This window comes from Eptesicus fuscus, chromosome 5 (genome assembly GCF_027574615.1).
Source record: "Eptesicus fuscus isolate TK198812 chromosome 5, DD_ASM_mEF_20220401, whole genome shotgun sequence".
Lineage (NCBI taxonomy): Eukaryota > Metazoa > Chordata > Mammalia > Chiroptera > Vespertilionidae > Eptesicus > Eptesicus fuscus.
The window spans coordinates 45,443,061-45,496,414 of NC_072477.1; the positions used below are offsets into that span (position 1 = coordinate 45,443,061).

The 53,354-nt window shown below is 41.7% G+C and overlaps 2 protein-coding genes and 1 long non-coding RNA gene across 9 annotated transcripts; 2 read left to right on the forward strand and 1 right to left on the reverse strand.

The window, feature by feature from the left end:
* The first annotated feature begins 958 nt into the window (after positions 1 to 958).
* On the forward strand, positions 959 to 19,979 carry MTFMT (mitochondrial methionyl-tRNA formyltransferase). Of its 4 annotated transcripts, none has more exons than XM_008139257.3 (9): positions 959 to 1,192; positions 3,358 to 3,567; positions 5,569 to 5,691; positions 6,968 to 7,070; positions 8,168 to 8,243; positions 9,792 to 9,883; positions 15,674 to 15,752; positions 16,834 to 16,916; positions 19,426 to 19,979. In XM_008139257.3, the coding sequence occupies exons 1-9, from the start codon at positions 984 to 986 to the stop codon at positions 19,618 to 19,620; spliced, it is 1,170 nt and encodes a 389-aa protein (XP_008137479.2). In that variant the 5' UTR covers positions 959 to 983; the 3' UTR covers positions 19,621 to 19,979. The 4 variants fall into 4 exon arrangements, with proteins under 4 accessions (XP_008137479.2, XP_027997728.2, XP_027997730.2 ...); XM_028141927.2 differs by having other exon boundaries at positions 5,593 to 5,691; XM_028141929.2 differs by lacking the exon at positions 16,834 to 16,916 and having other exon boundaries at positions 19,426 to 19,488.
* On the reverse strand, positions 7,089 to 27,400 carry LOC129149141 (uncharacterized). The gene is made up of 3 exons (XR_008556105.1): positions 27,322 to 27,400; positions 7,718 to 7,886; positions 7,089 to 7,129 (listed from the first exon to the last, which is right to left on the reverse strand). It is a non-coding gene; the product is annotated as an uncharacterized LOC129149141 (long non-coding RNA).
* Positions 27,401 to 27,665: 265 nt separating this feature from the next.
* Positions 27,666 to 48,850, forward strand: SPG21 (SPG21 abhydrolase domain containing, maspardin). Of its 4 annotated transcripts, XM_008139123.3 has the most exons (9): positions 27,666 to 27,918; positions 31,824 to 31,910; positions 34,907 to 35,068; positions 37,720 to 37,800; positions 38,968 to 39,113; positions 42,412 to 42,520; positions 44,582 to 44,689; positions 47,113 to 47,253; positions 48,135 to 48,850. In XM_008139123.3, exons 2-9 carry the CDS (start codon positions 31,848 to 31,850, stop codon positions 48,249 to 48,251), a joined length of 927 nt encoding a protein of 308 aa, XP_008137345.1. In that variant the 5' UTR covers positions 27,666 to 27,918; positions 31,824 to 31,847; the 3' UTR covers positions 48,252 to 48,850. The 4 variants fall into 4 exon arrangements, with proteins under 4 accessions (XP_008137345.1, XP_008137346.1, XP_027997734.1 ...); XM_008139124.3 differs by lacking the exon at positions 37,720 to 37,800; XM_028141933.2 differs by lacking the exon at positions 34,907 to 35,068.
* The last annotated feature ends 4,504 nt before the right edge of the window (positions 48,851 to 53,354 follow it).

Genomic DNA, 53,354 nt, shown 5'->3' on the forward strand with positions numbered 1-53,354 from the left:
AACGACATTACATCCAGACAGGCAAGCGCTCAGGGGGGGATGGCTAAACTTGGCAGTGAAGAACGTGTGATAGCATTTAGAAAGCAGGAAGGTGGAGAGGGCATCTAGGAAGGACAACATGAACAAAGACATGGAAGCAGGGGTGTTCAGAGCTCATAATTTAGGAAAACGGACTGGTCCAGGGTCACTGGGTCTAATTCTCTGTGATGGGGAAAGTTGGTGAGAGTGACTAAAAAGGAGTCTGGTCTCCTCTCTACAGGCAGGATGTGTGAGAAAGCCACTGCATGGGCGCCGGGAATGCAAATCTAATCACTAGAGGTCCTTAGGGGTCTTCTAAGAGCACCCCCCACCAGCAGCCATCATTTTCCCTAAGAATCTCCTTTATGGTGTCCCTCTGTGTGGGAGGAAACCCACAGGGTAGAGTGACACCAGAGCAAGTAACTGAGCCTCATTTTCCTCTGGTGCAAGACAGGGACACTGACTGGCTTTCAGAGGACACAGGATCGCTGTGAATGCCAACTGGTCAGGATCACGCTTTGGAGCTACAGGGACTAGCTGTGAGGACCTTAGGTAATTACTCAGCTTCACTGAGCCTCACATTCTCTCCAGTTAAATGGTTGTGATAATATTTGCCTGGTATGAATGATATGAGGATTAGCGGAACTAATCAAAATGCTTAGCCAAAGCGTGGCATATTAAATACGCAATAAATATTAGTTATCATGGCTGAGAAGATGACACAGAATAACGAAATGAGATTTCATTGTGTGAAAACACATGATTTGTTCCAGAAAGAGTTCTTCGTGGAGATTAGATAAATCGTGCAAATAAATGCAATAAAAATCACGGGGACTCTTGACCCGGCAAATGCCTCCAACCAGACAGACCCCGCCCCTCGGGCTTCCTCCCGGGCCCGCCCCTCGAGCCCGGCTCGCTCACGCTCACCCCGACGCGCCTGCGCAGGGTGGCGGCCCGCGGCGGCGATGAGGGTGCTGGTGCGACGCTGCTGGGGGCCCCGGCCAGTGGGAGGCGGCGTGGGCCGGGGGCCGAGCCCCCAGTGGCGAGCGCTGGCCGGGCTCCGCGGGGAGGACGGCCGGGGCCCCCGAGTCCGCGAGAAGCCGCCCTGGCGGGTGCTCTTCTTCGGCACCGACCAGTTCTCCCGCGAGGCGCTGCGGGCGCTGCACGCCGCCAGGTACCGGGCGGGGCTTGAGGGGGGGGAAGCGGGGCTGCCGAGGGCGCCGAGGTCCAGCCTCTGCAGCCGGCCCTACAGTCTGGACTGCGGTGGGGGAGAGAGCGGCGCCCCAGGCGGGTGGGCCCGGATCGCGGCGAACCCGGCGCCCGGAAGTTGCGCCGCACCCGCCCGGGACTGTCCGGTCTACTCCCCGCACTCCGGGCCCGGGCTGTTCGTTCTCCGAGCGCTGCCCGCTTTGCGGCCACCACTTCCGTCCAGCCCGGCCACCTGCCTGCCTGCTGGCGCGTGGAGAGATCGGAGCTCAGAGAGGTTAAGCGATTGCCTAAGGTCATCGTCTGAGCTGCTGGGACTAAAATGGAGTGACTTCAAAGTCCTCCCCTTTCCACTTCCTCGGATTCATCTCAGCTGTACCCTCAAGTCCCTTGGGCTTCTTCACGGGCGCAGGCATCCCCTTGCACACCCCTGTCTTACTCCTTTGCTCCCCACCCCCTTCCTGTATACAACTGGACCTTTTATCTAGGGCTGAAATGAGGACATAGTCCACAAAGCAGGTTCAGATGAGTAAACATATAAAGCAGAACTCGTAGGCATGTATTTAGTATTTTTTAAATTTAACAAATATCGTTTACTAGGAAAGAAAATAATTGCGATCCAGCCTGCCCTCAAAGTTCATGATATGTGGTGGCTACCCCCCTATATACTGCTCCATTTCATATTTCCCTGCTCCGTTTTTTCCTGATGTATCCTGCCCCCCGCTCATTTCTGGCATCTCCATCAAGTCTTCCCCACATGCACTTCACAGCAGCCCCTCATATTGACTCTCTCCTCAATCCCCTTGTATCATATTTCTCCCTTCACACACACCCCTTGAAACACTCCCTTCACACATGCTCCCTTTGCATACCCTACATCAGTGGTCGGCAAACTCATTAGTCAACAGAGCCAAATATCAACAGTACAACGATTGAAATTTCTTTTGAGAGCCAAATTTTTTAAACTTAAACTTCTTCTAACGCCACTACTTCAAAATAGACTCGCCCAGGCCGTGGTATTTTGTGAAGAGCCACACTCAAGGGGCCAAAGAGCCGCATGTGGCTCGCGAGCCGCAGTTTGCCGACCACGGCCCTACATAATGTACTCTCCGCATGCTGTTTTCCCCATATTGCCTCCCACATCTCTTACTGCACGTATCCTGGCCCTTCTGCTGACACTTCACTTGGTGGCTCCATTACTCCTGCTCTTTTGGGGCCCTCTTTATACTCTTCATGACTCCTCAACATGTGATGCAGTACCTGCTAAATAAACCAATGAACAGCCCCTCCGGGCACTGGAATACTATGCAGCAGATAGAAAGGATGAGGTAGTGCTGTATGTACTGTCATGGAATGATGCCCAAGAAATACATTCTTGTTTTTCCCCCCAAGTATTTATCCCTCAGTTCCTCCCTTCAGAGACAGTCACTGTTTTTAGTTTCTTATTCTAGACTAGAGGCCCAGTGCATGATTTAATCATGCACATGTAAGCTGTCTGTCCGCTGCTCGGGACCCGGTGTGGCCAGCAGCTCCGAAGTCCCTGGGCCCCTAGGGCGAGGTGGGGCGGGGGCGTGGTCCTCCAGCAGCCGGAGCCCAGGCCAGGGTCTTGCCTTTGCCTCCCGCCCAGGAAGGCTGGGGCCGCCGCCGCCTCCTGCCGGCCCAATCACCACCCCGGCCATCCTGAGTCCCACCCCCTGCGCCTCCTGCTGGCCCAATTGTGGGCGTAGCAGAGTGATGGTAATTTACATATTACCTTTTTATTATGTAGGATATGTTCGTTGCATAAATTAGCAAATGTATAATCCATCTTTTCCAAAAGACTCCCACAATAGCATATATAGTGTTAAAAGCGAAAAACAAAACATGGAGCAGCATATGTACTATCCCAATTGTTTAAAATGTCTGTACTACATATGTTTCTGTATATTTCTAGAGCCATGCTGGTCCAAGCAGTAGTCAGTAGCCACGTGTAGCTCTTCAAACTTAAAATAATTCAAATTAATTGAAAAGTGAAAACTCAGTCTCTCAGTTGCTCATGAATGTAATCATAAAAACACTGAGAGGTGGGTGAAATAGTTTAATACCGTCATTGTCTTAATACTGTCATATTTTCTTCCAATCTTTACAATGTAGGGAAAACAAAGAAGAAGAGTTAATCGAGAAACTGGAGGTGGTCACAGTGCCTTCCCCATCGCCGAAAGGCCTGCCAGTGAAGCAGTATGCCGTCCAGGCTCAGCTGCCCGTGTACGAGTGGCCAGATGTGGGATCTGGAGAATATGATGTGGGAGTGGTCGCTTCATTTGGCCGACTTTTGAGTGAGGCTCTTATTCTTAGATTTCCCTAGTAAGTTTTATTTATAAGGAAATATAGTAGAGAGACCTTGGTCTTTATGTATGGACCTGGTATCCACAAAATGCAATCATTTGAACTCTTAATTCCTCTTGCTTTAGTATTTTCTCTTAAAATAAAACATTTTATTAATGGCATGACTTGTTAAAATGTATGATGCTTTTTCACTCACCCTCATTTAAATTTTATACATATGCTGCCCAGCCGCTGTGGCTAGGTGGTTGGCTGTGGCTAGGTGGTTGGGTGCAACCCATGCACCAGGAGGTCAGCAGGGTATTTCCTGTCAGGGCTGCGGGCTCCGTCCCCAGCAGGGGGCGTGCAGGAGGCCACAAAAATGTTGATGTTTCTCATCTATTTTTCTATCTCCCCCTTCCTCTCTCTCTAAAATCAATAAAAACTTTTTAAAATTTCATATATATGCTGACAACTCCCAAACGTGTCCCGCCAATTCAGATCTCTCCCTGAATTCCAGGCCCCTAATGCCCACTGCCTCCTCCACAGCCCTGTTTGGATGTCTAGTGGACATCCAACATTTGAAAGGTCCACAACTATATTCCTGAACTTTTGCCCCAAATCTGCTCCTCCCCAAAATCTTCATCTCAGCAGATGGGACTTCCAGTCTTCTGGTTGTTTAGCCCTCAAACCTTGGAGTCATTCTTAATTCCTTATCTCCCACCACACGTTTAATCCATCTGGAAATCCTACCGGCTCCGCCTTTGAAATCTGTCTAGAATCTGTTTCTCATCATTTCCACTGTGGCCACTCACCTGTTGTACTGCAGTAGCTTCCTCATTGGCCTCTACTTTTGTCATTGGCCCTCTCGCTTTTTTACCAACCCAGCAGCCAAAATGACCCTTTTAAAGCATACGTCACATCAATCACTGCTCAACGTTCTCTGGTGGTTTTCCATCTCACTCAAAAGTTAAAGGCCTATGAGGACCCGCTTACTTGGTTTGGTCTCCCGCTGGCTCTCTGGCCTCATTTCCTCGTACTGTTCCTCACATTTACTCCACTCCCGCCGTACCAGCCTCCCTCTGTGCCTTGGACTGGCCAACATTTACCTTCCTCAAACCTTTGTAGTGTTCCCTCTGCGTGGAAGGCTTTTCTCCCATAGATCCGCATGGCTGTGCCTTTTCCTTCTCATGTTTCTGCCCAGTGTCTTCTGACTGGTAAAACCTTCTTAAACCACTATTAAAATGGTAATCTCCCACCCAATAGTCTTATCCCCGTCTCTGCTTTATTTTTCTCATAGCCCTTAGCACCACTGACAAACTTTTTACATATTCTGGTTTTCATTCCTTATCTTCCACTCCTCACACTGTCACATCAGCTCCCTGAGGGCAGGTTTGGTTCACTGTTGCTTGTATCCGCAGTACTTAGCACATTGCCAGCACATGCATTATGCCCAGTTAATTTGTTGAATGAGTAAGACTGAGCTGAAGAGTGAAACTTATAAGACTCATATTCACACATTCTCAAGTGCATACTCATGCTGATGGAGATATTAAACTAATGACAGATTAGCACATTATTTAAATTGCTCATTAATGGGTGATAGGAGTATTGGGATAAACAGTGACGGTGATGGTACCAAAAGAAGCTTGTTTTAGGCATCTATATGCAAACCAAGAGAAGTAAGGGTAATTATGTAACTAAACTATCTGAGATGCATGACAGGGTTTGAGTGGTTCTCATATAGTAAAAAAAAAAATGCATTTTTTGTTTAAAAACTTCCAGACATCATGAGCTGTTGTGCAACATCTTGTAACAATGAATAGTTGTTCTTGCTCTGTTTTTAACTGAGTTTCATTGGTCTCCTATAGTGGAGTGAATTTAGCTCTGGCTCCCTTTTCTGGTCGTACAAGACTAGATTCAACTGTTAGTTTTTCAAAATTTTTGGGAAGGTTTAATGATAAAGGTAGCGTATTAGTTTAGATAGCAGTAACTAAATGGCACAACCCACTTGCATACTAATTTCTGCCTTTTCTAACTCAGTGGCATATTGAATGTCCATCCCAGTTGCCTCCCAAGGTGGCGTGGTCCAGCCCCTATAATCCATACTGTGCTTCATGGAGACACAATTACTGGAGTAACAATTATGCAAATCAGACCTAAAAGGTAAGAGCTTATTTTATTTTCTTGAGATTTTTTTTGGTGATTTTGAATGTTGCTATCAGTCCATTGGAAGGGCTGGGTATGGATGAATGGATGATGCTCTAATTTCTCCAACTCCAGAATCCTTCCTTTGCTTTTATACTCTTTCTGTTTTTTCCTGGTTTCTAATATAAGCCATGTGTTTTGGTATTTATGCCCTTGTGAAATTTTTAACTTGTTAATTGAAATAAATTATATTATTAGCAACTGGATTTTTATAAAAGATGTTATGGAAATGAGAAATGGATTTTTGTATAGTAGTTGCTATGAATCTCGGTTCTACTGGCCCTGGTTTCTATAATAAAACTATGGTCAAAATGTTTTGGAACCTGACATAAGAATATATTGTATACCAATAATTTTTTAAACATTTAATTTTTTATTATACCTGCAGTCTAAGAAATAATTATTTAAAACTGCTTCAGGAATGTATTAAGACTCTGCCAATTGTCACCTTATGTCCCCATAGAAACTAATAATTCACAAGTTCAGAAGACCAACTCAATATCTGGGATTTGCTTTAATTCAGAAAAAGGGTGGGGGGAGATGAAACAAGAGTGTCAAAACTTTGATAATTCTAAAATTTGGGTAATGTATATATGGTGATTCATTAGACTATTCACTGTTTTTGTGAATGTGATTTTTCATAATAAACATTTTACTAAAACTTATAGGTTAAAAATAGAATTAGCAGGTCTACAAAGTAAATATTCAAAGAAAAGCATATTTCTAATAAAAACTAATGGCCAGTATTTACAGAGCTTGATGTAAAATATAAGACTTGTGGGAATGCAAATATACTTGTATCTACTTATAATCAACAGTGATTATAATCAAGGCAAAACTCTTGTCCTTTCAGAAAGGAAATATAGAAAGAAATAATTAGGAATGTTTTTATTGTACTTCCTTAGAAAAGAAATTCTTTGCTCTATGATTTCATTATACAAATAGAGATTTTTTTTCATACTATTTATTAATAGTGATAGAATTATCTATAATTACAATCAAATCCCTGATATGCAACTTTATACCTTTACCCATTAAGAAAAAATAAATTTAAAATCTAAGTACAGGCCGGATTTTACTCACCTTTCTTTCAAACTGACATTTATCTTTGCTAATGGCTAACAGTCACATTTGTGGCCAAGGTTAAACTATCCTGGTAGTGTGTAAACGCTCACGCAGACAGGCATTTTGATTGAAAGAAGCTGTCAGTAACCACATTACTGTTTGTTTGCAGATTTGATGTAGGTCCGGTTCTCAAACAGGAAACCATTCCTGTGCCCCCCAGGAGCACCGCCAAGGAGTTGGAAGTAGTGCTGTCAAGACTGGGCGCCAGCATGGTACAGTTCTCGATATCCCTCTGCTTTTACTCACTTCGCACATGTCCTACGCGGTTATGCTGAGAAGAACAGTTTTATGATATGTAGTTTTAATTCTTTAAACGTGATTTCTATCCCTGACTTCCTAAAAATTAACATGGCATTTGTGGTCTCACGTGTCTTTGAGAATTTACACAGTTTGGGTATTTAGTAAAGGTTTTCAAATGACACACGTGATCTTATGTGGGCCATAGTTTCACAGCAAGGCTCTAGTATCCTTCCCAATTTCACTCTCCTCAGTCTCATCCGAATTTCCTAAGTGACTCGTGGCTTCCCTCCAAGCACTTCTGTGCCTGTGTTCCAGTCATTTCCATCCATATGCACTGGAATTCTGCTGGCCTCCAGCTATACATGAACTCCATGGCTTTGTATAGCTCATTGAATCTATACAGTAGGGTCTGAGTAAATGCTTAATAACCAAATTAATGATTTTCATATGAACTAGTTAATTTTCTGTAGAAGAAAACTTTCCTCCCAACTATATAGATGGTGTCCTATTCTAGGCACTCACCTTGGAAATGCTACTATAATAGTGGTTGTCATTTATTGAGCACTGACTTGTGTGCCGGGATACTTTATAGACTGATTTTTTTACTTTTCCAACAAACCTTTGAGGTAGCTCTTGCTGGTGACTGTTTTACAGATGATGCCATTGAAGGTCACAGACAAGTAAAATAACTTCTCCACAATGACACAGCTAGTAGGTAGTGGAATTGGGATTTGAATCCAGAGCTGTGTGATCCCAGAATACACTCAGAGGCTCCACTGCCTTCCTCCCTGCAGGGTGAGAGTGTGGATAACTGAGCATAGTCTGTCCTGATCCCGAAAGCTTGCACATCCAGTCAAAGCTCAGCATTCACTGGAAGCAAATCAATGACCTGCACTCTACAGAGAGCAACATCTCTACTGAAACCCCACCGAGTAGACACGTGTGCTTACAGCTTGGGCCAGTTTACTATTTACCTGCCACACAGCTTTTAAAGCTATGTGATACTGAGTTGTAATATATTTCTGCTTTTTTTTCTTTTCATCTTGAATATATTGCTCTCCTTTTTTAGCTTATTTCAGTTTTGAAAAATTTGCCTGAAAGTTTGAACAATGGAAGGCAGCAGCCAACTGAGGGGGTGACATATGGTAAGTGAAAGCTACAGACACTCTTATCCCTTCCATGGGTTCCTTTGTCGTGTTTTTTTCCCTTTATTGATTTTTAGAGAGATGCAGGGAGGGAGAGAGAGATTTGTTGTTCCACTTCTTTACGCATTCATTGGTTGATTTTTAAAAATATATGTTTTTATTGATTTTAGAGAAAGGAAGGGAGAAAAATAGAAACATTGATTGATCGGCTGCTTCCTGCACACCCCCTACTGGCGATCTAGCCCACAACCCAGGCATGTGCCCTGACCAGGAATCAACCAGACACCTCTTGGTGCAAGGGATGATGCTCAACCACTGAGCCACACTGGCCAGGCTAATTGGTTGCTTCTTATATGTAGCCTGACTGAGGATTGAACCCACAACCTTGGTGTATCGGGACAACACTCTAACCAACTGAGCTACCTGGCCAGGGCAAAGGGTTTTGACTTGATAGTATCTGAACACTTTGACTTCTTCATTTGCACATTTCTCTTAATTTTGGCTAAAGATTGAATGCCCACTTGTATGTCCTTTTCTAAGAATGGTTGGTAAGGTCTCCCTCTCCCTGTTAACATGCAGTTTCATGAAAGATTAGAAATGTTCTCTCTACTCTTTATGTTGAAAAGTATCAAACACAGAGATAAGTTGAAAGATTGACTATCTATTTAACCCAATTGAGTTAAATAATTATTAATTTTTGGCCATATTTTCCTTTGTTTTCTCTAAATGTGTATTTGTTTAGCATGTGCATTTTAATTTCTGCTTAACCATTTGGAAGTATGCATCATGACCTTTTATCCCTAAACACTTCAGCATGCATCATGAAAAATGAACAGTTCCACAATAGCATCTAGTATCCAATCCATATTTAAATTTTCCTAATTGTCTAAAAATACATTTTATGCTTATGTTTTTCCAACTGAGATCCAATTGTAATTAGTTGTTATGTCCCTTTATTCTCTTTAATCTATAGTAATTAACTTCTCCACTATTTTTTGCCTTCCATGTTACTGACTTCTTTTTTTAACCCTTTGCACTCGCTTGCTTTTTTCATCGAGCTGCTACCGATGCTAACCGTGTTGAGTCACACTTGACATCCGAGTGCAAAAGGTTAAAATATATTTTCTTACTGATTTCAGAGAGAAAAGGAGAGAGAGAGAGATTAAACATCAACGATGAGAGAGAATCATTGACTGGCCAGCTGCTCCTTCATGCCCCTCAATGCATGACTTACAGCATTTCTTTTTGTCTTGCAAAAGTTTATTTTTATGTAGTCACGTTTATCATCATTTTCTTTAATTGCATTTGAATTTTGAATTAGAGGATTTTTTTCTACACTTAGGTTATAAAGAAATTCACCCATGTTTTCTTCTAGTACCTGTATGATTTGTTTATTTTTATTTTGCATTATGGAAAATTTCAAACATATACAAAAATTGAGAAAATAATGTAATGAATTAATCTTGTATCTATTATTCAGCATCAGTAGTTATCAATTCATGGACATTGAACTTGATATTCATTCTTGCCATTGGCTTTATCTTGTAGCCCCTAAGATTTCTGCTCGTACCAGCTGTATAAAATGGGAGGAACAAACTTCAGAGGAAATATTCAGACTTCATCGTGCCATTGGAAATATAGTAAGTTGGAAGTCAGAATGCAGTTTTACTTAATTGTGTGTGTACTTCACTTTCAAAATATTTTTATTTAGGAATGAGTCTCATAAACTAAACCTTAAAAATTCTGAAGTTCATTTTTTTTATTGTGGTAAAATATACATAACATAAAATTGACCATTTTAACTACTTTAGGTCAGTAGCATTAAATAACCTCTGACCTTTAGTTTGTTCTTGAGAAAATTAGGGCTGATATAATATATATAAAGCATCTATTATGACCAGAGTACAGTATATGACACAGAGGAGGTACTCATTAAATGATATCTGCTATTATTTATTCATTCATTAAACAGAATATTGAAGGCTCATAATATGTCAGGCATTATCTCAGGTACTAGAGATAAAATGATGTGGGAAAACAACAAATAAGCAAATAAATAAAAATATCAGATAGTGTGATAAGTTCCTTGATGAAAATTTTAAAAGGACAAACTAACTGGAGGTTATTTTAGATTGGATAGATGGGGAAGACCTCTCTGAACTAACATTTAAGTTGAAATCTGAAAAACAATAAGGAGCCAGCCATGCCAAGATCAGTAAAAGAGCATTCCAAGCAGAGGCGAAACCAGATAAAGACATTACAAGAAAAGTAAACTAAAAATCAATATCCCTTATGAGGCAGAACCCCTCAACATAATTAACATACTGAATCAAACAACATATGGAAAAGGATTATACACTATGACTAAATGAGATTTATCCAAGGAATGCAAGGTTGACTCAACATGCAAAAATCAATCAAAGCAACATCATACTAATAGAATAAAGTACAAGAGCTACAGAATTGTCTCAATAGATGCAGGAAAAACATTTGACAAAATCCAGTGTCCTTTTTTAAAATTTTATTTTATTGATTTCAGAGAGGAAGGGAGAGGGAGAGAGAAATAGAAACATCAATGATGAGAATGGATCAAGCCCGCAACCTCGGCATTTGCCCTGACTGTGACCTCCTGGCTCATAGGTCGATCCTCAACCACTGAGTCACCCCGGCCGGGCCAGTGTCCTTAATGATTTAAAAAATGCTCAATAAACTAAGAATAGAAGGGAACTTTCCCAACCTGATAAAGAACATCACCTACCAAAAACCCACAGTTAACATATTGAATAGTGAAAGACTGAAAGCTTTCCCCCACTAAGATCAGGAGCAAGAGAACTAGCACCACTGCTACTCAACAGTGGAGGTAATAGGGCAATTAGGCAAGGAAAAGACACAAGGAACCAGATTGGAAAGGAAGAAGTAAAACTATCTCTCTTTGCAGATGACATGATCTTAGATAGAGAAAAACATAAAGAATCCCCCCAAAATGGTAAACAGTAAAGAAGACCTAATAAATAGAAAGACCTCTGTGTTCATAGACTGGAAGACAATATTGTTAAGATGGCACCATTCTCCAAATTGACCTACAGATTCGACACAATTCCTATACAAATCCCAGTTAACTTCTTTGCAGAAATTGACAAGCTGATTCTTAAATTCATACTGAATCCCAGGAGGACCAGAATAGCCAAAAATTCTTGATAAAAAGAACAAAGTTGGAGGACTCACACTGCCTAATTTCAACACTTGCTGCAAAGCTACAGTAATCAAAATGGAGTACTGACATAAACATTGACAGACATACAGCTCAATGGTGTAGAATTGGAAGTGCAAAAATAAACCCATACATTTGTGTTCAGTTAGTTTTTTGTAAGGGTGCCAAGACAATTTGATAGGGAAAGAATAGTCTTTTCACCACATGGAGTTTGGACAAGTGGATATTCACCATCAAAAGAATGAATTTGGAGTCCTACCTCACACTGTATATAAAAAATGAACTCAAAAATGGACTAGAGACCTAAATGTGGGAGCTAAAACTAAAATTCTTGGAAGAAAACAAGGGTAAGTTTTAATGACTGAATTAGGCAATGGTTCTTAGATATCTTGCCTAAAGGATAAGCAACCAAACTGAAAATAGAGAAATTGGACTTGAAAATTAAAAACCGTTGGGCTCCAGCCTGGCCCGGTGGCTCGGTTGGTTGGAGTGTTGTCTGTACCCCAAAGGCTGCAGGTTTGGTCTCAGCCAGGGCACATACCTAGGTTGTGGGTTCTATCCCCGGCCCAGGCACATATAGGAGGCAACGGATCAATGTTTCTCTAACATCACTGTTTCTCTCTCTCTCAAAATCAATAAAAAAGCATATCCTCAGGTGAAGATTAAAAAATACAGTTGGGCTTCAAAGAACATTCCCCAGAAAATGAAAAGACAACCTATAGATCAGAGAAAATATTTGTAAAACATACATCTAATAAGGATCTAGTATCCAGATTATATAAAGAACTCTTAAAACTCTACAGCAAAAAGACAAATAACCTGATTAGGAAATGCACAAAGGATCTGACATGTCTCCCAAGAAGACATATAAATTACCAATAAACCCATGGAAACATGATCCACTTCTTTAGTCATTAGGAAAATGCAAATCAAAACTACACTGAAATACCACTCCACACCTACTAGGATCACTAATTAAAAAACAGACAGTACCAAGTGTTGACACAGATGTGGAGAAATTTGGAACCTTCATACATTGGTGGTGGTGCAGCTGCTGTGAAAAACAATTTGACAGTTCCTCAAAAAGTTAAACACGGAGATATATTACTACATAGTGATCCTTATTTCTGCAATTCACCTTTCCTCTACACTGAGAAAAGCTGGTGCTATAACAGAAAGAGCCAGAAGGTGAGATTTAATTCCTAGAGCTGCCATTTACTATGAAGAGCAAAACCCTTATCTTCTGGGGTTTTGCTTCTGCATATTTACCTCTAAAATGGGGTTAATGACCCTGTTCACAGCTGTCAAGATCAAAGGAGATAAACTATGAATTTAAATCCATGCGAACATATAATTTTGACCGTAATGATGGTGGACACCGAAATTACTATATTCTTACCATCCCTTTCCTTTCTGCAATGCTCTGATGATAGATGAAGATAAGCTTTACCTCCTCAAGAATAAAAACTGTATTTTTGGGGCTCTGGCTGGGTAGCTCATTTGGTTATCGTATGGTCCCAATACACCAAGGTTTTGGGTTTGATCGGTCAGGTCACATGCAAGAAGCAACCAATGAATAAATAAGTGGAACAACATGCTGGTGTTTCTCTCAAATCAATTTAAAAAAAGATCTGGCCCTAACTGGTTTGGCTCAGGGAATAGAGCGTCGGCCTGTGGACTGAAAGGTCCCAGGTTTGATTCCGGTCAAGGGCATGTACCTTGGTTGCGAGCACATCCCCAGTAAGAGGCTGTGCAGGAGGCAGCTGATTGATGTTTCTCTCTCATTGATGTTTCTCTCTCATTGATGTTTCTAACTCTATTCCTCTCCCTTCCTCTCTGTAAAGAAATCAATAAAATATATATATTTTTAAAAAGACCTGTATATTTTTATTATATATTCCTAACATATTCATAGCTCTCAGTATATGTAAATCTCTTTTTAGTCAGTAAGCATGTTTCTAAAGTATTTTGAGTTCTTTGAAAGAAAAAGATTACACACATGAAAAAACTTCTATTGGAAGCAATATGAGTGAAGCAAAATGTGTCAGCAAGTTATAGAGAGAATACTGTACCAAAATGTGTCATCTGTAAGAATATGAATACTATGAACTTTTAATATTTTTAAATTTAATGTTCAAATCTTTGCAACCACTTAACTCTTCTAAAAATTAAATGTCTTCTTTAAGGGATCTCATAAAAAGAGCACTGAGCTGAGGATGAAAAAACATATATTCTGATCCTTGGCTCTGCTACTAACTAGCTGTGTCTAACTTTGGGAAAAATAGCTGCATTTCCCTGGGCCTCATTTTCTTTACCTATGAAATAAGATCAAGCTACACAGTCTGAAAATAAACTTATTTTTAATTCAGAAAATTGAGAGAACTTATTTTCTGGTATGTGTTAATTTTGTTAACATCTTTAAATCAAGTTCTAGGATGTCAGATATATATTATGTGATAAAGGTGGCATTTCACATTACAGGAAAGGGTGAGATGGATTATCTAGTAAATAGCACTGGGACAACTGATTAGCCTTAGAGGGCTACCTTTTAAAATCAAAATAAAATCTGGATGGCCGAAACCGGTTTGGCTCAGTGGATAGAGCGTCGGCCTGCGGACTCAAGGGTCCCAGGTTCGATTCCGGTCAAGGGCATGTACCTTGGCTGCGGGCACATCCCCAGTAGGGGGTGTGCAAGAGGCAGCTGATCGATGTTTCTCTCTCATTGATGTTTCTAACTGTCTATCCCTCTCTCTTCCTCTCTGTAAAAAAGCAATAAAATATATTAAAAAAAAATCTGGATGGATCAGGGATTTAATTTTTTTACAAACCCCACCAAAGACTGGGGAAAAAAGCACAATTAAATAATTGTATATTATTTAATAATCTTGAACTATAGGATGGGCCTCCTTAAGCATGACATGAACCACTGAAGTTATGAGAGAAAAGACTGATAAATATTACTCCATAAGTATAAAAAACTTATGCATGAAAAAAATAGTGTAAAAAGTCAACTAACTGGGAAGATTCATAACACATTCAGGAATTAAAAGGCTAATTTCCTAAAAATATAAAAGGCTTTCACAAATTAATACGCAAAGATGAACAACTCAGTTTTATTTTAAAAATGGGCAAAGAGCATAAATTGGTAGTTTTCATAAAAAATAAAATTGCAAGTAAATATATGGAATGCTCCTCAGCATCACATGTTGTTCATATAATAAACAACAATAGATTGTCATTTTTTTCTCCTATCAGCATTTTAACAGTGAAATGTTGATGCTTTGTAATCCAGGTAGCCCATTAAAAAAACAATAACTAGCTCAGCTGGTGTGGCTCAGTTGTTGGGCATCATCCCATGCACCAGGAGGTCATAGGTTTGATTCCTGGTCAGGGCACATTCCCAGGTTGCGAGCTCAATCCCTGTAGGAGGCAGCCAATCAGTGTTTCTCTCTCATCAATGTTTCTATTTCTCCTTCTCCCTTCCATTCTCTGAAATCAATAAAAACATATTTTTTTAAAAAGAAGCCTTTAATAAAATAAAAAAACCACAATATCCTCAAATATATATGTATAAAATTCTTCAAATATATAAAAGTCCTCAAACATATATCTAGCAGGCTATTTATTACCACATTTTACAATTTTATATAGCAAAAAATTAAAAATAATGAATATTGGTCATAAAGATATTGGTTGCATAAATTATGGTACATTCATAAAATGAAATAATATACAACAGATAAAAAGAGTGAAATAGATAAGTGTGTGCTAATGAAAAGTTGTCTATGATTTATGGTTAAGTAAAAAAAGTTCCTTATAAAACTATGTGCTAGATTTTTAGTAATAGAGGCCTGATCCCACAGGGACATCCCCCGGCATTTGGAATCCCCCGAGGGGTCACAGATTGGAGAAGGTGCAGGCCGGGCTGAGGGTCTCCCCACTCCCTCCCCTTTACCCCTGCATGAATTTTGTGCACTGGGCCTCTAGTAAAGATATAAACATTGATTTTAAAATAGTGTTTAATGTTAAGATCTTATAAATTCTGGAGACTAATGTAGAAGGTCATGTTTATGTTCTGTTGTGTAAGATTTAGAAACTGAGTTCCCAATTCCTCTGTAATTGGGAGACAAGTCAGACCTGACTGGCACAGAATGGTAGTTAAAAGGTTTGGGGGTTGAGGGCATTTCTTTAATCATCCCTTCTTTAATTATATTTGCAGATTCCATTACAGACGCTCTGGATGGATAACACCATTAAACTTCTGGATTTGGTAGAAGTTAATAGTTCAGTCCTCACTGGTATAAACTTTTTTTTTTTTAATATTTTATTGATTTTTTACAGAGAGGAAGGGACAGGGATAGAGAGTTAGACACATCGATGAAAGAGAAACATCGATCAGCTGCCTCCTGCACACCCCCTACTGGGGATGTGCCCGCAACCAAGGTACATGCCCTTGACCGGAATCGAACCTGGGACCTTTCAGTCCACAGCCGATACTCTATCCACTGAGCCAAACCGGTCAGGGCAGTATTAACTTTTGAATAGCTGACATAGAAAATGTTTTCACTATAATCTATTTGAAAATGTGTCTGTTTTACCATAGGTCACATTTACAAAAAATAGGGATTCTTTTAGTTTGTTTCGATTCAATAATGATAATATATTACATTCATTTAGTGTCCATTCACATGTATTTTCTCATTTAATCATCATAGTTACCTGGGAAGTAGGCAGAGCAGTGGTACTATCCCATTTTAAGCTCTGTGATTTCCTACACTAAGCTTTTCAGGGGGTGCAAAATGACTTGGTTAATTTCATTCTGGTGAATGTCATAATGAAAATGTCTGAGCAGCTCAGTGAGATCTTAGGCCAAGGTATGCCATTTCACAATACAGGCCTGTTCTGAGGCCCATCAGTACCCGCCTCCCCCAATGTGGTGGACTGAAGGAGTGTGAGCCACAACGGGTGCTGGTGTAGTTAGTTCAGAGTCGGGGTTCCCCAGAAATCTAGGAATTGGTATGTGTTTGATCATGGATGAAGGGGCCAGCTTTTATCCTAAGCCTCCTGTATATTTCTCCATTTGTAGCTAGTTATTTCCCCAAAATGCTCAAAACTTCTGGATTCAGCATTTTTAGGTTGACCTTTGAGGGACTGGGTAAAGGACTCATAGCTTATATGTTTGGAAAGCTTCCGTTTGGGTTCAAGGTACACACAAAATACTGTGGCTCCATCGTAAGTTTGGGTTACAGAGTCAGGTCATCAGCAAATGAGTCCTCTCTAGTATTGGTACTGCCTTCCAAGATGATTTAATCTTTAAGAAGCATAATGAAGTATAATTATTCTCACTCTCTCATGTCCCCACCCCCCTCCATTCTTTAGATCCAAAATTTACAGGACAGGCTGTTATTCCAGGATCCATAATATACCACAAACAGTCACAAAAACTTCTGGTTTGTTGCAAGGTACATTTCCTTTAGTTTAAAATTATCATACTTGTTTTACTAAATTTATAGTTTGTATCATTTATCATTTTTAGTTGGGACTTCACTGAACTACTTGTCTGTCAGATTGAGGCAATGGACAATTTTTCTTAAGAAATAGTAAAATCTCATATAATTTTTTTAAATTGATGTTTTGCCAAGGCATTGTTATTACTCAAACAATGAAAGAACATTCAGTAACCATAGTGCTTCTTTTGAAGAAATTTTATATTCTATGTAAACCAATTTAATTAACAAGCTCTTTTTATCTTGTTAATAGGACTATCATAAAAGATAGTCATATCCAAGTATTTAGCTGAACTACAGTGCATGTGTCCTACTTGCTTTTACTATTCAACAGGTGCGGAAGGAACGGACACCGAGGCCACTGGCTGGCCCCAGGAGGTTGGCTGTGGGAGCACACTGACCACCAGGGGTAGCTCCTGCATTGAGCGTCTGCCCCCTGGTGGTCAGTGCGCATTGTAAGGACTGGTCATAATGGTCGCTTAGGCTTTTATATTTATATAGATGGTGTTTTCCTAAGAAGTCTTCCACATTTCTTGCATTTCCTTCATATGGTGTATATGTGAGATGTTTCATGCTCACGAAGGGATGTTTAAAATGTATGATAGATTGATCTGACCTATATAGACTGTAGATACAGAACTCCTGTGTCAACCTCCCTTCATGTCTCTTCAACTTATTCTGGAATAACATTGGGTGCATATGTCTTGTCCTTGGCTGGGTCTGTAGTTTGCTCTCATAAAAGAAGCTGGTGTTGTCTGCAGATGTGAGTTTGAGATCGACCAGTTGTGTCACCTCAGACCAATCACTCACATTGACTGGGCATCCGTTTTCTCTGTGGATAGTATTGGATTTGTCTACTTTTTAGAGTGGTTGTACTAGGTGTACTGGTTAATAATGCGGATTTTTTTTCAATAGATGGAGTTACACATATGTTGATATATATGCGATTTGATATGTATGCTATTTTGTTGTATTGACAACAAGCTTCAAAACTTCATATGTCAAATTTGCTAAAGGTGTTAATATCATAGATATTTTTACACTTAAAAATGTCAAATTTCGTGCCAAAAAAAGAGCATTTGTGGGAAGTTTTAATTCATTACTTTATTTTGAAGAAAAGTGCTGCTGAATACTTCAGGAAGCTTATGGTGAACATGCTCCATCTCAAGATACTGTGAACACTGGTTTAAATGCTTTAAAAGTGATGATTTCGATGTAAAAGACAAAGACGTCCAGGTCAACCGAAAAAGTTTGAAGACCAACAATTACAAGCATTATTGGATGAAGATTCGTGTCAGACTCAAAAAACAACTTGTAGAAAGATTAAACATTGCTCAGTAAACAATTTCCTATTGTTTACAAGCAGTGGGAAAGATTTTAAAGGAAGGAAAATGGGTGCCACATCAACTGAATGAAAGACAAATGGAAAATCGAAAAGACATCAGTAAAATGTTGCTTCAATGGTACGAAAGAAAGTCTTTTTTGCATCGAATTATGACTGGCGATGAAAAGTGGATTTATTTTGAAAATCCCAAATGCACAAAATCATGGGTTGATCCAGGTCAACCATCAACATTGACTGCAAGGCCAAATCGCTTCGGAAAGAAGACAATGCTCTGCGTTGGGTGGGATCAGGAAGGTGTGATGTATTATGAGCTTCTAAAACCAGGTGAAACCATTAATACTGATTGCTACTGACAACAAATAATCAATTTGGACCATGCTTTGATCGTAAAACGACCAGAATATGCCAGAAGACACAGCAAAGTAATTTTGCTTCATGATGACACACCATCACACACTTCAAAACCAGTTAAAGACACGTTAAAAGATCTTGCCTGGGAAGTATTAACCCACCCGCAGTATTCACCAGACCTTGCTCCTTCAGATTACCATTTGTTCTGATCGATGGCACATGCACTTTCTGAGCAGCACTTCAAAACATATGAAGAAGTAGAAAATTGGGTCTCTGAATGGTTTGCCTCAAAACAAGAAAAGTTCTATTGGGACGGTATCCACAAATTACCTGAAAGAGGTGGAAATGTGTAGCCAGCAATGGACATTACTTTGAATAAAGCACTTTTGATGTTTCTCTTGAAATTATGGTGTTTTATTTGATTACAAAATCCGCTATTATTAACCCCGTACAGCTAGTATTCTAATAACCAGTCATAACAAGAAGCATGGACACACTCTGAAAACTATAAAGCACCATGCAAATATACCTTTTTATTCTGCTCCTCTATGTTTAAATAGGTTTATACAGATCTGTACATTTGTTATCACTCATTGGTAATGAACTTTCAGAGTCAAAGAATCGTACATGTTACAGTGCTCTTTGCAGCTAAGCATTTAGTAAAAGTGTTTTAGTTGGTTTATTTGTTTTCATGATAAAGTTTTATAAACTAAAATTTACTTCATTTTACTATTACTTCATATTCACTATTTATCTTTTGCCCTTTAGGATGGCTGGATTGGTGTTCGGTCAGTGATGCTCAAGAAAACACTAACAGCTACTGATTTCTACAATGGATATTTGCACCCCTGGCACCAGAAAAATTCCCAAGCTCATCCAAGTCAATGCAGATTTCAGACTCTCAGACTTCCAACAAAGAAGCGGGGGGAGAAAATTGTTGCTATGCAACAGGGCACTAAGTAGTTTAGGAAGAAGATAGATAAGACCTATTACATATTTGTAATTTATTAAAAGCCTTATTCATAAGGAATTACTTTGATTTTCAAGGAATATGACACTGTTGGAGAAGAGAAGATTATTATCCAAAAGATTAATTACCTCACTTCCTGTTTTTTGTTTGACAATAGTTAAAAACTTTTCTAGCCGGGTGATGTGGCTCAGTGGTTGAGCCAAGTGGTCACGGTTCAATTCCTGGTCAGGGCACATGCCCAGGTTGTGGGCTCAATCCCCAGTGTGGGGCATGCTGGAGGCAGCCGATCAATGATTCTCTCTCATCATTGATGTTTCTATCTCTCTCCCTCTTCCTTCCTCTCTGAAATAAATTTAAAAAACAACAACACTTTTATACTTGCCTAACAAAAGAAACTTTAAATAAAAATTTTATTTATGTCAAAGTCAAGGAGATTTTATGTTTCCCTAAGAGCAAGTGCAACTAACTGATATGCATATGTATACTGACGAGGTTTGTTTTTTAAAAAATGTATCTATTAAATTTTTAAAATTTATGTCCTCATTGACTAGGTTTTTATTCAGGAGTAATCTGCATTTCTGATTTTTAGCAAGTAGTAAAGTCAGTTATTTAAATTCCTCTACTATCTAGTTCCCATCGACTAGTAAACAGTAGTAATCTGTCACATTGATCTTTACTGTAAATTCACATTACTATCTAGTTCCCATCGACTAGTAAACAGTAGTAATCTGTCACATTGATCTTTACTGTAAATTCACATTTTACATCTAGGTTTTCTTGAAGTAGGAATATCTTAACACTTTTCAATGTATTTACACAATAAAAATTATTGAGCATCTGGTCTGTGCAAACTCATCTTCTCTGTCTCAGAGAGTCAAGCACTTCTGGAAGAGGATAGGGTACAGTGGCCAGCTGTTGAATTTTTATTTGAGGATATTTATATATCAGCTTTTTCTGCCTAGATTCTGTTAAACTCTCCATTCATTAATCATTCAACATTTATTGATTGATAGGGCAATTATATAATTGATCATTTAAAGTAGAATACGTTCATGAGTATAAAAGGAAGTACTTGTAATAATTACTCCTGGACAACAGGCATAAACCAGGTCTCTGCAGGTTATGTGGACACCAGGCCAGTTTATATGGACATCCTACTTATTGAACACTTTCTGTGTAACTACTTTTATTCTGGTTCCTGGAGATAAATTGGTTAAATAACATCTTCCGTCTACTGGGGAGGCAAACAAGCAAATATAATAGTTATAAATGCCATAATGGAGGTATAATGGGAGCGTTCAATCTCCCTCAAGGGAGTCAATGGAGGCTTTCCAGAGAAGATAAAGCAGAATCTGAGTTTCCAAATGATGAGTTCACTGTGCAGACTAAAGCCTGGCAGGGCATCCTAGCATGTGCAGAGGCATAAAAGAACACTCACCGGGAGTTGCTAATGTTCTTAAACTGGGTGGTGGGAGCATGACTGGCTTTTATTCTTCTTTAAGCCATAAATTTGCTAGGCATTCTCTTCAATGTAATGGGCTAATTACCTCCTACTTACATGTAAAGCTGGCTGGGAAAAAGCTAACGAATCATGGAAGAGAAACAAATGAAATCCAGAGAGAATGAGCAGCAGTGCCCTCTGGGAGCTTATAGGTGTGTGGTAGTGGTGATTTCTGCAGAGGCTCTAAGGAAGTGCCCATTTGGACACTGCCAGGGGAGTGGGAAAGCCTTCCTGAGGACACAGCTCTCTTGATCAGTTCTGATCTCTTACTGCCTACTGGTTAATGGTCTCAGGTCTGCCACCCCACATTCTGAGTGGATCCCATCTGGTTGTTCAGCCAATTACCATTGCCCTTACCAGTCAGAATCTCTTAGGCAGACCACCTCTAGTCCTTGGCCAGTCTGAGTCAAGGCCCACCCCAGTCCAGTGATTTCGCCTGCACAGAAAACAGCCTCATGCTGAGTACAGGGCTGTGGGTGAGGCATGTGAGCTGGAAAGGAAGTTGGTCGGCATGGTTGGCATACTTAGGAGTATAGGAAATACCTTTCCTACATAGGACATCTTGAGGCAAGAGTGCAAAGCTCATCCCATAGGGGACAGTTTCCCATTCAGGGAGCCTTGAGCCCATCCTGGGACTGGGGGATAAACACCAGGTTTAGAAATGCCAACTTCAAATTGGCAACACATTCTTTGAAAAAGTAAACGGTGCACATCCCAGATAGGACCCAGGAAACTACATGACTCACTCTGTTCAAGCTCCTATAGAAACCACAGTCCAGTGTGACTGAGCAGGACTTATATCTGAACAAAAAGCACCTGGGGTACCTGTTTGATTTTTAAAAATATTTAAAATTTTTATTGATGAGAGAAGAGAGAGAGAGAGAGAGAGATCAATTTGTTGTTCCACTTATTTATGCATTCACTGGTTGACTTTTGTATGTGCCCTGACTGGGGATCAAACCCGCAACGTTGGCATATTGGGGTGATGCTCTAACCAACTGAGCTACCTGGCCAGGGCTGGGGTACCTGTTTGAAATGTAGATTCCTGGGTTCTACTCCAGGCCATGAATCAGAATCTCTGGATATGAGACTCTGCACTTTGTCACATTCAACAAATGATTTTTATGCCAGAGCAGCAACAGCTTTAAGTAGCTTAAGAGGTGCGCGTGGATCTGAGCCATATTCTGGCCCCTCGGTCCAGGTTACTCTCAGGGAAGGTGGGACACAGTCCATTCTGTACTCTGGCTAAAAGGATGTATTTGCAAATACATTCCCTCTTTTGCGAGAAGCTTCTATTTTGGCTCTTGTCACTGAAAAAACATCAGGCTCAAAATAGAATTCAGTTACTCATTATTAGTGGGGTGACTCAGGACAAGTTACTTAAAACTTTTAAACTATGATTTCTCAGTTTAAAAACATGGGTAATACCTGACTTGGAGAATAGAAATTCATATGGAGTATGCCCATGGAAGTGCCTGGCACATAGTAGACACTCAATGAGTGGAAGCTAATTTTGTCACCACAGTCTAAAACTGCCATAATTCCTTCTCTGGGCCTGCAACATATTTCTCCTCTGGATGGCAGCAACTGCTTACTGAGGTACCTTTAGACCAACAGGAGGGAAAGAATTTTAGAGTGGGAAAGGATCTATGATTTAGTAACTCAAAATTTCATTTTAGAGGTGATGAAACAGGGATCCAGCAACAGCTGGCTAGTGATAATATTAAGATTAACACTAGGAGATTATGGATTTTCTTTAAAAGGATTTTACTCTTGGTTTGGTTTGGGAGACAAAAGAAATGTTTCTGAGCAAAAAATGTAGCTCTGAGAATGGCTGCCAAAAAGGATGCTTGTTGTTTTTATACTTTATATTTTAGGCAGTAAAACTTATTTTCACTCTGTTCCTTTATATTAATCAAACAATTTCAAGGTAAAAATATACTATTTTGAGAGGCAGAGTCTTTGATTCAACAAATATGGTGTGATCCCCGACCCTGCCACTGAATAAGCCCAGGCTAGTTACCACTCTCTGAATCTGTTTCCCTATCTATGAAATGAAAATTGTACCTACTTTGCAAAGGTTGCCATGAGGATTAGAAATAACATATGTAAATGCATCTAGCCAGGTCCAAGCACACAGTAAGTTCTCAATACCATTATTATTAGCTAACATTTTATGAGTTCTGGCTATGTTTGTGAGGACTCACCTGAACTATCTCACTTTATCCTTACAATAACCCTCTGAGCCAGGTACTGTTATTGATCCTTGCTTTTCCAGAACATTATATTGCTTATAAGTGGAGTTGGAGTTCACACTCCAGTAGTCTGACACCAGTCTATGGTCCTAATCCTGGACTAGCCTGCCTCTATTGGCAAGTGTTTTTATCCTTGACCAGAGGATTTAATGTGTTAGGCTTTAGTGCTCAGAAACAAAGAAATGGGAGCACATTTTAATTTATACACAGGCATTGTGCTAGACTATTTCAAAACAATTGTTGCGTTTTAGTTACTGTTCAACCGCTGTCTTTATTACCTCTAAGGATTCATAGTTTTCTAGAACTCTACGTATTTATTTTGCAGTATATTGGTACAGCTCTTATGTTGCAGGGTTCTATATTGCTGCTCTTCTTTAAAGGTAGATGATCTCATGCTAGGTCGATGAGATGCTAGGTCGACAGATGGAACCTTTGCTTAGGAACTTCCATTTTGAAAAGTTAATAATGGACAAACATTAACTTATTCATTAAGTTAAAATACTTTTTTCATTGAAGAGGCTTTAAAAAAAATCCTCACCAGAGGATATGTATATTGATTTTAGAGGTAGAAGGGCAGGGGGCAAAGAGAGACAGAGAGAAAAATGTCGATCAGTTGCCTCCCACATGCGCCTGATGGGGATTGAACCTGAAACCTAGGTATGTGCCCTGACCAGGAATCAAACCTGTAACCTTTTAATGCACCGGAAGCCTTCCAACCAACGGAGCCACCCAGCCTGGGCAAGAGGCATTTTTGTGATACTTTTTAAAAGTTTATTGGAAAGGGAGAGGCAGTAGTGGAGGATTACCAGAGAGAAGCAACTTTGAGGGAAGGTTATTGTAAAGAGTCTATAATATATCTCTCATCTTACCTTATAATAGACAAATATGCAAATTGACCGCACCTTCGCTACAGCCAAGCCACGCCCATCAACCCCGCCCACCAGGAAACCGTTGCAGGGACGTTGGGGTGTGGCGGAGCCCAAGGCCCGGAAAGCCGCCCGAGGCTTTCCCGGCCTTGGGCGCCAGCGGGGAGCCTGCGCCGATCACAGGAGACCACTGGGGGTCGGCTCCTGCGGTCGGTCGCAGGGACGCTGGGTGCAACCAAGCCCAAGGCCACCGCCCGGGGCCAAGCCCGGACCCTGAAAGAAGGCAGAAGGCGGTGGCCACAGCCAAGGCCTGGGTCCCCGGTGCCGGCAGAAAACTGGTGCAGGCAGCCAGGTGAATGAAGGTCTATTGCACGAATCTTCGTGCAAACGGGCTACTAGTAAATATATAAAATCTAAAATCTTAGAATTGGGAAGAACTTAGAGATCATTTAAGTCTAACCTTGGACTCATTTTATAGAGAAGGAAATCACCCCCAGAGAGGGGAAGTGTCTTGTACAAGGACAGAACTCAGATTTCTTAACTCTCAAATGATAATAAATTATTAATTATAAATAACTATATATAACTTGTTTGATAGGACCTTTTGGTAGCAAGCTGCAGAAGAGTCATATTTGTGTCTGTCTTGGGCAGTTCCAGAATCCCCACTCCATGTCTGATCCCTATAATTCAGTGTGGTATGTGTTTGACACAGACTTGGTCTGGCAGTGAGGAAACAACATTCATTTTCAGTCTTGGGGGTCAGCATAATCTGGTATATAACACTACAGTCAATTGTACCCTGAGAAGCTTTAAAAGGATGGTATTCCAAGAATTGGTATTCGTGTGGAAAAGTAAGTGTTTTGCTCCTCTTTCACTTTTTCACACATCCACGGTTCTTGGGGGTAAAATAAGGGTAAAACACTCAGGTGGGCCGAGGGAGGGAGGCACTTTAATGGTGGGAAGAGCATATACAAACGCCTAGAGGTCTGAGACTTCAAGTGCTCAGGACCCTTTGAGAGAGCCAGACCTACTCTAACCCGTGCACCTTGGACTTTAGCTTCAAAAGAGTGGGGGCCTGGCTGGTGTGGCTCAGGGGTTGAGCACTGACCCATGAACCAGGAGGTCACAGTCCAATTCCCTAATCAGGGCACATGCCCAGGTTTCGGACTTGATCCCCAGTAGGGGGTGTGTAGGGGGCGGCCCATAGATGATTCTCTCTCATCATTGATGTTTCTATCTCTCTCTCCCTCTCCCTTCCTCTCTGAAATCAATAAAAACTATTTTTTAAAAGATAGTGGTGAACTATTGAAGGATTTAGAACAGGGTTTAGGGCAGGATTTAAAGCATGAATATAGTTGTTTTTAAGTATTTGTATCACACAGTAACATCTGAATACCTTATATAAATTCAAACACTAAATCTAAAAGCCAAAGTTCTCCTTTACTACTCCTTACATCCCCAGTTTCTCCTCAGAGGTAACCACTGTTCCGTTTGTTGTGTATACATGCATGCAAGATATATCTAGGATTATTTTGCATGTGTGTTTTAAAACAAATATCCTGTCAAAAGATCAATTTGAGGGCTAGAGCATGGGTTTAGGCAATTCTGACAGCCAGCTGGCCATCTGTTTACTTTGTTTGGTATTTGCAGGGTATTTTATGAACATTCCAGTTTTTAAATGAAATTCTCACACAGCGATTGGTGCTGTGGGAACCACCTGGCAGACCCCAGGCACGACAGCTGCAAACCCTCACAGCCTTAAACACCAGGTCTGTCTGTACTGTGGCCTGCCCTGGATCAAAAAGTTTGTGCTCTGCAGTTGTGCAATTACAGGACAGCTGGAACTCACAGATATTAAATGTTCCTCATTCGGGTTAGGGAATGGAAAATGTGCTTGCCGTGCACTCTGGAATAACTGAGGGTCCAAACATGACCGCGGGGTCCTTTTGTAAGGGAAACAAAACATTTTGAGTTGGACCTTTTACATTTTAAAAGAAGTGTATATATATATAACAAAACATAACTACATAGTGAACTGGTTTTTCATTATCAAGTCAGGTTAAAAATTTTTATTACCAAACTAACAGAATAAGGATTTCTAATATATTTGGGCATATATATTAAGGCTGTTACTAAAGTGAGGTCTGGGTATGGGATCTAAGGACTACAGTTTTGGAAATACATATGGATAGATTTATTTATTCTCTCTTTAATTCGTTCAGAATCCTTTTGGTACGTGTTATGAGCCTGATCATTTGCTAAGGTACTGGTTGAATCACTCTGTTCCTTCCCCCCTCCCCCTTTTTCCCTAAATTAAAGCTCCCCACACAGGTGGACAGATAAATAATGTGATGAGCACCCATAATGGGTTTACATATAACCAATGATTTGCCAGTCCGTTAAACTAATCCAAAGTTTAAAAATCTTCAGTGGGAACATGCCCTGTACACCTGTGTGGTGCTTATAATAAAAGACTGCTTCCTATGACTGACTTGAAATTCCAGAAGACGGGATGGGGGCAGGAGTGTTTCGAATGTGTTACTATGCTCTTGGGAAATGTTTTTGGGATTCGTCCAAGTTCTACACTGGGACCCAAAGCTCCTGAGAAGGGCAGAGGTCATAACTAAGGATGCAATTTACTAGGATTCTCCCCTAACCTAAATCCCATAAACAGTTGCCTGGGGTACAGGTAAGATCCAAAGGCGTTTAAACAGAGTACAAGCTTTCCCTAAAGCAGATTAGGGAGAAGCACAGGACCTTGTGATAGGATCACTCAAAACTTCCAACAAAAAGACTTGAACGTTATTCAATCTTATTCTCTCAGCAAATATTTTACTCAAAAGGTCATGGCAACTGCAACATCTTGCTTAAGAAAAAATGATTATACGTACATCAATATTCTCTATTTAAGGGAAAGTGACGAAGGAGAAAGCCATCAGAACATCAGCACAAACCTGGGAAGGGAAGTGGGTAGGTTCCAGTGGGGGGCTATGGAGGGCGTTTGTAGCTGTGCCAACGGGAAAAAAAAAAAAAAACTTGCCAAGAAAAGAAGGGGTGCAAAGCCCTGCTCACCCAAGCCAGAACTCAAAGGGGTCCCCTCCAAGCGTTACTCAGGAAAGGGAAGCTGCTTCCTCCAAGAGGGCGCGAACTGAAGGCAGAGGCAGGTCCCAGGGGGCTCGGCGACCCCTCCTGCCATTTCCATAACCTCTCCCTCGTGAGACAGGTGACCCAGAGCCGACCCCGAGGCAGCTGGGGCCTCCTCCCCGCGCCCGCCACCGCAGCGGAGGTGGACGCCGGCTCCCACCCCTGGGGAAGAAGCCTGAGCGCGGGACTCTCTCCCTGGGCCCGTCGCCATGGTGACCACCGGAGCCCCGCCCCTTCCTCGCGACGTGGCCCCACCCCCTTCAAACCCGGAAGCGGGACAGAGGCTGCCGATGCGCGGACGTTTGGGGAGGAGGGAGCGGGGCGGCCCAGGTTCGCTCGGCCGCGCGCCCCGCCCCTCGGAGGCCGGCGGTCCGGTGCGTCCCCACCGCCTGCTGCGCCTGCGGGTCCTGAGCGCTCCGGCCGCCGGCCCCCGCGCGGGCCCAGCCACCTCCCCGCCCGCTCCGGTCCTGGAGGGAAGAGCCGCCTTGGGGAGGAGGGAAGAGGACGTGGGGGCGGCCACGGCAGGTGAGGGATGAGCAAGGCCCTGGGAAGCGGGGGTGTGGTGTGTGATGTGTATGTATGTGTGTGAGCTGCTGTCCCAGTCGGTGTGACTTTGTGAGTGGGCCGATCCTTGTGACCATGCACGTGATCACATGTCCGTGTGTGTGTGTGTGTGTGTGTGTGTGTGTGAGAGAGAGAGAGAGAGAGAGAGAGAGAGAGAGAGAGCGCGCTCAAGTCTGGGTTCATGGGGGTGGTCGGTGTGCCTGTGACCCTGCCTTTGTGTGGCTGTCACCGGTGGGACTGGGAGAAGATGGGGGTCCGTGTGGGGGTCGTCTAGGGTGAGGGTGGGGCGCTGGACCAGGGCACACTCCTGTAATCCCCTCCCGGGGCTGCGCTGCTGCAGCCCAGGAACATGTTTTCCAGTAAACTTTTAAGAACTCTGAGCGGAGACCAGTTATTTTGGAGATTGGGCCTCAGCCTGAAAGTGACAAATGACTTTGTCATTGCTGAGTAGGGCCAGGTGTGAGACGTGTCGAGAGTCTCACTTTTCCTCTTCTCGTTTTCCTGGGGAGTTGTGAGTTCTTGCTTCTCCACCTACAATGTTGCAGCTCCTGTTAGCACAAAGGAGTAACTTAATAGCTGTGTGCAATTTTCCAAAAGCTTTTATACCAAGACAGAACAAGATGAGGTGTCACACACACACACACACACACACACACACACACACACACAAGAAATGTCAAGTAGGCAACTTTTCCTCCCATGAGGTTTAGAAGATAATGAAAGAGAGAGATAAATCTTCCCCTGAAGATATCTAAAAAAAAAGATAGCTGTTTTCTGATATGGTAAGGTACGGGCGACTTGCTTTAAAAAGCCAATTGCGTCTCCTGGAGACTCAGGTTCAATATTTTGTTAATAATAATCATAGGTTGTGCATATGTAGATCAACTACAGATTGAGATAAAGGTTCAGAAAACCTCTGAGTAGTTAAGCTAGTTATGTGACAAACATTGGTAAAGGTGATTTCATTGGCTGTAAACTGGCAGGTTCTGCTGAAACTGAGACATAAATGCTGGTAATTCTTGGTGCACACTCACAACTGGCAGTTTCATTGGCAAGCAGCTCTAGGGAGGACCAGGTGGCCAAAGCACTCCCAGAGGAGGGGCTTCCTTGGGCAAGATCAAGGCTGATCTCTGCAGCCCTTTCCCCACCAGCATGACAGGTGCTTTTGTTTTTGTGAAGAATTGAATTGTGAGAGATCAGATCAGTGTTGAGCTCGTGGTCCACATTCTTTCTTTTTTTAATACCGACCAGTTTGGTCACAATCTCGGTTAACCTTTTTTGCCACATGCAGAATGTTCTTCTTGTGACTTGGAAAAGTATACCCCTTCAGTGAGTGAAAGAGAGCCGGGAGAACAAACTTCCTTTTCATACTGCTCACAGCTGCTTTCCCTTTGCAGCAGTGAGCTTTTTTTCACTTAGATGTCAGTTGGTCATACGCAGCATTTGCTATCTGTCTTACCTTTCATGTACTGCCAAACTAGCACAAGTGTTAAAATCACTTGCCTCTACAAAAATTTAGTCACAGGACTCTCTCCTGCAAGATTAGTTATAAAATGTTATGATGCTGGGGTGGTTGTGGATAATATTGAGGACTGTGGTAAGGAATATTTTTCTATTTATTGCTATGGGAAGAAGTGGATGACAGTCAATGTATGTGCCTGGGTATAGTCGTTTGGTTAGTCCATTGCAATTGATTGCAAACTGTGAATAAGTGTTTTATGCCAAGTTTGGTAAATCTAGAAAGAAGCTGTCTGCTTTTAATTAACTAAGGTGTTTTATAAATGTATTGGGTAGATTTTTTTTTTTTTGCTAAACATGTTTTTGATATTTTCTTCTGTAAAATGGTAATTGTTTATAGTAATGCAATAATAAAAAAATGTCTCTGTTAGGAACTATTTAGATGATATAGGAATATTTCAAGTCTGTCCAGGTTGAAAATATTCCAGAATTAACTATATATGCTAGCTGCTTTCAATTAAAAGTGGTAAGCAGCTCAGAGAAAGGCTATAGTTCAAATGGCTAAGATTTTTAACATGTTAATATTTAAGAGAAAATGGATATGCAAAGAATGGTTTTCTTTATTTCAGTATGAATTAAAACTATATGTGTGCACAGTGATTTTCAGGAGAAGGCTGGCTAATGATTTTCTTGGTACTTTAGAGCAATTTATGATTATAACGAATTTTTCTAAAAGTACCATCTTAGCATTGAGAGAAGAGACCATTATTATAATGTCAAGGTTGTAAATCAAATTTAATATTGGATCTCTACATTTACCATTTCCTTGGGGTTCAATTTAGTAATTCCTCAAGGTTAGAGATTAACAGTTGAGACTGCTGAGTGCCCTGAGTGACTGAGGGAGAAGATGTGGAGGTCCAAGGAGGAAGAGCTCCATTGGTTTTATTTATTTATTTTTAATATATTTTTTATTGATTTCAGAGAGGAAGGGAGAGGGGGAGAGAGATAAAAGCATCAATAATGAGAGAAAATCATTGATCAGCTGCCTCCTGCAAGCCCCACACTGGGGATCGAGCCAGCGACCCAGACATGTGCCCTGACCAGGAATTGAACTGTGACCTCCTGGTTCATAGGTCGACGCTCAACCACTGAGTCATGCCCACTGGGCGAGCTCCTTTGGTTTTAGAATCCCCTGCCCCTGCTCAGTCCAGAGAAGCCCCTCTAAAATGACAGCTCAGAGTCAGCCCAGAAATTGAATCCTAAGATCCCAAACTCATCCTAGCCCTCCTAGGAAATCTAGGCTTGCCCTGGGGTAGAGGACAGGGTACATTGTAGGTATCTGAATCCTTCGAAACTAATGGGTGGGAGTTCCTTGTTTGGCAATAAGAATCTACAACAGGGAACTATAATTTCAGGTTCCTGTTATGACAACACGCATGCCTTTAAATGGAAGATGCTCAGCCAGTTCAACACCCATAGTTGCCCAAGTTAGAAGGAACTCTGGGATTGCCTAGTTCAGTCTCCTTAGGACATAGTCATTCATTTAATCAACAGATAATGCCTGCTGTGTGCCAAGCACTGCTCTAGGTGTTGGAGATACCATGGTGAAACAGTCATAGGTGAGAAAACTAGCCCAAAGAGGGTCCGTGACTGTTCTGAGGTCACAGAACTATAAAAGCTAGAAATCCCTAATCTCACTACAAAAGACCACACATTTTTGTGTAAAGGCACATGTTTTGTTTGGTTGCTAGTTCTAGTGCCTTTAAGCTTACCCTCATGTATTATCATAGATCTTTGGAGGATATTAGATCATTTTTAATCACACTAATATGAACAGCAATTTTCCTGTATTTTGCATTAAGAACTACATGTGAGGTTCTGAAGTTATGTTCTACTACAGTTAGATTTATGGTATTTGGTGAATTGATCAGGAAGCAGGTTTACATTAACTCCTTTCTTTAGTGTGGACTGTTCCCTGTAATTCTATCAGACAGGAATATCTTTATTAAGATGGATTAATAAGATATTGTCAAAAGATAGGGGATGGCACTGCACTTTGGAATCATTTAACTAGGACAGCAATCTGGTGTCAGAAAAGACTGTCCTGGCTCTGAATTAGCCCTGGCATCTCCGGTAAGTCGTTTAAATTTTCTAGACCAGATTCCTCTTTTGAAAGAACTAGAGGTGTGAATAATTATCTCTCAAAGCCTATTCCTGCTCTATGATTCTAGCATTTCACCAAATTGTTTTTTTGTGCTTTAAGTATATATCAGCAAGTTAAAAATAGCTCATTTCCTCAGTTTTACCCTTTAAAGTATGCATTGTTGGTATAGCTAGACTAGACTGTACATTTAGTTCTGATGTGAACATGAATTCTTGACATGAAACATCTCATGCTTTTATTTCAGGGTTAACCTCCATTTCAGCTAATCATGGGAGAGATTAAAGTCTCTCCTGATTATAACTGGTTTAGAAGTACAGTTCCCCTTAAAAAGGTATGTATGGTTTTACTACACTTATTTCCAAAATCTTATATTGTTTTTGTATGTGATTTAGATGTTACGTCTTATAGTGTTTGAGAGTAAAGGTTATTGCCAAGTATCATGACTTTGGGTTTCAGAGCATAAAGTTTGCCCCTTCTCTGTCAAGTACAGTCAACTTTTGAGGCTCATTCAAGAGTAAAAGTGAATATAAATATACTCGTTATTTTATAATTACTTTTACATATTCAAGCAAGCAAGAATACATGTACTCCTTAGTGTAGTTTAGTGGAAAGCTTACAGTAATAGCAACTATACAGTAAGGGCAATCAGATTCTATTATAAAGCATTTTTCTGTTCCTCAGATTTAAGATTTACATGGGTTACATTAGAGATCCTCTGTTAGCAATGATTTATTCACTCTGCCACGGTCATCTTCTGGAAACTTAATTTCCCTGGGATGTCCAAAAGCACCAAACACTTATTTTAAAAATTTACTATTGACTCTGAGTCCCAGATTAATCCTAGATGTTTTGGGATCATATTAGACAAGGGCTGTTCACATCACAGAATAAAATCTTTGCTCATCTCCTTGCAAAAGTATTAAGAATACTATGATCTGACGATCATCTATGTCTCTGTTATTTTGTCAAGGTAGACAGCTGTGGAAGTATCATGCAAATTTGAATTAATAACAAAATTACTCTCCATATAAAAATTTGAGATACAGTTTTCCAAGTATAGACAGAATACCTGCTATATACCTGGCACTATTGTAGGAAGTCCCCAGATATCTTATTTAATTTTTTCCAATAGTTTAACAAAGTGGGTAGTGGTGTGCCCATTTTATAGATGAGAAAACTGAGATTCACAGTGGTTAGCTTGTTAAAGGTTGCCCAAGTTAGAAGGGATTCTAGGATTGCCTAGTTCAGTCTCCTTAGGACATAGTCACTCATTTAGTCAACAGATCATGCCTGCTATGTGCCAAGCACTGTTCTAGGCTAGTAGGGTTGGGATTAAAATCAAATTAATCCGACTTCAAAGCTGGACGTATTTGACTGTTTACCAAAGGGAGCTCCCATTCTTCTTGCTACCTGGGAGACCACTGCCCATGGTAAAAGGAGAAATGGCCTCTGGAGTCCCTCTACTTTGTCCCATCCCTCAGCTTAACTCATATGAGCTCCTCTTGATGGACTCACTTAACAAGCCGATCACCAGACCCAGAACAACCCAAACCTATCTAAATAGTATAAGAAGCAGTAATAGGAAGTTGTTTTATTGATGTGATTTTCTGCAGTTGTCAGGTCAATTTGGCCCACAAAAGTCATGATAAATTTTGTAGTGCTAGATTTTAAATTATCAAGCAGATATTGTGATTTCTAAAGGAACTTTGACAAAATTGCCATTCAAAGAACTCTGAGGAAGTTGAAGTGATAAACAACCTTTGTATTTATGGCTTATAGTTAGAACATACTATGTCAATTATATCTCCGTAAAACTGGGGATGGGGCGGGGGAGATAAATTAAAAAAGAACATGCTATTTTTTGTTATTTGTCTTCCAAATTGGATTATTGAAATAATTTTCTAGAAAACTTTAGAGATCTTTTCTCATATGAATTTTATTACTACAAGATTGAGGTTTACTGTGTGCACTGTCAAAGCCATTGATAGATTTTTACCACAATTTCAGCAAAAAGGCATGAAAAGCAAAAATGTGAGCAATAAAATACATAGGACACAAACATGCATGTGAGATACTATTGTGACCACCTGTGGCCTGGGCACGTCCAACAGGGGATTGTCAGGCTCTCTGGACTTTGCCTTGCGCTGTTGTCTGCTCCCGGTAACGTCAGTGACCATGGTCAGTGCGCTGCCACCCAGAGTGACACCATGGGGTTCGCAGCGCTGCCAGCTGGGAGATCTCAGAAAATCGGGCCTGGAGGCCTTGAACTTTTTAATGTGAAAGTAGGGTGAATATTGATTTGCTTTGGCAAAAGTTCAAACCATTAATGTGCTTTTCCAAATACCACCAAAAGTCAGAGAAAACAAAAATTAAATTAACACGCAATGAATGATACTAATAGCTAACACTGATTGAACTCTGAGCATCTGCCAAACTCTGTGCTGAGCACTTGAATAATCTCAGCTCATTTAAAGCTCATCGTTTTCCCCTGTTGGGTCAAGAAACATTAAATCAGGAGGGTTTCTGAAGACCTTCCTCCTTCCCACCCACGTTTCCCCCCCAAAAGCCAGTTTTTCCTGTACCCACTCCCCACACCCGACGGAATGATTTGAAACATTCTCCTGGGACAGTGACACCCACCCTGCCTATCCCTCCTCTCTGGCAGAAGTCTCGCCTTTGGAAGACTGTTCTAGATCAGGTTCCTGAAGCATCTCCTGAGTGCTACCATCTCTATCCAGTTTCTCCCTGGTAGCCTGAAGTCTTTCTCTCCCTTGCCTCCCTGGTTCACACTCTGACCCTGCGGATCCCAGTCAGTCCTCTGGGCCAGCACTGGAGAATGATTCTGCAAACTGCCCTTCTCCTACACACACACACACACACACACACACACACACACACGCGCGCGCGCGCGCGCGCGCACACGCGCACACACACACACGCACACGCACACACACACACACACACACATATGGGGAAGAAACAAGATGCCATGTACATAGTTTACTGTTTAGTGGTAAAAAAAAATAGACTTCATATAATCATAGATGGAAAGGAAAATTAAAAGCTGGTAGAAAAAGCAGCTCTTTGGAGGAGTATACAGCAGTTCTGTGGAATATTTCCTTAGCACCAAAGAAGGAAAAGGAGACCAAAGCAGTTTATTTTACTGCTGCTACTCTGGTGTGACCCCTCCCCCCAGGTTACCTTTTAACAAACAAGCCAGTGGTATTAAAATTGTCAGCAAAATTATAGTGTGAAGTTAACAATACAAAAACCAAATCTGTAAGACTTGCCTTTTTTTTTTTTTTTTTTTTATAACTTTCCCTCCAGATCATAGTGGATGATGATGACAGTAAGATATGGTCGCTGTATGATGCAGGTCCCAGAAATATTAGGTGTCCTCTCATATTTCTCCCCCCAGTCAGCGGAACTGCAGATGTATTTTTCCAGCAGATTTTGGCTCTGAGTGGATGGGGTTACCGGGTGATAGCTGTAAGTATTATTGATTCAGTATTCCAGTTCAGGTCCACATTTTGTGGGGGGTTTTGTGCTTCTATTTCTGACCAACTATTTTTTATTGAGGTAAGGTACTGTTTTCCTTTTTTAAAATGTGAGATGAAGCCTTTCGAAGGAAGGTGGTATGGTACACAGACATACAGAGATGCAAAGCGGACAAACCTCCGTCGGAAGCGTTCTGCACTCGCAGCTTTTCTGTGCATTCTCTCCTGTCCCTCTTCTCACACGTCTGGTCAGTAGGAAGCATTGTCCTTGTTCGTAGATGAAGAAACTGAGGTCCAGGCCATTTTAGTGATCACACAGCCAACAGGTGGTGGAGGGAGAACCAAGCTCAGTCATCTGACTCCATTTCCCCGCCTCGTTTAGTACACCACTGCTTTCAGGGGAGGTGAGCATGGAATACTAGGCAGCAAAGCGATCTAACATTGGGTGACTGGAAGCTTCTTGAGTCTTCTCTGTGAAAGGCTGGTGGGGAAGGCACTGTGGCTGTGACATGTCTTGGCGTGCCTCACCTGTAGGGACAGTGGAGGGCGGTCTCTGACTTCCAAGGAAGGGAGGCTCTTTGCTTTGGAGCTGGCAGTTGTTTCTGGGACCTGGGATAGTATCAGGTAAATGGTACTGCCCATGGGACTACTGCTGCTGTTACACATTTTATTTACTGTCCTAACGGGAAGAAAACGTGGGCCAGATCTCTGCTCTTGGAAGGTAACCAAAAATTCTACTGAGGGCACCACCAACTGGGGCCACACAAAACAAATGAATTCCTCTTCCTCCTGACAGCCTTGTCTTTCCTGAGAAAACTAGTTATTATCGGCAGGCACTGCAGGCTGCCTTCTTCCCAGGTCTTTTCTTCCCTGGTAAACTCCTCCAGATTCCTGAACCTCTCTTGTTCTGGGATTTCAGTAATCCTTCCTTCAGTAATCCGCCCTCATCCCAGCCCTCTGCAGCTTCACACAGGACAGCCTTCCTATGGCCACTGTGGGTCAGCCAGGGAGGAGACTGAGCACCCCCAGCTCTGTCCCTCCAAAGAGCGCTGTCCACAGCTGACTTTGTTTATCCCTCTAAACTGGCATTTTTGATATTTTGCCTTCTGGCTGGATGTTTCTTCTTGCCCTGAAGCTGCTTGATGTGGGGTTTCCCTATTTCATTAGCTAGGTAATCAATCAAGAAAAGGCCAGCAGTGTTTCAAAATTACTTTGTTCTTTGAACAGAATGCCCATTCCCATGAGGTTTTGAAACTTATTAGGTGTTTGTTAGTATCTAGCATTTAAAATGCACAGATACCTTTTTCATTTAAATTTTTAAGTGAAATCTACAATTCACATGCAGTTGTAAGAAATAATACACAAAGATACCCCTTTTACACTTTGCCCAGTTTCTTCCAATGGTCACATTTCCCAAAACATCATACAATATCACAGCCAGGGTATTGATATTAATATAATCCATCCATCTTATTTAGATTTTTCCAGTCTTACTTGTACTCAGTTAAGTGTGCAGTAAGTTGTATACAATTTTTCCACCTGTCCAGAGCACAGATCTTTTTAAATTAAAGGTTTTAGCCCTGGCCAGCTGGCTCAGTTCGTTGGAGTGTCATCCCAGGTTTCGGGTTCAATCCTGTATGGGAGGCAGCCGATCAATGTCTCTCTTTCTCCCTCCCTCTCTCGCCCCCCCCCCCCCCCAATGTTTCTCTCTCTCATTGATCTCTCTCTCTCTCCTCCCCCCTTCCTCTCTCTCTCATCTCTCTTTTAGGGTATCATCTTACTCAAATTCTCAATTTTCTGCTAGGAAGAGTCTGTTCTCCATGCTGTCTCAAAATAGCAGAATCTTATCCACAAATGGAATTTTAATAGTAAAAGTAACACAAATTTTAAAAGTACATCAAATCTGAAACGATCCCATAATTTACATGGCAGTATTTATTCTAATGATTTATTAATGACAAAATGCATGGAAGTGCTTAAAACAAGCCTTTCAGATGGGTTTTACATATTATTAAAGAGAGGGGATTATTAGGTGACAAGCCTGAGTTCCCTAGAAAAGAGTTAGTGACTTGTATTTCTTTTTCCCCCCCCCTCATCATTAGCATTAATGGTGGGTGACTTAGGGTCAGGCACCATACTTTTTTGGTCACAAAATAAAAAGTTCAAGAAATCATACAGACTAAGTCAATTGAAAAAAAAGGAACAATTTTATTGAATGTTCCCTTAAAGAAATACTACCCAAAAGAGAGGGAGCTCTCCTTAGAACAGATTTTGTTCCTAGTTCTCCTGAGCCATAACTCAGAATGAATTTAGATCTAAGGAGAAACAGTATTTCTTTACTTGGATGGGTTCTGCTCTGTGCACCTTTGAACCTCAGAGTTTCTCAGCTATTTGGAAAGGAAATTGATGTGAGTTGAAATTGTTATTCACATAATATCACTAGAATGTGCTTACTTTTTATTCTTCTTAAAATTGGTCTGTTAGATAAAATGTGAATTTTGAAGTTTAGGAAAAGGTGAGAAACATATTTTCACATATTTTGAATAAGGAGCAAAACTTGAGCAACTGAGAAATGCTATGAGAGTCCTAAATTTTTCAGATATATATCAGTTATAAAAATAATAAATTGTTTTATTATTTCAGTTGCAATATCCAGTTTATTGGGACCATCTTGAATTCTGTGATGGATTCAGAAAGCTTTTAGACCACTTACAATTGGATAAAGTGAGTACCATGAAACTAATTACTTACGTGTGACTTTAATGCAACATTTGCATTATAAAGCCTGGTGGTGTTTTTCTCTTATTTTTTAAATAAAAGCTCTTTTAAGATAAAAGTCACATACCATACAGTGTACCCCTTTTCAAGTCTATAATTCAAAGATTTTTAGCGTATGTACAGATATCTGCAGTCATCATCACAGTCAATTTTAGAACACTTTTTTCATTCCAAAAAGAAACCCCATACTCAGCAGTCACTCCTCACCCACCCTCCCCCTAACCCTGGCAAGCTACTCTACTTTCTGTCTCTATGGATTTGCTGTTCTGGATGTATTGTATAAGTGAAATCATACTATATGTGGTCTTTTCTGACTGGCTTCTTTAGCTTAGCATAACGTTTTTGAGGTTCATCCATGTTGTAGCATGTATCAGTACTTCATTTCTTTTTATTGTCAAATAATATCCCATTTATGAATATAGCACCTTTTGTTTATCCATTCGTTAGTTGGTGTACATTTGGATTGTTTCCAGAATATTTGGCTATTATAAATAATGCTGCTGTGAACATTCATGTACAAGTTTTGGTGTGGACATGTTTTCAGAATGGAATTACTGAATCATAGTGTTTGGGGTTTTTTAAATACGTTTTTATTGATATTTAGAGAGAGGAAGAGAGAAGGATAGAAAGATAGAAACACTGATGAGAGAGAAACATCATCGATCAGCTGCCTCCTGCACACCCCCTGCAGACCCTCTACTGGGGATCGAGCCTGCAACCCTGGCATGTACTCTGACTGGAAATCGAACTGGTGAACTCTTGGTTCGTGGGTCTATGCCTAACCACCGAGCCACAACAGTTCGGGCCTGAATCATAGTTTTCTTAAACAGAAACTGTCAAGTGGTTTAATTTTCTAATGTAATCTGTGAAGAGTATTTCTTTAACTTGTATGATTTGTATGCCCAGTTATATTGTTTTTTTGAGGGTTGCATAAATTGCATTTAAGTACAATATTTCCTAAAATTCTAACTGCAATAGATAGTTTAGTCTGTTGGCTAATAGTGACATTCTCTTCTGTGGTTGGTGACAGTAAAACAATGTGGTGTTGTTTTTTATATTTATGTTCAGGATTAATCATTGTCATAAAACCCCCCTTTGCTTGTTTACAATTAGGTTCATCTTTTTGGGGCTTCCTTGGGAGGCTTTTTGGCCCAGAAATTTGCTGAATACACTCACAAATCTCCCAGAGTCCATTCCCTCATCCTCTGCAATTCCTTCAGTGACACCTCTATCTTTAATCAGACTTGGACTGCAAACAGGTAAGAACGTAAACATTTGGCCAAAATTGTTACTATTTTTGTTCAGTGGAATTTTGGAAATGTTGGCTTTTGTGGGTGTGTTTGGTGCACCAGAGAGGGAGGTCATTTCTACTTCTGTTTTCTGAAACTGCCCTGGCTTTTAAAATTAGAAATAGTCATCTTTGCAAAAGAAAAGAATTGAATGAACTCTGAATTCAGCTATTTCATTTACTCTAAATTATTGTGTAGCTTTGTTTAATATGCATTCATAAGCTCTTACAGTTTCTCTTCGGTGCACATGCAGCTATTCTTTTTGTTTGTTTGTTTGTTTTTGTTGTTGTTGTTGTTTTATATATTTTATTGATTTTTCACAGAGAGGAAGGGAGAGGGATAGAGAGCTAGAAACATCGATGAGAGAGAGACATCGACCAGCTGCCTCTTGCACACCCCCCACCGGGGGATGTGCCCGCAACCAATGTACATGCCTTTGACCGAATCGAACCTGGGACCTTTCAGTCTGCAGACCGACGCTCTATCCACTGAGCCAAACCGGTTTCGGCCATGCAGCTATTCTTGTGTTCTACAAGTTGCACTTATTATTTTATGTAAACACTAGAGGCCCGGTGCATGGAATTCGTGCACTCGTGGGGGGAGGTCCCTCAGCCCGGCTTGTACCCTCTCACAGCCTGGGAGCCCTTTGAGTGATGTCCGACTGACAGGGAGCGGGCCTAAGCCACAGTTGGACATCCTTAATGCTGCTGAGGAGGTGGGAGAGGCTCCGGCCACCGCCACTGCGCTCGCCAGCTGTGAGCCCGGCTTAGGGTTTCTGGCTGAGCAGCGCTGCCCCTGTGGGGGCAGCTCCTGTGTTGAGCGTCTGCCCCCTGGTGCTCAGTGTGCATCATAGCGACTGGTCATTCTACCGTTCGGTCAATTTGCATATTAGCCTTTTATTATATAAGATTCTGTGTATTGACTGAAATGGTTTCTTTAGGCATTTGGCTTCTCCTAGTTTTTCATTGTCTTCTATTGTAAATCTTTGTACAAATTACTTTTCCTTCCCTTTCTGGATTACTTCCTTTAGCTATGTTCCCCAAAATGGATAGAGTAGAGCAGGGGTGGGGAATGTCATTGGGTCTGGCCCTGCCCAGGCAGTAGGGGTGAGTTAATTAAACGTCTGACCAAACATAGCAGCCTAATTTTTAAGTTGATAGTTTTGTATGGCCTGCAAATGATGTTATAAATATACAAATGGCCCTCGGCAGAAAAAACGTTCCCATTCTGGTGTAGAGCATTTAGTCTGTCACCAGATGTTCTGCAGGTCATGACATTTAATGTTCATCTGCTTTTCAGAAAGATGGGGATAGTGGACTGCTTTGTGGGGCAACCAGGGGTGTACCTGCTTCCTCTGAGCTATCCTCTCATTGATTTTGTCATTTTAATTAGTCTGATAGGGTCTAATTGTACCTTAAAGCTAAATTAATATGCATTTCTTTCATTGCTAACAAGGCTAAGCTCTACCCTAAAACATAGCCCAGTGACTGAACATGCCTGTCTGATCAGGTTGGTTTTCACATAATGTTATAGGTAAACGATGTTTTCATGGCTTTCACATCTACTTAAGATTGTACTCTGTTATTTTCCTAACGTCATCTCAGTAGTTTACTCAGCCTTCATGCAACGATTTCTTGTATACATTAGCTACAGGTACTTCATATCCAGGTGATGTACTAAAAAGTTCTTTGATTATTTTTGATGATTTTTTAAAATCTTCATCTGAGTACAGTTTTTTTTTTCTTTTTAAATTTTTATTTATTGATTTTTTTTCCAGAGAGGAAGAGAGAGAGAAATATCGATTTGTTGTTCCACTTATTTATCCATTCATTGGTTGATTCTTGTATGTGCCCTGACCAGGATTGAACTTTGCCAGGGGTCTTTCCCTGCATCTAGAAGGGTTCAGGAATCTGGAGAAGGGGCTGCAGTAAATTAATAAAGAGACTAGACATGAAATATAAATTTGGAAGTGGGGGAGCCAGAGGAGACTTAGCTATAGTAACCAAGTTCTCCGAATCTCTGGACCCCTCGCTTTTTATTAACACAAATTGCCTTAAAGCAAAGCAGATATACATATAAAAGGTAAGGCCTGGTAAACAATAAAGTATTGTCAGGTTTGAGGAACTGCTTTTGGCTGTTCAGCAGCAGGTAATAATATATGCAGATTTTCAGGTTTGGGAAAATGCCTTCAGCTATTTCAGCAGCAGGTAATATGATTCAACCCTGCTGAATATAGAAGCCCATCAATCTTTTGAGGACTTCTTGCATTTATTATGACATGCTGGAATTAGCCTCCAGCAAAACCTGCAATCTTGGTGTACTGCTTCTTCTCCCTAGCAATGACTAGCCTCCTTGCAGTTTCTTCAGCCCAGGAACATGACTTGCTTTATAGCCAGGTGCAAACATTTTACACTTTAACCAAATGTCCGTGAAGCATTTTCCCGTGCCTCATCTCATTTGATCCTCACAGAAGTCCTGGAGTAGGTAGATAGGAGACTTGGTGGAATCCTATTTTCTTCTCATTAGCTGGAAAACGGAGATTTAGAAAGTTTAGAAACTTGACCCGACTGAAAAGAAGTAAGAAATGGTGGACCTTGAAAATAACTGCAGGTTTTCTCACTGCGCAGAATATAGTCAAACACTGCTACAGTTAAATATTTTACCCTTTGTTCTCCCTGTGTGATCTACAATAATAATCTGCATCATATTGATATTTACTGCTGTGTTGCTGACAATTACCTGAAAGAGAAGTTGGGGTGCTTCACTGGACTGGAAAAAGTTTAGCTAAATCAGAAAGCAGGTCTAAGTAAGCAAGTTTATTCTATATTTATAAAAGGCTAAGTTGACTCGTGCATGCATGATACATATAAAGCTCTCCCTGGCGCCATTTGTACACGTGTTTTGATCTGTCATTTTCGATTGTGAATTTGGTTGACACTTCTATTATAGAGAAAGGGCGAATAGCGATATTAAAATATTTCTTCTAATTAATTTCCTTTCAATGTGCATGAATTCATGCACCGGGCCACTAGTCACTTATAATTATTTAAATCCTCAAAAGTTTAGTCATATTAAACATAATTCTTTGGGATCTTGGGAAAGTGTATATAAAGTGTATTCAAAGATGCTGAGTGCTTTGAAAGAAGGGACTAGGTCTTTTTATCTCTAGATCCTAAGTAGCTAATATAGCAACACTTCAGGGTTGAATAAATATTTGCTATTTATGTGTAGTCTTGGAAGTTTAAATTATCAGGTCTTTGTTTTACAGCTTTTGGCTGATGCCATCATTTATGCTCAAAAAAATAGTTCTTGGAAACTTTTCATCTGGCCCAGTGGACCCTGTGATGGCTGATGCCATTGATTTCATGGTGGACAGGGTAAGGATTGTAGCATGGGGTGGGACACCTTATACTGGGAGTTTTCATGTTTGCTTGGTTCCTGAAGAAACATCTGTCTCATTGAGGATGTATTAAAGGTGCTTGTTGAGTAGCCTTCCATATTAACCTTTTGCACTTGGATGTCGAGTGTGACTCGACACAGTTAGCATTAGAATAAAGGAATTGAGAAAAAAGCAAGCGAGTGCAAAGGGTTAACATTAATATATCCAAAAGATATTACTGCTGGTAATTCCTCAGAATCATTGTGGGGATCTTTTCAAAATACAGATTCCAGACCATCAAACTGAAATTCCTGGGCATGGGATCAGGGATTCCTGTATTTTTATTCCACTCCCCACTTCTACCTTCCCAAGGTGAATCTGACGTAGCAGCTCTATAGGCTTGCATTTATTTATTTATTAGATGCCCGATGCATGAAATTCATGCAAGGGGCTTGGCCCTCGCAGCCCCGGCTTCCTCCTGAAGGTCATCTGGAAGGTTGTCTGGAAGGTCGTCCGGCTGTCCGGTCTAATTAGCATATTATGCTTTTATTATAGACTAGAGGCCCGGAGTACGAAATTCGTGCACTGGGGAGCGGGGGGCGGTGACCCTCAGCCCAGCCTGCGCCCTCTACAATCTGGGACCCCTTGGGGGATGTCCGACTGCCGGTTTAGGGGGATCGGGCCTAAACCGGCAATCAGACATTTCTCTCACAATCCGGGACTACTGGCTCCCAATCGCTCACCTGCCTGCCAGCCTAATCACCCCCTAACCACTCCCCTACCAGCCTGATCGATGTCTAACTGTTCCCCTGCTGGCCCGATCGCCCCCAGCTGCCCTCCCCTGCCAGCCTGGTTGCCCCCAACTGCCCTCCCCTGCTGGCCCGGTCACCCCTAACTGCCCTCTCCTGCAGGCCTGGTCACCCCCAACTGCCCTCCCCTGCCAGCCTGGTCACCCCTAACTGCCCTCTCCTGCTGTCCTGGCCACTCCCAACTGCCCTCCCCTGCTGGCCTGGTTGCCCCTAATTGCCCTCCCCTGCAGGCCTGGTTGCCCCCAACTGCCCTCCCCTGCAGGCCTGGTCACCCCCAACTGCCCTCTCCTGCTGGCCTGGTCTCCCATAACTACCCTCCCCTGCCGGCCATCTTGTGGCAGCCATCTTTGATAACATGGCGGCGGCCATCTTTGACCACATGGGGTGACCATCTTGTGCGAGGGTGTGAGGGTCAATTTGCATATCACCTCTTTATTATATAGGATTTTAAAATTTTTATTTATTGATTGTTTTAGAGAGAGAGAAGAAGGGAGAGAAACATCAATTTGTTGTTCTACTTATTTATGTATTCATTGGTTGATTCCTGTATGTGCCCTAACTGGGACTCAAACCTGCAACCTTGGCATATCCGGACAACACTCTAACCAACTGAGCTACCCACCCAGGACTAGACTTGCATTTAGAAACTACTGGGCTAGTTAATATTTCTGAGCTCTAAGATCTCCTAAATGTTTATCTGTTGCCTTTTTTGTTGTTGTTGTTAATCCTCACCTGAGGACATCTTTTCCATTGATTTTTTTTAAAGAGTGGAAAGTAGCGGTGGGGCGGGGAGAGAAACGTCGATGAGAGAGAGAAATGTCGATGTGAGATAGATATTGATAGGTTGCCTCCCGTACGCACCCTGACCAAGGCCAGGGATCGAGCCTGCAACTGAGGTACATGCCCTGGACTGGAATCGAACCTGGAGCCCTTCAATCCGCAGGCTGCCATTTATACACTGAGCCAAACTGGCTAGGGCTATCTGTTGTCTTTGAGCTATGGAAATTGGCTTGCTGCCCATGGGCATGAAGTTGAAAAAGCAGTTCAGGTGGAAGCTAGGAAAGGCCAGGTTCCCAGAACAGAAAAATGCCACCACCGGAGAGGCCTAGTTGATGGCTCTCAAATACATGTGTTTCCTGGCCCCCTGACACATGATCCCTCCTTTATAAGCACAAATATTATCTGTGGATTTAATGGAAACGTAAAAGACAAAATTAATTCAAAAACTTTACCTGTGTTTCTTTCTGTAGCTGGAAAGTTTGGGTCAGAGTGAACTGGCTTCAAGACTTACCCTGAATTGTCAAAATTCTTATGTGGAACCTCATAAAATTCGGGACATCCCTGTAACCATCATGGATGTAAGCTTTCTTTTAAGTGAAATAGATGCTTTATCTTTTTAAATGTGTATGTCAAGATTCTCCTCATAATTATTTTATAATTTTCTCAATGTTCTTCAAAGGCAGCTTGGACTTTATTTTTTAATCTCTTCAGCCTCCTTAATTCCAAAACAATCTGTTTATTGCTTATCCTATATTTTTCCTGGCAGAGATAACACAATCGAAATCAGAATTAATTTAAACAAACGTGGTAATTCTTACCCATTTTGGTATACTTATTTTTATTCTTATCAACAGATATTACACTTTAGCTATTATACATCTGGGCATAAAGAGAAGGTGCCTCAGGAGGGCAGCAAATCAAGAATCCCATAAAGTCTAATTAGTGCAAAAATTTCTTATATTTTTGAGTTATGGTAAACTATACATAATAAAATTGACCACTTTAACCATTTTTTAGTGTACAGGTCAGTGGCATTAAGTACATTTACAATGTACAACCATCACCATTATCTAGCTCTAGAACTTTTCATCATCCCAAACTGAAACTCGGTACCCAGTAAACAGTGATTCCCCATTGCTCCCTCCTCCTAGTCCCTGTAGCCAGGTTGTAGCATGTATTAGCATGTCATTCCTTTTTAAGCCGGAATAATATTCCATTGTAAGTGTACACCACATTTTATTTACCCATTCACCTGTATATGAACATTTGGGTTGTTTCCACCTCTTGGTTATTGTGAATAATGCTGCTGTGAACATGGGTGTGCAAATGTCTGTTTGAGTCTGTACTTAAGTTCTTTTGGGTATATACCTAGAAGTGGAATTGCTGAGGTCATATGGTAACTCTGTGTTTAGCTTTTTGAGACACCACGATATCATTGTCCACAGTGACTGTACCATTTTACATTTCCACCAGCAATGCACCGGGGTTCCAGTTGTTCCAAATCCTCACCGACACTTGTTATTTTCTGTTGTTTTGATATTGGCCATCCTAGTGGATATGAAGTGGTATTTTATTGTGGTTTTGGCTTATACTTTTTAAAAAATATATTTTATTGATTTTTTACAGAGAGGAAGGGAGAGGGAGGGGGATAGAGAGTTAGAAACATCAATGAGAGAGAAACATCGATTCAGCTGCCTCCTGCACACTCCCCACTGGGGATGTGCCCACAACCAAGGTACATGCCCTTGACCGGAATTGAACCTGGGACCTTTCAGTCTGCAGGTCGACACTCTATCCCAGTGATGGGCAACCTTTTGAGCTTGGTGTGTCAAACTTCACCAAAAAACTGAGCATAACTCAGGTAGTGTGTCACTTTGAGGAAAAAATATTATTTCGCAAATGTTTCATCCTCAGGAGCAGCAAATGTTTCATCCTCGGCATGCGGCCACCTCAGCAGCCGCGTGTCATCAGAAATGGCTACACGTGTCAGTGCTGACACACGTGTCATAGGTTCGCCATCACTGCTCTATCCACTGGGCCAAACTGGTTAGGGCTTGGCTTATACTTTTTAAAAAATATCTAACTATCTTGCCTCAAAAATAGATTTATTCTTAAATTCAAATAACAGGGTATTTTAAAAAGTTGATTTTTTTGGCAGAAAATTGTTCATGATAAGCATGATAACTTGTTTTTATTTTCCTCTGTAATCTCTACATTCTGACATTCACCATGACACTGAGCAACCTTAAGTACTCTCGGTGGAACGTCTGCTCCTCACGGTGCCTTTGATCTGCTTGCTCATCTTTTAAAACTGCCCGCCTCTTGGGTACATGGTCACTGAAAACTGTCTCTAAGCTTTAGCAAGATGAGATGCACTTTTTTGTTTCTTTCAAATTACTTTTGAAAAACATTTTTGCATATGTGTATCAACATCCGTTTGTGTGGGCATTGAAAAATGTTTAGAATCATATGCCCCAAACTGCTAGCAATGGCCCCCCCAGGGAAGGATCTGGACTTTTCCTCATACTTGTACATTTTTTTTATCTTTTATTTATTTATTTTTTTACTGAGCATATACTACTTATATAGCTGTTATTAACTAATAGTAAAATTTTGAAGTTCTTTTGGGGTTTTACAATCTCTTTGAAATTAAACTGGCATTTTCCAATAATGATTGTTCACTATTAATATTCTGTTAATTTAGTTAGCTATGTTTGAGGAAAAAGGAAATGCATAGAAGAATTTCTTCCCTCTCCCCAACCCACCCCCCAAAAAAAAAAAAAAAAAAAGAATGCAGGAGACATTTGGCAGCAAAACCTGTGGCTAATGTCTTACGTTGCATTGGAGTCGCTGGGGATCAGCAGGAGGAGGAGGTGGCCCCGACTGCACGGGGTTCAGCAGTGTCTCTTCATGGGAAGAAATGCCTAGGGTGTCACTTTCCATAATGTGAAAAGAACATATTAAATTACCAGTAGGTTACAACCTTGTCTTTTTTTAAAAGGTATTTGACCAGAGTGCACTTTCAACCGAAGCTAAAGAAGAAATGTACAAACTGTACCCTAATGCCCGGAGGGCTCACCTGAAAACGGGAGGCAATTTCCCGTACCTGTGCCGAAGTGCAGAGGTGAATCTCTATGTGCAGGTGCGTCCCCGCTTGGAACCCAGGGCACTTGGAACCCAACGTGTATGGTTTGAAACATAAAGCCTTTTTCTTTTTCATGTGGAGTAAGAGAACTAGAATTCTCTGTAGGACTGAGGCATTGATTCAATAAAGCTGGTTTACATGAATAATTTATAGGATAATTTGAGCAGATATATTAGAGATCCCCAGGTGACTCCGCCCACCATCCCTCTTCTAAGAACAGCAGGCCCACCCGCCTCCACACGCTGACGCACCTTCTGGTAGGATGTGACCTTGCCTCCTGGACACGATGACGTCAGTCAGAGCAGGACACCAGACCTCCACGGGGTCAATCTGAGTTCCACGAAGTGACCTCTTGATCTATTTTTAATGCATTTTTTTAAAAATTAACAAATTGCATCTACAAATACAGCACCTCTTCATCCTCTACCTAAATGGGTATTAGAATATCGGTGAGAAATGATTGTTTTTGACAATTTGGCAGAAAGTATTAAGAGTCTTTAAAAAACAACAGCAGTCATGTCCTTTGATCTCGTCGTCCGCTTGTGGAAATGGATCCTAAGGAGAGGATCCTAAATACAGAAAAGCTTGCCGCCCAGAGACATTCAGCATGGTGCTAGGCCGCACAGCAGAGGCGGGAGGCCCTGCCTTGCAGCAGCAGAGGGGAGAGTAAACCCCTGCTCATGGAGCAGCATGCACCACTTCACATGTTTATCAAGAGTTTGTAGGAACTTAGAGAGATTGTGGTTTTTAAAAATACTTTTTTGACTTTTCTGTGTTTTCCAATTTTTCTCTAATTAGTAGGTATTACTCTAATTTTAGAGGTACAGGCATTTACATACTATGGTGACGTTTGAAATAACGATTCTGCATTTCTACAGATACATTTGCTGCAATTCCATGGAACCAAATATGCGGCCATCGACCCATCGATGGTCAGTGCCGAGGAGCTCGAGGTGCAGAAAGGCAACCTCGGCCTCAGTCAGGAGGAGCAGTAGCTGGCGCTTTGGCTGGTGATGACGAGTGACTCAGCATGTTGTACCATCAGTGACATCAGTGCCCGCCAGGCAGCCTCTGCTCAGTTCGTCAGGCTCACCGGTTATCACTGTTCGGAAGTAGGACTGATGGTCACCTTTGTGACAGGCGGCGGCTCTTCTAAGCCAGTGTAACTGTTCCCTCTTTGGTTTTTTAGCGTTTGAATTTGAAGAAGTACTTTTGAAGACTCCCATTTTAGGAATTGTGAAAATTTTGCTACCAAAAGTCTTCACCATTGTGTACTTATGTGAATGTTACTTTCCGAGGTTTGGGATTTTGTGGGAGTTTTTCCTTGTCTTTTTTTTTTTTCTTCTTCTTTCCTTTCTTCCTTTTTATATCATTTGCTATAGATACTGCACATCCAGACTGTGTATCAGAAGGACATTGGTTGTTTCTGTGCTGTCTTGTTATAACTGTTACCGAAGTGCCAAGGTCGTCACCACACCGATTACTCTCCTGCAGATCAACTACTTCCAATTCCAGTTATGCAAGTTGTTTTGAGGTTTAGCTGTTGTCTTTCTAGCCATTACGGTCATTTGGAATAAAAACTCAATTTCAGCGAGTGGCTTTTGTGATGATTGTATCGGGCTACACAGACACAGGACTGTCTGAGAAGCAAGACTGTGGTGTTTGCCAATTCAGTGTGACTTGAGGTAACTTCCTTAATCTCTCTTAAGCACAGTTTGCTCAGTGTGAAATAACAGTAGCTATCATTTATTGAACTGCTACTCTGTACCAGGTACTTTTCAGACCTCCTTTTTCCCTCCTTATGAAAGATTTTAAATACACATACAGTAGAGGAAATAATATAATGGACCATGTCCCACTCACCTCGCTTCACAAATTATCAAGTCATGGACAGTGCTGTCATCTCTTATCCCACCAGCCCTGCTTCCACACCTCCCGTCACTGGGTTACTTTAAAGCAGTTTCTGATGCCCTGTGATTTTATAAGTATTTCCATAATGCCATTAACACATTTAGCAGTTCACCGGTAATTCCTTCATAGCATTCGTCAATATTCCCATTCATGACTACCTCATAAACGTCCTTTTATGATTGACTTGTTCTAATCAGCTTCCATACAGAGTTCACACTTTGTATTTGATTGAAATGTCTCTTAAATCTCTTTTTAACTATAATTCCCTCTGCCCTCTATTTTTTTTTCTTGCTATTTGCTTGTTGAAGAAACAGGCTTGTTTGCCCTTTAGAATTCACCACCGTCTGGATTTGGCTGATGGCAACTCACGGTGTCCTTTTAACTTCTCTGTCCCTGGCATTTCCCATAAACTGATAGTTACAGGTAGAGGCTTGAGCTCATTCTTTTTGGCGGGAATGTTTCACAGGTGGTGTGTGCTTCCTGTTGGGAACTTTAGGAACATTTACATAATGTCTCTCTGTGTCTGAGTTCTTAAGATTGCTCCTTGTCAGCCTGATCCAGTCATTGGAAAGTCCCCCGATGGTTTAGCTGCCACTGCTGATCATCACACACAGGCATCATTTCTTTCGGGGCTGCAGGACAGCGACAGTACTCCAATGTTTATTATTCCTTCTGCATTGGTTAACTGGAGTTCACTGATTAAACAAAAAACAACTATAACTTTGCCTCATTAACTATTTGGTTTCTCTGAGGTACAATTTAGACCAAAAAAAATCAGCATTCATGTTTCTTTCCCTTTAAGTTTTCAGAATACTGAGTTGGCCATACTTTTTCAGATTTTAAACTGATTTTACAGGCGCAGTCACAGAGATATGGAGAGGTGGAGAGATTTGCTGGGCGTCACACAGGAAGGAGGGGGACTGGAATGCCACGTTGGGTCATACCTAAAGCCAGTGATCTGTCCACAGAGGTGCAGGGTCTTCTCTGAGTGCCTTATGATTTGACAGCGGTCGTGAATTAGGGAAGCAGTTGGTAAGCCATAGAGGCAGGGCTTGCCGTTTCTAACTTGGCCTTGAGGCTGCCATAGTTTCACCGGCTGTGTCTCGACATCCCAACAAACAGGTAGGGCCTGTGGGCAGGGCCAGTCTGCATGTGGTCAGCAGCAGCCCCTCACCTGGTGCAGTAATGAGCCAGGGCTGCCCTCCACTCTCTTCAAATTCTCCCTTTGTAAGCCGTGCCTCCCTGGCTCTGCCCCCTGACGACTGCCATTTCCAGCCCTGACTGATTTTGAGTGCTGGCCTTGAATGCTTATCCAGGCCTATCTATTAGGCCAGTCTTCTACAGGCACCACCGACTCTCCTGGCTAAAGCTACACCCATGTCCCCACTGCCCAAACCTGCCCCTTCTCTCCCAAACCCCATCATCTCAGTTCCCAACATCACTGCTCCTCAGATTTCCCAGCTAGAAACTCAGCCATCTCGGACCCCATCGCCACAGCTCCATGCCTCATCGCCAAAGCAGATGCTGAGATGAAACATCGAGAGCAAGATGCTTATTAAAGATCAAAAGAAGGAAGATTGTGGAAGGAAGAGGGATCGGGCATCGTGACGCAGGCTGACAGAGGGAGCTCCGGGGATACCAGTGCCCCCTGGAGTCGTCTCAACGAGGGCTGAAAAGCCCACCCTCTGCACACCTGGCCCGTGGTCTCCTGCCCCTCCAGCACATCTCCTCCCCTCCCAGGCTTCCTGTGTTCCAGCCACACCGTTCTCAGACAGACACGCCTCCACGCCTCCGTGCCATCGCATAGACTGCTCTTTGCTTGGAATGTGCTTTGCCCACTTCTGTCTTCTCTGTGATTCTCTCACTTTCCTCCCTTTACCTTCTCCAAGGAGGAATAAATCCCATAATTCCCTGCATATACCCATTCAAGCACCAACCGCACTATATTACATTATTGGTATCTGAGCCCCTCCACCCGCCGCCCAGACCACAAGCTTCCAGAGGGCAGGAACGGGGCGGGGCTACTCAGTGCAGCTCCCCGGCTCCCAGCAGACTGCCCGCCACAGAAGACACTCAGTCAATACTGACTGCTGATGGTGAGCTGAACGGTTGTGGTTACACAGAACCAGTCCACAACAGCTTGTCTCATCTGAAATTTTGCCATAGACCTCCCAAACAAAAGAAATGAGTATTGAATTTGAGAGATGTTTCAACATTTCAATTTTATTTTAAGAACTTGCTATTTTTGTCTCAAAAAAATACAAAAATTCATTGTGTAAAATCCATTCAGATAAATGACCTCAGTCCCATGTGGTACAAAATACCTTTCCCAAATGGAAGATGGGAGGGTTTTCCATGCGGAGGACTGGGGAGGGGGCGGGGGCACGGCACGGAGGCTGCCTGCTGTGCCGGGGTCTGATCCATGTGAGCTGTGTGGCCTCTGGCAAGACACCTCTCATCACCAGGCTACTGCCTGTAAAATGGGCTGGCTTCAAAGCCTCTCTTTCTTTTCGAAACGTTTAGTTTGTGGGATTTTTTTGTTTAATTAATAGACTTAATTTTTAAAACAGTATAAAAAACAGCAGGTAGTACAGATTTCCCACATCCCCCTCACCATGGCACAGTTTCCCCTGTATTAACCTGCACTAGTGTTAGCATGAGGTTTGCAGGTTCCTCTGTGGGGTACATTCCCGGATGTGGGATGGCTGGGTGAAGGGGAAATGTCCCTGTAATTCTGGGAGATCATGCCACCGTGCCTTTCAGAGGATTGTGCCATTGTGAACCCCCGCCCGCCGTGTGTGGTCACTGAAACCCCTTTGGGCTCCAACAGATTTTATCCTCTCTCCTTCCCAGGACTCGGGCCCAATGGGTAACTTCATGAGGAGTTTATCTAAGAGGTGGGCTCCCCACTGACCATCACCAGCTGTGCCACATGCAAAAGAGCTGGAATTAGAAAGAGTGGCAGGCAGAACTCCAACTCCCAGGCTCCCAGCGCCCATACTCTCCACCTGCCGTGAAACCCTGACGCTTCCTAAGTCCCTTTTCCCTGGAGCCGCACTGGGATCGGCGTGGCTGAGCGGCACAGTGACCCGTGCTTGCCTGTCACCTGAAAGTGAAACTCCAGACCAGCTGCCCTCCAATGCGGTTGCCCTTTACCACGGGTGACTATTTAAATTCCAAATAATGAAAATTAAGTAAAATTTAAAACTCAGTTCCTCAGTCCCACTTGCCACATTGCAAGTGCTCAGTAGCCACAGGTAACTAGTGGCAAATAAACTGTAGCCACAGATTTCCATCATTGCAGAGAGCTGGGTTGAATAGAAAAAGCTGCTCCAGAGAGGTGAGTCTTCATCTTGGGGCTATAAAAATGAGAATGTTGCCTGACCAGTGTGGCTCAGTGATTGAGCGTCAACCTATGAACCAGGAGGTCACGGTTAGATTCTGGTTAGGGCACGTGCCCGGGTTGTGGGCTCGGTCCCCAGTAGGGGGGCGTGCAGGAGACGGCTGATCAATCATACTCTCTCATTGTTGATGTTTCTATCTCTTCCCCCTCTCCCTTCCTCTCTGAAATCAATAAAAATATTTTTTTTTAATGAAAATGACAACTAAATGCAGGGATTGATCCTGGACTGGATCCTGGTCCAGAAAAATGGCTTAACTGACTAAATTCGAATAAGGTCTGAAGATAAGCTAATAGTATTGTATCAGTGTTCATTTCCTGGTTTGGGAAATCATGCTCTGGTTGTGTAAGATGTTAATTCTTGGGGAAACTGTATTGTGAAGAGTATTTGGAAATTCTTTGTATTGTTTCTGCAACATTGTCGTAAGTCTAAAATGATTTCAAAAACGTTTTAAAACTTTAAAAATTTTTACAAGAGGGAAAACATGAGAGTGTGTGCCTCATGGAGCTGTCAGCGTGAACAGACAAACCTGGGAGCAGAAACAGCTGTGGAGCAAGCACAGCATTCCTAAAAGCCGGTGGAGGAGCTCAGGGTGGTCCATTGGTAAGTGATGGATGGAGCCCTTCACCAGTCGGAGAGACGGGAATGCGGGGTTTGGCACCTGCCCTCACCACCTGATTGGCTGCTCAGCTAGCCGGAGCCCGTGTCCTCTCTGACAAGACGCCTCTTGCACCCTGTGAGGCTCTGAGGTGATGGAGATGAAGGTGAGCTGAGAGACGCGAAGGA

Excerpts from the sequence above, each read along its gene's own strand:
- MTFMT (XM_008139257.3), top strand. The coding sequence starts at position 984 with ATGAGGGTGCTGGTGCGACGCTGCTGGGGGCCCCGGCCAGTGGGAGGC. Across the intron at positions 8,244-9,791 it reads AACTGAGGGGGTGACATATG|CCCCTAAGATTTCTGCTCGT; the intron begins GTAAGTGAAAGC and ends TTTATCTTGTAG. Across the intron at positions 9,884-15,673 it reads ATCGTGCCATTGGAAATATA|ATTCCATTACAGACGCTCTG; the intron begins GTAAGTTGGAAG and ends TTATATTTGCAG.
- SPG21 (XM_008139123.3), top strand. The coding sequence starts at position 31,848 with ATGGGAGAGATTAAAGTCTCTCCTGATTATAACTGGTTTAGAAGTACA. Across the intron at positions 42,521-44,581 it reads TTGATTTCATGGTGGACAGG|CTGGAAAGTTTGGGTCAGAG; the intron begins GTAAGGATTGTA and ends TTCTTTCTGTAG. Across the intron at positions 47,254-48,134 it reads AGGTGAATCTCTATGTGCAG|ATACATTTGCTGCAATTCCA; the intron begins GTGCGTCCCCGC and ends GCATTTCTACAG.